This window comes from Carassius carassius, chromosome 19 (assembly GCF_963082965.1).
Source record: "Carassius carassius chromosome 19, fCarCar2.1, whole genome shotgun sequence".
NCBI classification, from domain to species: Eukaryota; Metazoa; Chordata; class Actinopteri; order Cypriniformes; family Cyprinidae; genus Carassius; species Carassius carassius.
In genome coordinates, this window is record NC_081773.1 from 13483833 (window position 1) to 13555921 (window position 72089).

The following is a 72089-nucleotide window of genomic DNA, read 5'->3' on the forward strand; positions in this document are numbered from 1 at the left end:
CCTCATTTGCCCTGCCTATTACACATGATGATGGCAAGACTAGGGTTCTCCATGGGTGCAAATTATGAGGTCTGACCCTGCTAATTAAAGCATGGACCTCCAAAGACATGTAAAAATACAAAGTATGCAGGAGGTTTTATATAAATACATGCTTAAACATGGTTTTCTAGCTTCTCAACAAACACAAAAGTTGAAGATTTTGTGTTCTCCTGAGGTAACCATAGCAACAGCAGGCTGCTGGCGTACCTTCTAGTTAGGATTACCATCAGACTAAACTGTGATAAAACTATAAATACTGTCATTAGAGGAAAAAACACATTTAAAAAGATATTTCACCCTCCTGTCGACCTAATAGAAGAAATTTTGAACAATGTCTCAGTTTTTTGTCTGTATAGTGAAAGACTGGACAGTCATCCAGGTTTGTGTCATGAGCTTGAGTAAATAACTAAATATCGATTTGAGATGAACTATCCCTTTAGGATTGTTAGCAAACGTGCTAGTAAAGCCAAAGACAGTATGTAAGCAAACCTAAACGGAAAATATCCTATAACATTTCCTTTAAAAAGTCGATCTAAGTGATTCTACAATTTGCACACTGGGCTCTCCATCACATCGCCTGTGGATAATGTGGGCAGTTGGGAAGGGCGGTCTGCAGAGATGCTACCAGCTCTGCTCCTGGAGCCTTCTTTAAATATTTACACTCGGCAGAGCAGAGATAAGGCACAGAGATGATGCGATGGAGAAGGCGGCCACCTCCACATTGTAAAGCGAAAATGTATAGGGAGGCAATTCCCCATCATTGTGTTTCGGTGTGTTTTTATCTTGATTCTCACACACTAACACTGAGTCAGAGAGACTGATCGGGATAAAAGGTGTGAGATTTGAAAGCACGAGAAGGAAGAGAGGTGATAGACGGAGAGAAAGACAACAAGCTTTCATAGACACGCTTTCAGTGACAAAGATGGAGGAAGTATAGTGATACAGGGGGATAAAAGAGGGAGAGATAAAAGTGAGATTAGATGCAAAAAAGAACAAATATCGAAAAAAGCTACTAGATGAGCAGTCTTAACATCTGAACATGTGATTAAGGGCCTGATATAAAAGGAAAAGGAGGAGAGTGTTTGAGGGGACAGTGTGAGAGGAGTTCTAAATGTGTCAAATGGATGGATGTGATGCTGGGCTGTGTGGCCCACTCTTCTCTCCTCCATAATGCCGTGAGCATGGCGAGCACTGTCGGGTCAGCCTTATAGCATACTAATGAGATTACAGCCCAGTGTGCCACATCAATAGAGCTGCACTGAATCCCCCTCACTCCATACATGCTAAACCAGAGATGCTCCAGCACACTCTCATGGCTTTGGATCCATTTGAAGGGATTCCAGACTGAATTTGTATGGTTCAATTTCCCTAGTAAAAGAAAAGAGGATGGTGATGTTCAGCAGGAATGTTTGGCTATCAATTCAGGTAATGAAAAACAAGCTTCTGGAAGACGTACTAAAAAAATTTTTTTTTAATTGCAACTGAAATTGCGCAGTACCTCAAGGTTTCCCGGGCTCCCCCGCACACAGTCAGAGACGACCGGATGAAAGCAAAAAAGATAAATGTATTCCTTTTATCATCCAAAGTATTATTCCTTGTGCTAAATTAATCATTCTGTTCTCAAGGGGTCCGAATCTGAAAACCTTCTTTTCAAAGAGGACCTTTTTTAGTGTGCCATAGCAGAGTCCCCTCCAAAAACCCGATAATAATGGTGAAGGATGGCGCCATGCTCTTTATTTCTCATCTCCTTCTCTTGCTTTTTTTCATCCAAAGCCACAAAAAGGTGTTCTCTCATGCAAGAGCAAAGGTGTTAGAGGTCAAGGTCATTTCAGTGCACGTGCCTAGACAAGAAAGAGAAGTGAGGCTGAATGAGGAAGAACAACACAGGCCAAGTGAAGGGAAATCTCGGCACGTCTACAAGAGGGCCAGTCTAATGCAAGTGGACGTTTTCATCTCAGTGGCAGCGCTCCAGTCCAACCTAATTGGGACAATTCCCACTAGTGATATAATTTCATTCCTACCTCAGTGTGACTCCTATGATCTCATGCTGCAACCTCTTACTTCTCCTCTGATTCCCTTTCCCGCACTCTGCCACGTCGGCGACCGCAGCACTGCCAACTGGGGTTTGATCTATAACCAAAAGAAAGTCCAGCGTCTCATCTGAAATCACTGATGACAAATTAATACATTCGTAAAACATTGCGCAGTCCATGAATTACAACTTCTACTATCGTCTTATCCTGGTAAGCTTGTGCTGTCACAATTGAGCAAGCAGGATTCATAATAACTAAAAATGAGTCTGTGTTTGCCTTCCTGTTTCATCTCACTAACATTTATGTTATGCTGCGAGCGACTCCATTGCATTGTGAGCTTGGAGCCGTAAGCGCCCACTGTGCAAGAACACTTAAAAGGATGTCAGAAAGTCGAGTGTGATCACAGGTCACAGATGAGAGGGTGGAGGGCTGTGATGAAAGTGCTGGAGGCTGGGGGGATGTCGTCGATGAGGGGTGTTGGGTGAAGAGCGCCCCGGGGTCGGCTGGTAGGGGTCGCTTTGGGAGTCGGACCATCTGAACAGACAGGATTGGCGCCAGGCTCTCCCCTGTGAGTGTGTGAAGAAGCAGGGAGCAGTAATGCTACAACCCTGTAGCTGCTAGGATCTGTGAGAATCCCAGTGACACGAGGGACCGCAGGGGAGGAGAGTCTGCCCCATGTGTTTATGCAAACAGATCAGTTGCCATGACTATCCGAGCAGAGGCAGATTCGCATGATGTCACCTTGGCGGCGAGGGAAAAACACTAACAGTGAAACACAGCTAATTTAGGACCATGCAAAGCAGGATTATCAACATAACACCCACAAACGCTGGTGATGTCTTGATTAAACACACTGTTTAAAAGAGCAGTTTATCTTATTAATATAATTCTAGCATGGTTTCCATTTGTATTCCAAGAAAGTTCATGCTGCTCTTTTCCATACAAAAAAAGCATACAGTGATAAGAAAAAAATTAAAAAATAAACGTAAAAGTAATCCATATGACAAGTGGGTTACATTCCAAGTATTCTATAGCCACAGGATAGCTCATAAATTATATAAGACTCAACAATAACATTGTTTGTTGATCTTGTACATCCAATTTTATGTCTTGCAACCTTAAACATTTGGTTTAATGAAATGTTGAAAATGTTGGCATGGCAAGTCAAAATTTGAAAAATGTAATACTCACATACTGTACAAGACCATATTTCCAGTAAAGAGACAGAACATGAACATTCTTCATTTTTTTCCACATAAGAAAATCAATACAAATGTGGAACAAGATGAGAATGAATAAAAAAATATATAGAATAAAAAAATATCTACAATAAAAAAGGTAAAAATTGTCATTTTGTGGGGAACTATCCCTTTTAATATGGGTGTATGAAGTCAAGAATAATTTCTTATGCTTAGACACAACTGCATGTAATATCATGCATCTTACATGTAGTTGTGTCTAGGCATAACAAATTATTCCCCTGTGGACGTCATACAGTCTTTAAAATTTAAAGCTTCATCCTCCAAGGTAAATGTGGGAGGTAGGAACTGCAGGGCAGGCAACCTGAGTGTGTTTTATTAAGTCCATGGCCCAGTTTGGAAGGTGCAGGGTTTGCCTGGGTCAGGGCTAGGCCCAGTTGGAACCAGCTTTTCAGACTTGGTGAGACAGAGGTTTAGCTATGGGGGGTGGGGGGGCCGTCATCAAGGCTTACACTGCCCAGCTGTGCCACTGTGCCTGGCAGACTCGCACCTGCCCTTAACCCGCTGCGAGACAACACCAAAGCTCACACCTGCTTCTTTTTCCAGCATCCTCTGTCCCACAGTAGAGCTCTCTGCCCAAAGAAAGGCAGGACTCGATCTTGTTCTCTGACATCTGACCTGCTGCATGGATCTGTAGCGGAGGAATTTGCATATTCTTCAACATTCTGCTGTAAATCTGCTGTTTTTTTTTCCTTTTTTCTTTTTTTTTTTTCACTTAAATAGTTCAGTGTATATTTTTGATATAGACAGGCTGGCGTGTCTTACGGAGCAGTCTCCACCCCTCCATCCAGCACCCACTCTGGCTAATTCTCTCTGGCAGGAAGACCTGTAAAAATCAATAGGGAAAATGTCCTGAAACTGCCAATCTAGCAACCATCTGCCCTGGTACTCCACTGAGACAAAGACCAATGTCCCATGGGAAAGTGACGGAAGAGACAGACAGCACGATGCACATATAGTACAAACTCAATTACTCACTACAACTAAAACACTCTTCCAAATTTCAAAGTCAGGATTTTTGACTGCCTGACAGTAATTTTAACTGAAGTAGTATTTACATTTATATAAACATTTTGTTTGGTATGCGTGAAAGCAAGTTCAGGAGGTGTGTTTGCTGTTTTTAAATTTCAAAGAACCTTTCTTAAGAATAGATTATGTTCATATACTCATTTTAAGAGTGAACAATAAACCTGTGTTGGCTGCTGTTGTGCTATCAGAACTTAAATAATTGAATGTAACATTTGCTTTGTTAATCAAACATGTAATTAAATGATTCTTTATCATGCCATTTTCTCACACTCACTCCACAGATTGTAGTAATTGAATTGCCATATGTCACTAATTAATTGAAATGGAATATATTCGATTTCCAAAGTAATGATAGCAGCTTCTAGCAGTACAGAGCAAAGTGAGTTTAATTTTTACCTTCAAAACAGACCAAAAATACCAGAACCACAATATACTAAAAATAACTGGTTTATAAATGATGAATGAAAGAAAATTAGGTGAGTTCTCACGGAGATGCATATATGTTTATATACAGAACGTATAGTTGTGCCTATGGTTTATAAAGCTAAAAAAAAGTGGCAACCTACACACTTCTATTCTGACAGAATCCAATGTCACATGTTTGTTCATATCCGTTATTATATTTTTTAAGAAATAAGGAATAATTTGGCTTGCTTCAGTCAGCTTGGCAGGTGACTGGTTTTTACAATAATCGTTGATCTAGGATTTGTCTTTTAAAAACAAAGGTGTAACTGAGACTTTAGTAGGAAAAATTTTATAAATTATTTCCATGTTGTCAACTTAAGATGAATAGAAGTCTATCCAAACTTCACAATGAAGAAAATATAGCCTAATATGCAATCATTACAGTCATTATTTTAAGACTGGTTGACTTGGACATTATTGGACTCATTGCATGACTACTTATCAAATTAATTAAGATTTAATATATGATTATTAAATACTGAAAGTTCTTAATTAGCATGCAGACAGAATACTGGCACAGCTGTGAAGGAAACATTGTTTTTCAAGATGAGTGGTCAGTTATTCAGCACTGCCATGGGCAAAAGTCATTATTCAGAAATATTATGCGTAATTTTTTTTTTTTTTTTAGGTCTTGGTTATATGGATTTCAGGAATTAACTGCTTTTAAAAGTGTTGCTGGCTTGCCCACATGGATGAAAAACATCCTGATGACTCAATTACCCTTTACAAAACAATAACCAGATCAGTACTGCAAATCAATGTCATCCGTTGCAGAAAGAGTTGCAATTACAGATGTTCTTTGAGGTAATTTGCGCCATCAGAAGAGCTAAAACTCTTATTTCTATGTCCTAAGCCTCTTATTTCAGAATTAAAATATTTAAAGTCGCCCTGATCTTGTCTGTGAAGCACCTAATCCTAGTGCCTGTGGAATATCTGAGAGGATCTCCGCAATTTTTTCGTTATTTGTCTGTGCCAAACTATACGTCAATCTAATTTTCTGAACAACTGTTTCTAACTTTATCGGCAGCTCTGTGGTGTATGTTACCGTAATGTGTGATTTCCAACTGATATGACTTCATACAAGCGTAGAATTGCTTCACATTGAAACTGCAACTTCTACTTCCGTTTGTTGCGTTCTCTCTGGCAGTATGAGCGACGCCAGAGCGCTGCCGCTTCTATATAGCTCTCTAAAAATAGCTCACACCTTTCACTGCCTGTCAAGAGCCAATCGCGCTAGAATATTCAAATTATACTCCGCCTCTTTGGCCATTTAAGCACCGCCTTACTTGACGCCAGTGAGATCATCAACCCTATTTACCGTATATGGTCACGTACGGAATTGATTGACAACAAACCACGCCCCTCAGTTCCCTTGGCTTCCTCTCGCTCGCGAGACAGCAAGCCCAGCAACTTGCCTCGGTGATCCACGGCATTAAAGAGAAAGGCTACCTGGAATTTATAGAGCAAAAGAGACAGAGGCAATGCGGAAATAGGTGGACAGTTCATGTCACCGAGTTTGCATCCCACTCCCAGGCTGAGGATCTGAGAGTTCGTGGGGATTGCAATTAAGTGACAAAAATATTTTTTTTATTTTACTTCCTTTTCTCAGCGCTTATAATTCCCATCTTTAAACTACACTTCGCGGAGGATTTGAAGCATTGGGCTGAGAAGAATTAGATTAAACCTGAGGATCAAATCAAGACTTTTTCTTTTCTTTTCTTGTGAGCATCAACATGGACGTGTTGGCGAATTACAGTATTTTTCAGGAACTTCAGCTGGTGCACGACACGGGCTACTTCTCGGCGATGCCGTCGCTGGAGGAGAACTGGCAGCAGGTGAGAGAGTTTGCGCGTAACTACTTGCACTGTTAGTTCGCATAAATAAGCCGTGCGTAAATGCGCACATGCATCTAATGGAAACATTCACAACTTCACAGTGCGCGCTTATGCCCAAACACGCTGTTTTTCTTGTCCAAATTATTCCGCGTAGTGGTTTTAGTGATGCAAATGCTGTATTGCTTCTCTCCCGCTAAAGCATGGCTAGAACTCCAGTCTTTTTAATTAAATGAAAGAAAAGTGATTATTAGTATGAAGAATAATTTGTAATATGCTTTGAGGAGTGAAATGCATATTTAGTAGCTACACACAAAATAGATGTCAATGACAGTATGATACACGAGATTATTCATGTGCATTATAGGCTACTTCTAACTGGAACTGACTGAATGGCGTTTTGTTAAGGCGAACGTAATGTGGCCAGAAAAAAAATAAAGGCTTGGCTAACAATAATCGACTCGTTATTAAATAATGCATTTGCATCTGTCAGATTACTTCGTGTTTTTCTGCCCGACGATATCAAGAGCAGTTCCCGATCGTCATCTATTATGTATTACCTCCGCCGCGAGGGTGCGCGCGTGAGTGGATGTGAGGAGAATGCATCCTTCTGCCTCTGAGAGCTGGTGTGCATCTGTATGACAATTTGCTGACTCTTTTAGGGATAGATAGATATAATCAATAATAATGTGTTGTTTTACATTTTTATGACATCCCACTTAAGCCTTCTGGACGATTTGGAAGTGATGCACATATGTGCAATTTGGGACATATCTATCAGGGTCATGTTTTTAAGTGATTCAGTCTTTATATGATCAATGCAAATCAATTGCTTGGTGTTCTTGGGCAATAATTGCTTTAGTAGCCAAATATAGCAATAATAGCAACAGGGTTTGGAAGTTCTGTAAATTAAACCGCAGCAGTTTAATGCCAAGATTTATGGTTGGAGGTAAGAAGTACATCTGGTAATCGATGTGACGACGGATGCCTCTGCACGCATGCACCGGCTGTCTTCAGCTCATTGCAATTCCATGTGCTCAACTGCAGGGAAATGCAGCGAGTGGTTATTTATTGCTGGTGTGTGAACTTGAAACAGATCTACCTCCACTGGCAATTCAACTGGCACTTTTACACCAACACAAATATTATCTGGTAGCAAATGCAAATACAGACATATTGGCATGAGTAAAGGAGGAAAATGCAGATCTAGCGATCTCATATCGAAGATTAGAACAATAATATGTCATGCAGGAAGACAGACAGGTCTGGTTCATCAGCTTATTCTGGCGTTAATTAACTCGAAGCATCATGGTCAAATCAAGCAATGGCTCTTGTGTGCATGTGGCATTAATTCCCTGTGGTGTCTTGAACAGGCTGTCCAAGCACACATGGATCTCAAGTTTTACACTACTGTTTTACACTTCTTTGCTTCTTTATATATATATATTACTCCTACTGGTTTAAGAATTAAAACAGAGTGAGAGACAATTAGAATTAAGATTAGTTTACCAGCCTAATTATGACTCAAAAGAAAACAAGCTGTTGTGAGCTTGTACAACCTGCAGATGTGATCATATGCCAGTGGCAAAGACAGTTTAGAGATAGCAGAGAGCGTATCAGCTCGCATTAGAAGAGGAGTGGAACAACCACATGGAAATGTGCAAAATAAAATAAAAGTTGAATTTATGACAAGAAATTGAGCATGAAAATAAAAAAATCATATCTCTTTTTTCTTTGAGTGACATCATAGTTAAAGTTTGATGCTTTTACAGGTTGGAATGGTTTTAAAGTGTAGCCCTAGATCTGCCAGTGCAAGGTAAACAACACTCTTTGAGTGGGAGACAAGATGGATAGCTCTGCTTGGCCCCTTGCGAGCGGAGCATGAATCAGACGTTAATGGATGCGATATGGGTGAATTGAGTTTCAGAGCTCAGGATGAGAACAGAGATGGGGCTCTGGGGCCATGGAGTAGAGGGTGACGGAGGTGATGTGCTCAGGGATGATGAGGGGTTGTCCATCCAACGTGATGAAGTCCTCCCGGGCCTGATGTTCACTGCATCCGCCAGCTGCTGGCACTGTCTCTCCCAACTTAAACAAAGACGCTATCTCTCACTGTCAGGACGAGACCCAGAAGAGAGAGAAAAGAACACAGAGGGAAAAGACAGAGCGGGCGGCTCGCTGTAATCACAGCTCGCCAACCTATCTTGGAGCAGAGAAGGGAGGGATTATTTCGCCGTTGACCCTCAAAGTGAAGTTAATTCAAAGCGCGGCTGTTTGTGCAACAAGAGAGCCCCTGTTGGCTCTCACCCACCTCCCTAAGCAGTGCCACCCAGTACGACTCTCAGAGCTCCACACTGGAGGTTGGAAGAGCTGGTGGAGTGGCCTGGGGAATGAGGCAGAGACAGTAAACAACACCATTAGAGGCAGTCAAGGCAGCCTGCCCAATTAGTAAGGATCACCTAAGAGACGGGTTGGGGGGCTGAGTCTGTTTGTCTGCATCCATCCATCTGTCCTCCATCAGCTAGTGCACCACATGGGTGCCTTTGTTGGTGTGTCGTCCTCTGACAAGCAGACCTTTTTGTGGGTCACAGCAAAAATGGGTCACTCTCTGTCTCTTTGTCTACAAAGTCTGGCAGACCTGTGCTTACAGTATTCTTCTCCTCATTTCAAGTGTTTTTTTTTTGTAAAGTTTCCATCAGCATCAGTAATTCCAAATTACTTTGTTCTAATTTCAGAAGCAGGGTTTGATTGTTTTGCACCTATCTCACCTTTTCTAGGACTACTAATGTACGCATTGTGGTCCGAACCCATGAGACCTGTTCGTCCTGACAATCCCAGCAAAACTTTAAACTTACCCTTTTTCACATGTTCTATCAATAGCTTCTTTGCTAAAAGGTTGAGAAATAGAATCTGAGATGTGGTGAACTTCTCAGTGCTCACTGGCAGCTGGAGGGCAGACAACTAACCCACAGAAACACATCACAGTCAGTAGAACTGGAACACGTCTGAGCAGGGTCACGTAAGCCCTAGAGACTAGCTAAAGGCAACAACTATCTGAGGCGAAGGTAGTGCAAATGTTGAGTTTGGTCTGTCCCAGAGAAGTCCAGTTTGACAAGATAATGAATTGCACTGCTTGCATATTCTGTGCTATGAGTTTTTTGCATTTCACAGCCCAGTAACTTTTTTTGAAACAAAGGGCTGGATAGTTGGGTCAGTGGATGGGGGCTGGGAAAGAGGTGGTGTGTCTGCATAATATCATTAAAATGCCTTTCCACTGAGCTGGGCTACGTCAATGCTCCTGTGGAGGTTCCACACCTGGCCGACAGGAGCCCACCATCTTCACTTGCTTGCCCGTATGCTTTTTTGCTAATTTTCCCCTGCAGCCTATGGTGCAGGCAGTTGGCCATCCATCTCTTTATCGCATTCCTTTGCTGTCCACATTGAGCTCACTCCAGCTGAAGGCATTCAAGCTTTCTCTGGGCAGTGAACACTGAAATGTGCATTATGTAATACCCTGAGGAACACAGCTGCTTTCTCACAGTATATCTTCTGACAGCAGAGAGGATTCTCAAGCCACTTTTCAGGTCTCTTTCTGCAATTGGTAAAGCTCCAGGACATCAAAGTAATGGGCAAACACATTACCTTGTTGACAGCACCAAAGAAAACTCCCCCAAAGTTGTGGAGCGAGTGGTAATATTGGGATGTCTTCAGAGACCAAGATACTATACTAAGCCCCTACTTATCTCCTGGGAGACTTGCAGGTCCAGGCAAAGAAGGTTCCTTGCTCTCCCTCAAAGCTTTGTGCTTTCTGCTATAACCTACATTTTGTCAGTGGTGATGTTCTCACTTGCTGACCTTACTCTAAGGGAACCACATTCGCATTCAATCTCAAACCTGTCTGGCCGGCCCCACTTTGAAGTGTTAACAGGTCTATCAGTACATGCTGATCCTCAGGCATTCGTTGAAATATAAGGACTCCACTTCAAGATAAATAAGCCTTCAGAAAGTTATCTTAAGTAGATATGCAGTGAATCTGTGGAGGCTTGACTGCTTTGACACCCCCATTTCCAATCCTACAGCTTTGACCTCAGTGGCCCCTGCTGAACCAGTCATCAGGCTCCATTAGTCACTATGTTGGTTGTACATACTTTTGACCCAGAATGGAAAGTACCTGTCACTCTTTATGATCCTATTACCGATTTGAACTTTTTAAAACTTGATTGATCTCGTCAGCTGTTTGGTTTCCACTGGGTTATCGACTGTCCCATATAATGGCAGGGATCAGCGAGCAGACAGAAACTCACAAATCACCACTGTGTTGTTATCAGTGTGACATCATAAACCAACCCATTGTTTCGGGCATTTCCTGTACGCTGCTCCTGCCAGTGACTAGACAGGTCAAAATCAAGCATTGTCTGTGTTTAGTATACACTTTGAATAACTGTTAAGTCATCGTCTGAGATTACAAAAGAGCTGTCTATTTTTCTTCTTCTTGCCTACCTATATCTCTCTTGTGATTTAGATTTTGTGATTAAGTTCGTTGGGAGTAAGTTTACATGCACTTCAGTCAGAGTAAAGCAATAATAATTTTTTTTTAATGTTATTTCAATGTTTAGCCACTAAAGTGAGATATAAATCATATTAACATTAGATTTTTTTCAAAGACCTGGCTAATGTGATTATATCTCAGTTTATTACAGCGTGTATACCCATTACAATTTGCCTTAGCTTTGTGCAGTTGGTCCAAAGGTGCAACGTGTATTTAATCCTTTAAATATTTGGTTACACGTTGTGTCATTTATACTTGCACAAACAGATAAAGCCAGATAAACGACTACTTCTTGAAAAAAAAAACTTTAGCTCAAATACAACTATGCATATAAGTATTCTTAGTGGCTACAGCAAAAGCGGAGCCCCAGACACAGCAGATCACTCAGCCCCCAGACAGCTGACAGTAATTAGGCAGTAGTGGGGTGCAGCAGGGTCTTTCATGTATAGGGCTCAACCAGGTTTCACATTCTCCTGTTATGTTTGAGTAAAGTTCATACTAAGGCCTTAACACAGGCTGTTTCTGAAGCAACACATCAATTTAATGTTGAATTCCATCTCTTTGTTAAAATAAAGCTGTAACCACAAGCTTGCATGACAGGTCTGGGCAACCTAATAAACAACTATAGCTGTGGAAATTATACAGAAAAAAAAGCATTACCTGAACTGACTATTAATCTGTGATTTTAAGTTACTACATTAAAGTGAAACACCTTTAGAAGATCATTAGCATTTGAAGCACAGCCCTAGCTCACCCTCATATACACTATGTGCTGTTTACCAAATATTGTACACCGTGAAATCTGGCAATTGCTCTATAATTTATTCTCAGTGCTAGAGGTAGATCAAAGATGGCATCAAACTGGCAGTTGGTAGGTGTTTGAACAGTCAAACATAGGTTTGGTGAAATGAGAAACTGGGGGATAATTGGCTTCTCCAGAGAACACAGCCTACAAGAAAGTCAAGGGTTAAAAAAAAATATATATATATATATGTATGTGTGTGTGTGTGTCATATGTTTAAAAACAGTCCCTACATATTAAAAAAAAGTGATATTATGGGATGATTTTCCATTACAAAGACGAAGAAACTGCTGTATTCTTTTCAAACACACCATGGTATAAAACAAGTTTATAGAAGATGTGTCGCATGCAAACACAATCAGGAACATTAGACAGGAGAGGAAATATGTGTGAAAACAAGGATTCAAAATGATAAAAAGGAAATAGACAACTTCTAAACTATGGACGTTGAATGTTAAGCTTGTGACTACATTTCAAGGGAGCACTGTAGTTTGAGCCAAATATATCACCTCAACGGCCAAAAATAGTTAATTATGAGATTATGAAAATGAATGTTATGAGAAACACTGATTTGCTGAGCAATGTACTGATTATGTTGATGCCTATCCGTTTCCAGTAAGCACTGGAAGTGATCTCACTCTCGATCTGGCCACGCAAGCTTTGATGCACTAATGGGCCCATGCTTATCTTCACTGAGGGTGTCTGTTGTTTGTCTAACAGTGTCTCACCTACAATACATAGCTGTGTGCACGAGAAAATATGTGGTTGCATATGCTGCCCAAGGAACTGTAGAAGATTCACAGCATGCAGTTGATTCACAGAATTCCACAGATGAATTTCTACAGGAAACACTTGCATAGAACCAATTCTTTCTGGGGTAAAAGGTTGTGATTATTTGACCCAATGGTAAACTGAATATACCTACCCTCATCCATGCATTCAGTTTGCAGACAGGGGCCGACGTGCTAATTATCCCCATGCCTGTGAGTGATTGCTGATGGAGGTGGTCTTTTTATGTAGGGATCAAGAGCTTTTTAGGGGCAATGATTGAGGAGCTCTTGGATGGTAAGGATGGTGAGGGTCATTTGTCTGCCGTCTACTCAAGAGTCTCTCAGCCCATGGAGACAAGAAGCAGTGCTAGCATGGACAGAGAGAGAAGTGTTTGGAATGCATCTTTATGCATGAGGCCTGTCGTCCCCCTTGGTCTCAATGGAGAGGCAGTTTAGCCACTCAAGGATTTGATTAACAGGCTGAGAGGAACCAGCCATTTTTCTCTAAGTGCAAGTGCACACACACGCATACAAACTCCGACTAACAGCCTGATGATATCTCTCACACCACCCTGAAAAAAACATGGCAGATTGGAAATCAATACTTCCCCATTTCAAATGGTACCTCAATGCTATTTGAGACTGCAGCACTGAGTATTCTGCAAATGTAAGAGTTACATAAACCAGGAGGGCATTTTATATGAATAATAAATATGGTATTATGTGTATTCCTAACCAGCTTTAAGTAGCCTTGCAGAATGTCAAGGTAAAAATAAAGAAATGGAGAGTGGAAAGAGCCTGAGAGGAAGGCAGAGGAGGGAAATGAAGGATGAAGGATGTGTTCTTGACGTGAAATGCGGTGCTGATGGTCCTGCACTCTTTCTCCTCTTTTGGCCTTCTGGAAATTCCCTGCACTGACACTGTCCAGATGGAAATGTGCATACGGCAAATCCAAGACTGCTGTTAGCCTGTTTAATATTTATTTTTGTAGCTAGCCAATGACAAATTCAAGCCACGTCACCTTGTTTGACATCAAAGCACTAAAATGTACACAGCCCACTCTCATCACATTTCTTTGTATCTAGACAATTTCCATCAATGAGAAATTGTTGTGTTTTGCATGCAGATGTTGTAGCAACACTACTGGCAAATGTGATTCAATGCATTTCCTCTGGAGGAATTTGGGTCTTTTGTCTAGTGGAGATTGTGATTTCAGATTGAGTTTCAAAGTGGCAGGAAGCTCAGGTCTGAATCACACAACATCTGCTGTCAAGCTGCCAAACAAGAGTTAGTGAGCTCATTGTATGTTTTGGTGTTGATGACATACAATGAATAAGGACAGGTCACAAGGACCATTTAAAAAATGCCTTTAGGGTATGTTTTGTGACCTTGAAACAACTTGGAGGAAAAAAAAGTGTGTGTGTATGTGTGTGTGTGTATATATATATATATATATATATATATATATATATATTCAAGATTATATGAGGGTAAGCTATGCTATGGGAAAGAAAATGCCATTAGCACAATATAAAAACAATAGCAGTCCTGCCATGATAGAAAAAGAAACATCTGTGTGCATGTGCTTATTTGCATATCATCTCTTTCTGATGGTCACATGACCAGTAACTCATTCTTTTCCTCGTCTCGATCATTCTTTCTTGCTCTCTCACCCAGTTTGACCATGTTTGCATTGACCTTTTAGAGTACAGCCAATAATTACCATATAATTTGCATGATGTGGGCTGTTCCAATGCAAAAAAACAAAACCAGATCCTACATATATCGATACATTGTACGTAACAAAATAGAAGTCATATTATTACATTCATGGAACAATCTTCATATTATGAACTTGAGATTTTTAATTTTTTATACAAAATAATCTTTCTGATGCTATCTACTCAAGAAGAGGTCAAAGCAGGTGTATGGCACTTATGTTGATCGGTGTGCAGGCAGGTTTGGTGTACATCACCCTCGCAGAGCCCTCCACCTAACTAACAGCTCTGCTCAGTAATTACATGGGGAGAAAATAAAAAGGGCAGATGCCCCCCTGGCACCGGGCACAGGACCGGTGTGTGTCCAACCTGGCAGTGTGGAAGAGCATACAAACCCGACTCCTTGCTCCAGCAAGCAGAGAAGCTTGATGCAAATACACTAGAGAGCACAGTTCAGAAAACAGGACTGCCCCATCAAGCACAAACAGAGAATGTTTGCGGTTCTTCTCCTAGAAAGCGAGTTTCTAAGTGCGTGTTACCACTTCCTCCCCATCCGCTGCCAATTCTGGAAACCAAGCCCTTGTTTACCGACAGGATTCTCCACTATCACCCCCCCCCCCCCCCCCCCCAGCCCGCAGGCCCCCCCTTCCTTCCCCATGCCCTGAAAGTCATTCCCTCCAAATGGACAACTGCCAACATCCTCTCCATTCATCAACCCAACAGCCGTACTGTTACAGTTACGGTGGTTACAGCCCCTGGTGATGGTTGCTAAGCTGGTGCAAGCGCCATATTGTGTAAGCTTTATTTTAAGCCTTTTATTTTAGGCAGGCCAGACCCTCTGTAAATTGTGCCAGGTGCCATACTGTATACCTGATATAGCTCTGGCTAAGGATCTGCAGGCACTGCTGTCTCTCCTTGAAGCTGATCTGAGCTGCTCTGCTGTGAGAACCACCTGTTCCCTATCGCTGGCACTCATCAAACTCAGATAAAGCTGAATCCTATGGAAGCGGAGAAAACTCTAAAATGGGAAGCTGTGCGATAAAGTTAACAAGAACAGTCAAATTATGAGATATATATCATAATTGTGAAATATAAAATCATATTGTAAGAAAAAGTAGTATTGCGACATATAAAGACAATTCAGAGTCGCAATTAGGAAATGTACACTACCATTCAAAAATCTGGGGTAAGCTTTTCTTTTAATTTTCTCCTTAAATTTCCCCACCCCAACTTTTTTAAATTAACCCTTTAATTCAGCATTGATGCATGAACTTGATCAAAACTAATAGTAAATACTCAAAAACATTAAACAACTGTTTTCAACATTGATAATAATGTTTCTTGAGCACCAAATCAGCATTCTAGAATGATTTCTAAAGGATCATGTGACACTACTGACTGCAGTAATTCAGCTTTGCCATCATTAAAAAATATATTATTTTATTAGTTATTCAGGATTAATTATATTTCATAGTATTACTTTTCATAGCATTCAAATAGATGCAACCTTGGTGAGCATAAAAGCCCCCAAAAAACTTTTGGACAGGCAGAAATGGGTTTCCATAGAATCCATATATTCTGTATTCATTAACTGCTTACATTTACTACATACATTTCTTGCAAAATAATTAGCTCAAAGCAGACAAATAATGTCAGATGTTTAAATAAAAATGTGTTAGTCTTTACATTTTTTGTATATTTTTTGTGTACACTTTTGTGTAAAAGTGTGTATTTAAGCAGCAGAAACTTTGCATCTCTTAATTTGTAGCTGCCCTACAAACACAATAACCTCCTCACCATAGCCACACTAAACTTCGCTTTCGTGCTAAAGGTTGTACAATGCAAGTCCTTATGAGTGCTTTTTGGAAGGAGACAGAACAAACGTGCTGCTCTTAGTCCTTCCAGTTTGCTATGGCTCAGTTAAATAGGTCATGCGCTGAGGACCAGCGACCTTGGAGCATTTGTCCTGCTCATTGAGACATTCAGCCTTCTTTGTTTTGCAAAGAGACAGAGACCCACTATCCACCATTTGCACCCGAGTCTTAATCATCTCATTATAATTTATACAAAAATGGCTGTAATATCCATTTTTGTTAGTGTTTTTTCAGCAGTTACCGAGCTCTTTTAGCACTGTTTTCTCAAAGCACCTGGATGCTATGACAGCGCTCTCACCATCTGGTGTGAACACAGTGAAACAGGAGTGCAAAAATGGCAGCGATTGTGAGGTGTTTGCAGTCAAGAACGTAAAAAGTCTGCCTTCTCCGAAGGGGAGGCTGAGCCAGTGTACAGCTATGTGGGTCGGCTGCTATATTAATCTGTAATGTTGCTGGGAATACCTGGGGGAACAGCACGGCTCTGTTGGAATGGGGGCTTGTCTGTGTGCAAGAGCCAGTTTTCATGTGTATGCATAGGTATGGCGGGTTAGAGCGTGCTGATCAGAAGACTTGTTCAAAGATTTGCTGTAGTATGAGAGATGCCTATTGGGCACCTCTCGTACCCTCTTGGGTTCAGTGGAGCAGGCGGCATATATGTGTGCTTTTAGGCATGGGCCACTGCACCAGGGCAAGCCCAGTAGAGACTAGCCGGCATCACGCTGGCACTCTTGCTCTTATGTTACCCTCCCCCCTCAGGCGATCCTCAAACAGGCCAGCAGCTCAATTCTACATTTTGAGTGCCTGTGACTCATCTCGTGCGCTACAATATTCAGGATGAGATCACCCACTTTGTCAAATGCAAAGTGCTAAATGCGCTCAACTGCTCTGTAGATTCCAGTAAAATGATGAGGTAATGCCTGTGATCCATCTCCGAGTTTCGACCTCGTCCTAGCAACGATGCTGTCATTGCGTTCGTGACCTTGTGATAATCAGCAAAGGGTTGGGGAATTTTGGCAAGGTGTTGCCGGGGCTCCTGTATGCAGCTCCCCACGGTTCAGACAGGTGTGACGGCAGCAGGGGCACCTGCCGTTCAGCCATCCCACCCCGTCTGCGAGCCCAGTGGCTTCAAAAACCCCAACTTCTGGGCGAGTGTGCCAGTCCCGGAGAGAGGTGTGACTCCGAATGCCCACATACTCCATGCGCACTTGGCAAAGTTCTCCCTCTCCGTAGTTTTCATTTTAGTCAGGAATTAATAGACTGCAAAGGCATTCATCCAGTCCCAGTTAGGTTTCCTTTTATGTCACTGTAGCAGTCTTGTCAGATGTTGGTAATTGGGTTCAAAGTGCCATCACAGTAAAAAGCTTTGTGGGAGTGAGTCAGAAGGGGCGGAACCTCGCCGTCTCAGGTGACCTCACTCTCGGCCCAGCTGCTCCAGAGTGCAGGGAGGAGGGAGAGAGTAGATGGGGGATGAGGTCATTCTTTCGCTGGGAGTTTGTGGGCTGGATTTGCGTAGGTGTCTTTGTGAGCGTGTCTGCATGCATGAATGATAGACGCTGGAAGTGATAAGACTGGAGATTTCTGAGCTTACTTTGACACTGATAAAACAAAAAACAAAAAAGCAAGAAGAAAATGAAACGCAAAACAAAAAGCTTAGGATTTTATATTGGTCAATAAAATGTCCACAATAGAGAAAAGGAAGAATCTAGTTTGGAACACATAGAAATGTGCTCTTTGTTTTCATGTTGGTTTCATATTTTTCATACTTTTAAAGAAATTTTACATTTTAAAATCAAGTAAAAAGTGAAAAATAAATAAATAAATTCATAACTTTTACAATTTTAAAACCTAAACTTATTGTTTTAAATTATCTGACATTTGATTTCATATTTAATTTGTTTATATTTAAAATCGAAATGAATTTTGATAGAAAAATTATCAAAACTTACAAAGTACATTCTAAAAAAGAAATAAATATAAAAACAAGAAAACTAGTGTTTTCATCCAGACATTGTTTTATCATGGCAAAAAAATTGTTGCCGTCCCCTGTTGCGGTTTCATTCTTCACATAAAAGCTTTTATGCATCAGTTCACGATCAAATGCTCCCTCCCACCTCACTCCATTTATGGCTGACTGGCAGAGTGGCAGGGCTTTGTGTCTGTTGTTATAGAGATGAGCTGGGCTGATAGCCACGTGGAGAAAACAGGACAGTCTGCGAGGATTGAGACGTCACAACGCTGTGGCGGTTTGCCATTGAGCATTCAGAACACGTGCTGGAGCGGTATCAGATCATAGGAGGTATCGGTGAGACAGACATTTCGAGGTGTCTATGATTTATGCCAGCGTTTTAAAAGCTACACGAGGCTATTGTTTTATTGTAAATTCTCCCGTACGTGTCAGTAATGAGATATCTAGATGGAAAGGACAATTTCGCTGCTAGCATGAAACAAAGTCGTAGTAGGCTCTCTGAGAGATTACTTTTGCGATTTTTACTGCAGTCGTCAAAGCTTTAACTCTCCTCTCATGACAGACAACATCCTCATCACTCCGGCTTACATACTTCGGAAGCATCCAGCAAATAGCAATACTGTGATTTCCGTAAACATCCCCAGAGATGGGCTTTCAGAGACAGGATTTATGTTAACCTTCCTGGTGCATGAAAGTGAGAGGAATAGAGACTAGAAAAGAGCAAAGAAGTTTGTTGTCCCATAAAATACCAGTTGTGCGAAGTCTGTGTAATTACCACACTGCAGGATAATTATAAAGAGGACAGATGCAGGGATGAAAAAGCCATTAACGCGCACTTAAGTGAGCGATGGCAATTAACTAGGATCCCTATCCCGGCACTGAGAAATTGGGCTGGAAATCCTCGCAGTCAGTTATCACACAAACCAGAAACGACCGGCCTTCTCCTATCTCTTGGAGGTGAACCTCGCGAACAGACTCGAGCAAGTTGTTTAATTTTTTAAGCGGCTTTGCTAATCTGCATTCTTCATTTTGTTTTGGAGCCTTTCGTGCGTGAAAAATCCCCGCAGCACAAAGCCTGGTAGAGGCAGCTGCCAGATTGGGAGGGGTCTGAAATTCCTGTTATCATAACTGCCTTTGTCCATCACTGCGGCCTGATCCAGGGGCTAAGTTGGAGATTGGACAGGTTACCATATCCATTCCCCTCAGGGTAGCGTGCACGCACTAGTCCGCACCGACTCCAGACAGAAAATTTGTTCGTGCCGATCTTTTTATGTGTGCTTATCGGCAGGATTGCAGCCAGAGGATGGAGGCCTAGCGGGGTTACGTAACTTCTCTCTGCTCCGTCATAGCATCTGCAGAAAGGCATGGGCCCCTGCATCCCATCTATGCAATTTCCTTTTCCATTTCCTTTCAGCTTGCTGTCCAGGCCATTGTGCGTGCTGCTCACATGGGACGGCAAGCTCAGATAGATGTAGTGTTTCCTCTCCACGAGGGCTCCTTGTCAGTGCTGTGGCACTTTCCCTACAGTTCACATCCTGTGGTTTATTACAAAGAATCACCCTGGCTTAAATATAGCATGAGGATACAATGACAGCCAAGCATGGTGAAGCATGTGGGTTTAACATCGTGATGCACCTAAACAAAAATTCTTGGCTGAAAATTTAAATTCTGGACACATTGTCGAAACGACTAAAATAAGGTAAACTTTTTGTAAAAACAAAAATAGCTAAAATAAAGTAAATTGTTTGTAAAACAAAATTATAGTAAATAGAGGTCACACTATCACAGCTTCTGATACCATTTCTTTTTCTTTTTTTTTGTCAGAAAATTAATAAGCCTATTTTTGGCAGCACTGCTATTTTTCTTCTTACTTACCAAAGACATTTATCAGTCCATTTATCAGTCCCCACCACTGACTCTGTGGTCAATGAATAAGACTGGCCTCTTCACTTCTCCCCTGCTGTTCCTTGTCTAGATGTGAATTTCCCATGGTTTTATGTCACACTGCAGAGCTCAAAAAGCAGGGAAGTCTGACTGATATTCCCCACAGTGGGTTAGGCATAATGAGAGCACCTGCTGTGTCCCTGGCTGATGCCTCGTCCTACAAAGAGAGACTGACAACATGACACAGTGAACCCAAGGTCCTTGCAATCTGAAGTCATGTAGACTACTGCTTTGCGATGACATAACTGAGAATGAGAGAACACAGCCCTTTCACACCAGTGCCAGAGTCGTCACGCCAGGGAAATGTTAATCTTCTCTCCATGTGGCTTCCCACTAGTAATGCACAGCGCAGAAGTGCCGATGTGAGAGGTGGATCCAAATCATGAATCTTTATTCCACTCAAGTATGCTTAATGATTATAACAAACACATAGCTCAAGACAAGAATATATGAATGCAATAAGAGCCTTAAATCCAAACAGCTTCCCTCAAGAAGTTTTATGTTTAATATGAGGTCAGTAGGAGCTCATTTGCAGGGATTTGTGTGAAATCTCATCAAGTTAATGGACATAATCATTTATAGTGCTTCAAACACGTTCCTTTGTTTGTCGCCCCAGCCAAGATAAGAGACTTTCTTGGTGAAATAAAGAGCCCTCTTTATGTCTCCTAGGGGTACAGACATTTACCGGTGCCTGATAATGGGACTGCAGCTGAAATTGACTCCCTTGGAAAACTTGGCCTATTAGTCATGTCTGTTGCTTGTTACAGTATGGTATGTAACCAGATATCTCTACACAATACCCAGAGGGCCATGCATCTTATAAAACAAAACGCCCTCTAACTCAGCCCCCTCTTCCAACTCGCACCTTGATGGCCAGCTCTCTTTTGTTTCCTCTTGTTCTCTTTTGTTTCCATGTGTTGTATCCCCCCACCCATGTGGCATTCTCTTTGCATTGAATAATGAAGATTAGCCTGGCGTCCGTCACAATAGAGCCCCCCCATCACTAGTATCCCTTACTTAGACTCCCCAATCTTATAACAAGCTGTTAACCCCATTTAAAAATGTCCTCTTTCAATCGGCTTGTTATGGGGAATAATCCAGCCCGAGCGATTTAATGAAAATCGCTGTATCCTGATTAGATTACCCCAGTGCCGCCAGCCAGTGGCCATTAGCCGACCCCGTACACAGATAAACAGCAGCCCCGCTCCACAAATCCAGTTAAAGGAAGACGGAGAGAGGTTTTCTGAGGCTCAGCTTGCCTCTTACCAGCCTGCAGTCTTTGTCAGTGGGATTATCCCCCATTTGGCACATCTATGGTTAGGACTCATTCACCTCCTCCTGCACCCACTCTATACCCATTATTGCGCTTGTCTCATTGCTCTGTCATTCTGCTGAGCATGATCATCTACGGCATATCTGGAAGCAAAATTTAGGTTTAATTGATTTTTAAAGACCATGCATTCATTATGGTTAATCTTAGATGCACTGATATTGAAATTGTGACGAAGATTATTTTTGTTTTATATTGTTATTTATGCTCAGTAATTTCCAAATATTTTAATCTATACTAGAAGAAAAATGAAAAGATTACATGTTGTGAATGATTATATCTCCCAACAGATTGTATATTAATATTTTTATATAAAATGGGAAAGCTTTAAAGGAATAGTTCACCCTAAAATGAAACTTTTGTCATAATTTACTCACTTATGTCATTCCAAAACTGTATATGTTTCTTTCTTATGTTGAACCCAAAAGATGATATTCTGAAGAGTTTTTGAAGAACCAAACAGTTGTTGGTCCCCATTGACTTCCATAGTAAATAAATGCTTTGGAAGTCAATGGGGACAATCAACTGTTTGATTAGCTTGTGAACTATACATTTAAAGGGTTAAATATTTGCCATATTGTTCAAACTTAATCTAAAACTTAAAATGAGCAAAATATTTACAAAAAACAAAAACGAAAGAATATCTAATATTGGCAAAAAATTATATATTACTTTCAAGATCAAAGATTATAATGTACATTTTACTAATATTTCTGACAACCATAGCAATAAAATTTTTATAGATTATTATTATAAATGTGTTTAAAAAACAACAACCATATAGCAAGGACAGATAACCAGATCACAACATACACTCAGGTTATGGTAAACTTTAATCCATATCTTTCAAATAGCAAGTTTGTTTAACCAAATCATACTTTGTGGTCTCACAGACACATTGTAACTCACAGCATAACAGCAATTTCATCCGTGCGCCTCCCCCCACTACAAATTAATCAGGTGTTCTTCACCGGGTTCACAAAGAGTTAATAGGGACTTTGTTCATTTGGGAACATGATCAAGGTCGCATTATGTCCTCTACAATCCTGTGCTGATGAAGTTATTGAGAGAAGCCATAGTGCCTTTTCTGTTCCTTCACATCTTCTTTGTCCCTTTTGTGACCTCTGCTACTGAAGACTCACAATACTTTAAAAGCAAAAGCAGTGTTTGTGTACACAGAAATAACTCTCAGCAGCCCCTTACAAGCACACCCAAAGGCTGATTGGCACCCAAGCCGCCTCTTCCATCTTTAAATGGAGGTATTCATTAGATGCAGCTGCACCAGCAGACTTAAAGTCTCCTTGTGTGGCTGGATGCAGATGGAGACGTCGGCAGACACTGTCTTTCACTGTCAATCCTAAATTATTGAAAGTGTCACTGAAGTCTGGAATGCATGGATCTAGCCTAAAAGGATTGCAAAACAACTAAAGAAGAACAAGCAGACAACGAAAGTATTATCTGATCTGTTATTAGCCTGGCCTAGAATGCAGCATCATATGCAAAGTTTTAGTTAGTTGGTGTTCAAAAAGAGTTTTCACTGGACAAGACTTGAATATATAACTCTATGAACATGCAAGTCAATTCTAGCTCGTTGATCTTTGGTGCCAATTGTGTCATAATTCTCACTTCTTTGCTTGTAGTAGCATCCATCTGTGAAGTAATCCTGCCTCTAAGGGTACAGTGCACAGATAATGCTTGGTTGTTATCTTGCATGATTAGCATTGCTCTTTGTTTCGCATTACATGCATGCTCACTCAACGAATTGTGGAGAAATTGTCGAATTGTGGGCCTGTAGAGAATAGACTCAGTGATCATGCCAGATGTATTAATGGAGTGGACAGCAACGGGGGCATATTTCCTGTTCCTGACCTCACAAGTGTTCTTGTCGTAATAAAGCTGTCTCAGTTATGTCATGAACCTGATCAGGGCCCTAATGTTCCGCCAAGAGCTGTCAACGGGGATGAAATCATCCACAACTAAAGCTAATGAATGTTTTTTTTTTTTTTTTTTTTTTTTAATATCCCTAAACTCCCTCACTAGACAGCAAATCTGCCAAATATTTTTATTAGCTTGTATTTTCTCACCAAAGATGGTTAGGTGACTGCAGCGACAACTCGTGATGACTAAAACCTTGCTATTCAGTGCAAAGAAATGTAACTAAAACGCTTCACCAGACTCTGGTCTCGCTTTTCTAGCCTTCACTTGATAATGGAAACAGGAAAATGTGTCTTTCTGATACAGCCAGTGCTCACAATAACTTCCCAAACCAGTGTCCTGCTGTCTTTTCAAATTTCAAAACCCAACAATGTGGCCGCTATGGAAACAGCTGCCAAGCCTGTTGTGCTCATCTCTGGCCGAGTTCCTGTCTGTCTGTTTCCTCTCATTTCCCAGAAGAGCTGGTCTGTGTTTACCAGCCAAAAAGAGACACAGGAGCAGGAACAGCACTGGAGAGGCCCTCTCTCAAACAAGGTGCAGCTGCAAAAGCAAGAAGGAAGACTAGGAAGGAAAATGGAGGATAGGGAAAGGATGAGGATTTCAAAACAAACTTGCAAATCGCATTACACGGTCAACATGTAATTAGCTTTGTGTGCGAGTGTAAATATTGACACACAGTAATGAGTACATGGAGTTTACACTAATCTGAAACCCAAAGTCAAGCTTAGCCTTTCTAGAGAGTTCTCTGTACGACCATTATGCTCAGTGGCATTATCCCTACATTGTATTTGCGTGGTGCTTTTTATGGTTTTTCAGAAGAGGGACAGTGCAAGCACTAAGAAGCAATCTTACCACAAATATCTGATTTCTCAGTGTAGTCACGTAATATTGTTTCTGAACAGATGCGAACATGCTGAGACAAGGAAAAAAATGACTCAACAGGAGTGACAAACAGCAGCCACATCAGGAAAATAGCTCCTAACATTACCTTCATCAATATATAATAACCCAAGATTGGAAACATGATAGATATGAGGCAGACAGGTGAACAGAGTATTAAGTAAGCACAGATACCACATGTTTTGTTCTGGGTCAGAGAACTGTAATGAGAGGTAAAACGATAATCTCGATACATGCGATTCCAGATGACAGCATTAGTACAAGCGTGTTTGACGTCCTGAAATATGACTTTGTCCTGGCTGCTCCTGTCAAATTTGTTGCGTGTAAAATAATGGCGGATACAAAATATTCTGGGCACTGGGACCGGGCCAGTGATTCAATTACTCCAAGTACACATTTGAGCAAGGTCAAGTTCGGTACACAGATATTCAAGACATAATGATTTAAACTGCAGCCAGCGTCTTCGTATTAGGCGATAACAGTCATTACATAACCGAGCACTCAGACACGCACTCATTCCCAGGTTTGGCAGGCAGACAGGCCACTAGACATAAAGAAAAAAAAAACTTGTGCATCTGTCTACAGCAGAGAACCCAGCAGCTAATGCATATACACTCTTTTAATAAGTGGGATATGTCTTTAAAGTCAGCCAAAATGTATAAATAGGACAAGCGAGCATTGACAGATCTGCATCTGTAAATTATTTAAAAAAAAAATCATATTTTTTTTAAATGATATGACATCATATACTGATAAATCATGCATCCATCCCTATGTTCTGATGACATTTGCTAGTAATTGGTGACAGATGCCTTATGTCTGGAAGCAACAGGTTCCCAGACAGTTCTGGGAGGTAATAGTCAATCATCTGAATTAGTTTTTTTTAATGCACATTTAAGCATTTGTTCAGTAAATATGTACACAGCACTGTTTATGTGCATGTCATCTCACAAAATACTAAATATATCTAGGCCTACCTCAATTAAAGGTATATGAGTATTTATGTATTTATCTTGGTGCTTCTATCCAGAATTTTTATAAACATTTGTGGATGGAGACCTGGCTTCTGAAGCCAGGTTTTACTCAGCATAACTATGTTCTCTGTAAGATATCATTTCCAGTTAGGATGTATAATTTGAGATGTCATAATGAACAACTACACTGCTGTTATATAAAAAGCACTTGTTTGTAATCAAGTGGTGTTGTTTCTAAAAGCATGACCCTGTGTAGTGCAGAGGTGGTTTGAACAACTTGATGACTAGCCTGTGAAGATGCATTTGCAGCGTAAGCCTACCGAATCTGGCTTTTTGTTTGTGCAGAAAGGCTCCCTGACAGGCCATGCAAGTTACATTTGCAGATGTACACGAGGGATTTGAATATCATCTGGTTCCCAGGCAACCACAACAATAATGAAACCTATATGTAAATGCAGGACACAAAACGAAGTCATTTTCTCCAGAGAAATCTGGGGCAGAGGTTCTTCCGCTAAAGAGCTGCTCAGTAAATCTGGCCCTAAAAACATTCAGCCAGTCCAGTTGCTAGAGCCTCTGGCTTATTTGCAGTGGCCCATTCGTCACAGAGTGTCCAGTTTTGCCAGCTCGCTAATAGGACACCATCCTCAGTAAGTACTTGGCCCTATTTTTTCTGAATTTTACTGTAGCTCTGAAAACACACTTTTTAATTTCGCCATGGCAAGAGCTACTTATTTTCTCTTGGGGCTTTGGTGTCTCTTCTGGCAGAGGCAGGATATTAGAGATCTCTAAAATGGATAATTCTTAACATGTTACCAGCATTCCCCTGATGACAGATAGTCAGTTCCAATGCACATAACCCATCTCAGCCTATTCTTCAGCTATGAAGCAGAAGCAGAAGTGGAGAAATCGGTGGCAGGTGGTCATTAGCACGTCACTGAAGAATGACAAATGGTTTAGCCATGGCGTTCAAGAATCATACTTTTAACTAAAATTACACAGTTTTCAAGATCGTTCTCTGCTGCTCAAACACACGGATAAGCTGAAAGCATCTGATCTTAAATGCGTAAATACACTCTAGAACTGCACATTCTCATCCTTCTATAAATACAATTTTTTTCTTGTATCCTCCTTGCATCTTTCTCCTCAGCAAACAAATGCTGCACATCGGAAGACAGAGACCATGACTTGACAAATGACCTGCGACGAGCCTCCATCCACTGCAACAGTGGCCAAGGGCCAAGGGAAATGGGATTAAATATCCACCCAAATTAAAAGAGCGTATCGGTCTTGTCCCCGCTAACAGCTGTTAGCATTTATCTCCCACATGTGTCCATGCCATTCATTCATTTTATAATCTGTGTTTATCAGACTGACTAGGCCAAAGTGGGGCAGAGGGGACCAAGGAGTGGCGCCCGGTAGCTAATTGCCTCGCCATGCTAGAGAACGTCTGTGTGTGTTCAGAGGAGCCCACTGTGTTGGCAAAAAAGGGGGAAGTGGAAATGTAAGAGGGGGTAGGGAGGCATGACACAGGTGCAGAAACAGGGAAAAAGGAGGGCTATTACACAGCGGGAGAGTCTGCAAAAAGTCACTCCATCACAGACCACTGATTAAAATTTCATAGGAGGGGGCCAAGGGGCAAGTCTGCTGTAGGTAGTAGTAAAACAGTAGAAGTGGAGGCCAATGGAAAGAGTTGGATTTCCTTTATTTGTGTATGGTTATGGGTCAATGACGTATAAGTGTCCACAATAAAACACTGGGTAAAAATAACAACTGGTTTCTTAGAAATGTACTGTTTGTATTTATATGGTTATCTTTTCAAGACAAGTTTCTTTAAAATGTTTCCAAGAAAGCCATGAAAACATTTTGCTTATACTTGGAATACATGTGCATGTACAAATCGTTATGTTTTTACTATATATATATATATATATATATATATATATATATATATATATATATATATATATATATATATATTGTAATGATATAAACCTTCATATTCATCCGGAAGAAGGAGGCGGGAACCGGCGGACAATCAAAAACATTTTAATAACAAAATAAACACAAAAACAGCGCACCAGCCCCTCACGGACGACTGGTTCGCGCAAATAAAACCCAAAACACAACTAAAAGCCCAGGCCTGGTCCTCTCTCGTCCTTCACTGTCGTCGCTCCAGTTTTATATCCTTCCATCTCCTCCATGGGCCTCGAGACCGGTGGGTCGAACAGGTGTAGTTCATCTCCAATCACTCCCCCGGCCTCGCTCCCATGTCCCTCGGCCCCGCCCCACTCGTCACATACCCCCATCGCCCCTCGCAGGCCGGGGGGTACTCCCGAGACTGCGCTCTACTCCCCCCCCCCCCCTCCCTCCGGGGGGGCCGCTCACGGGGACCTGCGGGAACCTGGGGGTAGGACAGACGAGGCGAGAGAAAAGGAGATGGAAGGAGGAGCGACAGAGACGAGAGAGGGGAGAGAGGAAAAAAAAAAAAAAAAAATTCCGGTTCCCAGACGCACCGCTGCTTGGCCCTCCACCAGCTGGGCGATCTCCTCCGCGGTGCCTGGCGGTGGCACTGGACGGCCCTCGGCGGACGGCACGACACTCCTCCGCCGCCCGGTGGACGGCGACGGCTCCTCCGGTTTTGGGCAGCCGGCAGGAGTCCCCCGTTCCGGCGGATGGCAGCAGGCTCCGGCCACCTGGCGAACGGCGCTGACTCCTCCGCTCCCTCACGGACGGCAGCCGTCTCTCCACATCGCGGGCGGCCGGTAGCGAGCTCGCCCGTCCCCGGCAACTCGCTCCAGCCCACCGCCTCGAGCGTCCATGGCGGCACACTCCTCGCCTGCTCGATGGCACCGCGGATTCACCACAGTGGCGAGGGATCTTCAGCAGCGCGTCCCTCCTTCTCCCGGGCTTCGGCACCACTGTAATGATATAAACCTTCATATTCATCCGGAAGAAGGAGGCGGGAACCGGCGGACAATCAAAAACATTTTAATAACAAAATAAACACAAAAACAGCGCACCAGCCCCTCACGGACGACTGGTGCGCGCAAATAAAACCCAAAACACAACTAAAAGCCCAGGCCTGGTCCTCTCTCGTCCTTCACTGTCGTCGCTCCAGTTTTATATCCTTCCATCTCCTCCATGGGCCTCGAGACCGGTGGGTCGAACAGGTGTAGTTCATCTCCAATCACTCCCCCGGCCTCGCTCCCATGTCCCTCGGCCCCGCCCCACTCGTCTTGTCACATATATATATATATATATATATATATATATATATATATATATATATATATATATATATATTTATATATATATAAAGTTTACAAACTGGGTAACAGTGCCTCATTAAAAAAAGTCACATTTAAAATATAAAAAACACTCATAATAAAAGAGGTCTATAATTCATTATATGAATGAATTGTATTATTAAATTAATAGATAGGACACAAAAAACAGGGTCACTTCATCGACCCATATCCTAATGTTTTCTCTCCTTGTACTTATTGGTGAGTAACACACAAATGCATTTCCGCGGGTGTCGGGTGCTTTTGCTAGCCAAACGTATTGTTTGTTGTCTAAATGTTGCAGTTTAGTGAGAGTGACAGGTTGTGGGAAGGCTAGGGCTACAATTTCAGATGCAATCGTGTCTCGGTAGACTCTTAACAAGTTGCTGACATCTCTTTTGTGAAAGTGAGGTTGCAATGGAAGCGGCCGTTTATTGACTGCGCTGGCTTTGATGGGGAGAATCACAAGCGAGATCAAAAGGAGGTGCGGTAGCTGCTCAGGATTGTACCACACTGATGTTTGCTTTTCACATAAGAGCTCTTCTATTGGTTATTAACTGCTTTACTGAGGCTCTTTTTCATGCTTTTGTTGGGCCTTTTGTTAGGAGGTCTGATTGTAAGAGATTGTAGTTCATTGGTTTTATGGCCACTTATCAATTGGCCATTCGCAACACACACACGCACACTGAGGTTGGCAGTAAATCACAAACTGTGCACAGCCCAATGCTATAACTGTACTGTTTAAATGTCAGGAGTCCCAGCGCGGGGGTGCAGCGGGATGAGCAATGACAGTAGATGAAGTGAAGAGATTCAAGCTTCACTCCATGTGTGTGTTCGACAGCTGTTTTCTTCCACACTCACTTTCCCCTCCCTGGACCCCTGTTAGCCTCCCCACCATTACTCAAACCAACACTCCAACACCAGGATGGCAGTGACAGTTCCCCTCCCCGAGCTCATCCAGCAAGGTGCAAGAACCAAACAGAGAGAGCGGTTGAAAAGGCGAGCGAGATCCGTGAAATCCTATCCATGACGATGAGGGCCTCAGATGACTCTGATGTCCACCCTGCTGTGATGATGGTTTATATGTCATCGGGACAGATAGGATATGCCTCAGACTGCAAATTTGTAGACAGCTCAGTATCTCTCTCGTTGCATGAATAGACAGATCCTGGAGGGAGGTCCTTATGGACTATAGAGTTTTGAAACACTTCTTGAGGTTGATGGAGAGTGCGTGTCACTTGGCACAAGTCGTCTGCAAGAGTTCCAGGGTAATTGTTGTGTCATTAGGGAGGTAATCGTGCAGGAGCCATGGCAGATCCCTAAAAAAAATATCTGAAATAATGTATATGAATGAACATGGTGTGCAAACAGGCCATAAGCCCTTCAATACATGAATGATGCATATTCAGGCTTTCAAGGGGATGTTATGGTCATAAAAGAGCTAATGGCCATGGTAGAATCACAGCACCCTGGGAAATTGTTATGGACTCTGCAGGGTACGGAATGATGGCATATTATAGACAGATTTCATGGCCAGATCATTGGCAACGCCTGTGCATTACTGAACAAAACATTGCCAGAGCTTAAGACAGGTTTTTGCCGGAAGGAACAACTGGCCTGTTCATATTTTTGCATGACATACAATCTTTAACATACATCAAAGAACCATTTTCTTGGGGTTCCTTTTGAATATGTATGGTTCTTGTGCTGACTAGGGTCACAGAAGATTTACTGATGTTACATTATACGTCATTCTGGTCAGCATGTTGGTGGAAAAAGAAGAAAACTGAAGCTCTCTTGGGTTCTCTGAAGCATCAGTTTATGTATAACGTACTACGGCTCAACTAGCTGGCTCAACGGCTCAACCAGCTTGGTGACAAACTAGTGCAGGCTGGGAACATGCTTGCTGTTTTTTTTTTTTTTTTTCAGCAGGGATGAAAAATAAGAAGGTTCTTCTACAGCATTAGACTCTAAAAAAAACTTTTTTTGGAATGTTTAGCAGCAATGCTTTCTACAATCCTAAAAAATGTTAAATAAATATATAAATACAGCACTTTTAACTCAAGTAGTCAGTATATCTTACACACATACAAGCACAAAGACGCACACATACACACTTAGGCTTCCCATCAGCAAATTAACTGAATAAAGAGCCTCTCTTTGCTGGGTCGTTTGAGTGGCTAATTAGTCATCAGCGCATACTGTGTAGGGAGAGAGAGAGAGAGAGGAGTGCAGGAGAGATCGGTTTTGCATCAAGAGGTAGAACTTCAAACGACATCTGATGAATGCCAAAATGCTTAATTAAAATCTACTTGTATGAGCGAAAAATCATCATAATTTCAACCCCAAAAATAGAGAGGGTGTGAAAAAAAATCTGTTTTGTTAGATGCGGGTGGAGATATAAACACATTAGTTTAGATAATGTGCCGACTTTATTATCCAAGCAGGGAGCGGAGACAGCGAGAGGAACTGACTCTGAGCTTGGCGATAATTTCCCCTTTGTGTCTAACTTGGACTGCATCCACATTTGCTAATAACAGTTTTGCGATTCTCCCCCTCGCCTCTCTCTGCCCGCTCTTTGTCTGACATTGCCTCTTAGCGCTGCCTGTGAACCCCCTGGCACTGCATTTATAATAGATGGAGCTCACGGCATACAATATACGAAGGGTATGAAGGGGCTTTCTACACTAGCAGCCAGTCCAGAAGAGTTGATTCACCTCATCTACATTTCCTTTTCTGTTTTTTTTTGTTGTTGTTGTTATTGCACAGATGTGTGTGAAAATATAGTGTGCTTATGCCAAGTTCTTTCAAACCTCTGTCATCTCTCAACGGCATGTTGCTTTAAGCTGCATGACATAGAGAATTTATGCTCTGTGCTTATCAGTGCAGGTTGGGTATGTCCTCCGAGCATCTATTAAAGTAATAAGGATTCCAAAATACACAAGAATGGAATAATTCCAGAGGTGCATGATCTTTCTTGGTTGCTAAAATTCCTGCTCGCTAAAACATGGCTAAAAAAGCCTCAGTGTATGGATAATTCATGCACTTTCCAGGTAGTGCTCAGAATCATAAATAAATGCAGAGCTCACAGGGAGAGCTTGCAGTGGTAAATTGTAGCTGCTGCAGTGGACTGCATTTCTGTTATTTCAGTCTTTGTTGAAGGCTCTGCTATATTGCATAACATGAGTCAAATTGTAGCTATAGTATTAGTGCTGTTCTTTTGGTGTCAACAGTGAGGTCAGAGAAAGTGCACAGGAACCATTTGTTGAATAGTCAATTTTATACTGCAGCAGTAGCTGGGATCGCATTGCATAAGAATTCATCTAATACTATTTCTAACACTTCTGCAATAGGTTTTAAACAGCAACCTCTAAAAAAGGCCTATATGCAGAAGGATTTTCAAACTTTTTGTTGCCAAAGACCTCAAGTATGATCCTATTGAGAGGGATTACCTAAAATATAAAAAAAGAATAGCTGACATATATACATATTATATGTGATGTAGAATTTTTTTCTTACTGTTATTTCTCTTCTAAGTAATAAGCAAAATTGTCAAAATTGTCAAACATTTAATTAATTTCTTGAGTGTGCATGTTTTTTAGACCCCCTAGGGGCCCCCAGACTCCAGTTTGAAAAGCTCATGCAAATGCATATTTCAATTCAGTAAAATAGAATAAAAAGCAGCTTAACAGCAGACAACAGATGCTAGGCAAAATCTTCATTATTAAGGTCTGATGTAAAGGAGATGACAGAATAAGTTAAGATAGGGCATGTACAGCGACTGTAATTTACAGCTGACATGAAGTAAAGAGTTTCAAGCTTTACTCTACTGCTGTTTGACTGCTAAAGTGCTTTTACCGCAACACAGTGAACAGAAGTCTCTAATATCCAAACTGGCCACTGTGACTGGGGAACAATAATGTTGAACCACTGAAAAAGAAACTGCTGAGTGAGCAGTCAGTGAGCCATGATAGCGGTGTCTTTCTCTTCCGTCCTCCCTCTGCCTGCCAAAGTATTCATCAGAGGAAAAACCAGCATGAGGGAAAAGGTATCTTAAGTAATAAGATGCCCATTTCTCGCTCAATAAGCACCATCCGAAATGTGCTATGTTACATGGATAAATACTGTTCCCTCAACCACAGCGAGTAAAATAATTCCACGGATGTTCAGTTTCTCTACCAGAAAATCTTGCCCCCCAGCTGTACTCCAAAATTTTTCTTTCCAAAAGTGTCAATGTAGCAGATTTAATCATTTACACCTTCCATGGTGCGACCAACTGAACCAATCCCAGATGGAAATGTGTTGACGTGCCACGTGTTTCATTGTTGCACATTCAGCTGTAACCAACAGTGTTTTTCAGACAGTTAGCATTCCTTCTGTAAACATCACTGGACTTAAAGAATATTCTGAGGCTTACCATCTCATGTTTATACATTTCTGTTTTTCCTGCAGACATGTCTGGAACTGGAGAGGTACCTACAGACGGAGCCCAAAAGGCTTTCGGAACTCTTCGATGAGGAGCTCGACTGCCTCCTAACACCAGCCTTCATGAAGGGAGACAGCGACGAGGACCTGATGGACCCCCTGCTGCCTGGTTTATCTGATGAGCCCAGCCCGCCACCTCTGCTCGTATCCCTTCCCAAAAACCTCCATGCCCCAGCCAACACCAAGAATACTGAGGCAGGGCTGAAAGAAGCCAGCGGAGGGGTTAATCCCGCCCAGCTAAACGCAGTCACATCCCTCACGCCGCCTTCCTCGCCAGAGTTGGGACGCCATCTTGTCAAGCCTACGCAGACTCTTACCGCTACAGCCGATGGCACACTCACACTGAAATTGGTGGCCAAGAAAGTTGGTCTTGGGGCGGCAAAGCTGGTGGCAACACATTCGCTACCATCGCCACCAAATCGCGGCACACAGAGCGACGGAGAGGGAGGACTGGGAACGGTAGGCGGAGGAGACATTCCAGAGAACAAAAAGAGGGTCCATCGTTGCCAGTTTAATGGCTGTAGGAAGGTTTACACAAAAAGCTCCCACCTAAAGGCACACCAGAGGACACATACAGGTGATTAACTGCACCAATGACATATGTTTTTTAGCATCACGTGTAGCATTTTTAGCTTTCCTAGAAAAAGGTTTCTGGTATATCAAATCCAACTCTGCGTGTAATGAGATGAAGTTTCAGAGTTTGGAAAATGTTCTTTGCCAAGCCTCTGATACTACAGGAGGGCCACAAGAGATCTTGTGAAGCTAACTCGATTTTTGCAGCACAACCCCACAGCAAGATAGCTGGTTTTCTCTCTCCTGCACCTTAATCTCAGACTAAAATGAACCCAGCCACACCATTCAAAACCTGCCAGTGCAGTCAGTAATTGCAAGATGATTGATAGACCGACTGAGCTAAATCTCGTTTCCCAGCTAATTCTGGCTTGCACGCCCGGTGCCGTAGTTTCTGCCCTCTCGCTGAACCTGAGACCGTGTTACACTCTACCGTGGCCCCTAAACCTACTGTGACAGTGGCCTCAATGCAGCGTATCTGGCCCCTGTGGCCAGCTGTTGACTCTGCAGGTTCCAGTGAGTGCTGGTGATGCTAATCGCTTTTGGGCTGACTCTAGTGTATAGACGGCACTTGCGGTTTTGAAAATGAGGGGAAATAGGCAATAGCAAGTAAAAAGAGAAAAATAAAACCCTGAAGAGACATTTTGGCTTGTGGGCTCATCACATTATGTGTTTATCAGAAGACAGATTTATTATTTTAATTGGCTTAATCCTGTTTTTTTCGGTTATCATTTCTGTAGATTACTAAAACAGGGAGATTAAAATTACAACAGGATTTAAGCAAAGCTTACATGTTGTTTAGGTGCACTCCTGACCCTGAAAAAAATGGAATGTTAGTAAATTCTGTAGAAATAAGACATGCATAACATTTTCCAAACTGAATATTTTAAGATAACTTTAGAAGTGACATTGAGATGTTGAGATATCTCAATGTGAGATATCATTACACGGTAATTAACAAATCCTAATAAGGTGAACAATTTTCTCATGAAGATGAATTACATTATGTAATATTACATTATGTTAGAGACAGATTTTGTTAAGCATTCATTAATCAGCTGGCAAAATAACAAATCCAACAAAGCTAATGACTAGATTTGACTGGATGCTTCCAAAAGTTTACCTAAGAACCACTGCATGTCCAGATGTTTTAAAACTTCACATTAAAATTGACTGTGTTCAAAAACATCTAGACAGTGAGAAATGGATGGAGCAGAATGCTGAAATCTTGACATGTATGAAATCTTTTTAGAACTATTTTTATCTTGATGCTGTCTTTACAAAAAATAAAATAAAAAAATCCACAACCCCTCATGCCTAAGAATGCTGAAAAAATACAACCACGCTTTCTCGAATAGAAAACAAAAGCACATTGAAGCATGTAATGTTAGCTGCATCACAGAGTTTTATTCTGATTGTTTTAATATACAGATACATTTGATCAGGTGTCAGAAGTCACTCAAGTAATTAATCACATTCACAGTTGATCACGTATCTTCATAAATATGCAGAGCAGCCATGAAGCATAATGACATTGTCCAACTTTGCAACTCTCAGTACCTCCAAAATCTAGAAAATAATAGCTTAACGCCACTCTGTCCAGAGGAAATGTAATTAACCACACCGTACACACCTAGGACACTGTTGGGAGGGAAGGATGCTTCATGTTTTGGAGGGTGTTCGTTGCTAGGAGACTATATCAAAAGACTGTAATAGGTTGATTATTTGCAGCTGTAGATGCCAATTGAAGCATCAATATGCCAAATCAATCTCACCTTTCCCGTACCCTCTCTGGGTACAGTTGGTGTTGCCAGGCAACTACATCATGCATATCTAAAGCAAGCAATAATTGGTTGGTATTGCAGAGTGTCCATAGGTTGCATACCGACTGGATGGCTTTTTCTCCCTCTCTTCTCTCCTTTAATACTCTCTCTACCTCTCTCAGCTGGTTGCTAGGCGACTCTATCATGCATCCATGACTCTCCAAGTTATAATTGGCCTGTGTTATGGTTGCATTGGTTGCAGGTCCAAGCCTGCCTCGCTGCTGTCAGACGGCAAGACAGGGAAGGAAATAAAGAGGGGGAAGAAGGGTGCTACGGCATAAGGAGGGAGCCAGCGTGAGGGGGTCTTTGGCCAATTATTGTGAGTGTAGTGCGAAACGTTTGACACGAGTCACAGTCACAGACACAAGAGCAGACGTGGCAATATTTTGTCCAACTGATTTTATAAATTGAAGGAGCTCAAGGACAAGCAAACATAATAAAATAAACCTCAAGGCACTTTGACCGGCTGTTTGTCTGTGTGCGTGTTGCCTGGCAGAGAAAGATGAGAGATGTCAAAGAAGGCCCGCTGCTTGTTTGCAGTATTCCCATAGGTGAACCAAGTATGTTGTATTATATTTAAAAATCCTCCTCTCTTTGTCATCTAAAGTAAAAAAAAATATGTCTGTGGGGGATAGAAAGAGGAAACGGTCAGACATCTTACTTGGAGTCGTTTTCCTAGCCGCTGTTGCCTTGTCATTCTTTACTTTGTATTGCATCATAAGAGACTTCCAGGACCGAACAAGTGATGTAGTGGTAAACCCGACATTATGTCATCCTTTACCTCATATTGCATCATAAAGCTAAAAAACGAGACAGGATAAATAGCTGAACAGACTTTGATTTCATTACAGCAATATGTATGCTCAAATCAACTGCATAAATTTTTGAGATATGAAATATTGCAAAAGCAAATTCCTTCCACTTTCTCCACATCTTACTGGATAATATTTTCCTCACAAGAAAAAGGAAAGGAGAAAGGAAAATAACAGACTGTAATCATTTCCATTCCTCTCTATGATTTTCTCCGTTAGTATCCAGAGTCCATCGTGGAGGTTCAGGCACTTCCTTGCTGAAAGACTAGCATAGAAAGACATGAGTTCCCCTCCCCTCTCTCGTCTCTGTCGCTCCTCCTTCCATCTCCTTTTCTCTCGCCTCGTCTGTCCTACCCCCAGGTTCCCGCAGGTCACCGTGAGCGGTCCCCCCAGGAGGGAGGGGGGGGAGTAGAGCGCAGTCTCGGGAGTACCCCCTGGCCTGCGAGGGGCGATGGGGGTATGTGACGAGTGGGGCAGGGCCGAGGGACGTGGGAACAGGAGCGAGGCCGGTGGAGTGATTGCAGATGAGCGACACCTGCGACACTTACTGGTCTCGAGTCCCACGGAGGAGATGGAGGGATATAAAAACGGAGCGACGACAGTGACGGACGAGAGAGGACCAGGCCTGGGTTTTAGTTTGTGTTTTGATTTTGATTTGTGCGCGACAGTCGTCCGCGAGGGGCTGTTGCGCTGTTTTATGTTTATTTTGTAATTAAAGTTTCAGTTGATTGTCCGCCGGTTCCCGCCTCCTTCTTCCCGAAGATTACGGAGTTTTTATTCATTACAGGATGATCTTAGATTGGTTGAGTAAGATCATTTGATTAATTACCAGTAATCAAAAACCAAAAATCTGTCTGCTCATCCATCCATCTGTGCGTCCATCTATCAATTTATCTGTGGCCTAATGGTTAGAGAGACGGACTAGTTACCCGAAGGTGACCGGTTTGAGTCTCAGTACTGGCAGGAGTTGTAGGTGGGGGGGAGTGAATGAACAGCGCTCTCTTCCACCCTCAATACCCATGGCTGAAGTGCTCTTGAGCAAAGCACTGAACCCCCAGTTGCTCCCTGGGCGCTGGATATATAGCTGCCCACTGCTCCGGGTGTGTGTTCATGGTGTGTTCACTTCTCACTGTCTTGTGTGTGCAATTGGATGTGTTAAATGCAGAGCACCAATTCTGAGTATGGGTTACCATACTTGGCAAATGTCATGACTTTCATTTTCTTTCACTTTCATATGTCAATCCATACATCTGTATGTCTGGACTGACTATCCAAGGTACATAAAAATGCATACAAACACCATCGAAAAGAACCACTTGGAAAATCTAAGCATCCACCTAGTAATGCTCGAACAACTGCTTATAATGCCCTAGCAACCTACCAACTTTGTCTGACTTATTTTAATAAATCTAACAATCATTTTAAACTTCAGACAAGGCTTTGACAAGCCAACATAATGTCTCAAAAAACTAAACTTAAACCTAACTAAAGGATTAAAATGAGCCTACATGCCTAATATCATGTTTTTATTGAAGAAATAAATTACCAACGTGGTGGTCATCCTAGTTTAGAAGCATGGTTAGCATCAATTTAGTGAACAACTATTTCTAAATGGGCAACTTCAAATTTAATGGAGCCTTACTCTAGTTAGGAAGATTGGTGCACACATTGATTGCTGGAAAAGCTGGCAGCTCTTGCGCTGTGAATATGGCATTGTTTCCTATTAAGCGTCATTAAGACCCCAATTATCATTACCACCTCCAGATCTGAATCAGTGCCATCGACACCCTCCCCATACCCACCAAAGCCCCAGGCTGGAGGCCGTTCTGTTCCCCAGGAACACTGCAACTGTGCTGGGACCCTGTCTTCGGTGCTGAAACCCCCCTTCCTCCCTCACTAAAGGCCATATTTTAAATCTGAGGCATAAAAGTACGGCATGTGGAATTTGGTATCTCCTTTCCCATCTGTTTAATTTCATTAGAATTTCAGAGCTCACTGGAAGGGTGGAGAACATTTAGCACAAATGGCTTCATTTTGGATACTTGACTTTGGGTTATGAATTCGTTCTGTTATGGTGACTGAGCACATTTAGGCAGCTCCTATTCAATTTAAGAAAAGATGGAAAATGACCCTTGATCGAATAATGTCAGAAAATGATCGCCTCCATATATTGCCAGAGAAGACAGCATTTTTCATGTTTCGTCGACTCAGAATGTATAAGATTTGGGATACAGAGATGCGATTGGTTGACCAGGAGAGAAAGCAAGAGCGATCTGATTGGCTGGCTTGGATGTGTGATTGAGAGAAACAGTAATGAATGATGTAGATAATGGAACTGCTGACGGTGCACACAGTGGCACAGTGGCTGCCTCGCTCCAGAGGTGCACCATCTGTGTAGCTACAGTTGTGTGTGAATGGTGAAGCAGGGATTAAATGATGTGTGTTTGTGCATGCAGGTGAGAAGCCTTACAAATGCTCCTGGGAAGGCTGTGAATGGCGTTTCGCACGAAGTGACGAACTGACGAGGCACTACCGCAAACACACTGGTGCCAAACCTTTCAAGTGCAACCACTGCGACAGGTAAGAGACACACCGCAAAAGCTACAATGCTAGCTCACAATAAAAGTATGCACATATTTAACCCTTTTTAGTTCTTTAATACCCCCCCGACCGACGCGCGCACACACACACCCTCAAGCACACTAGTCCACAGTCCTCAAGCATCCATAAACAAATTCCTCAAGTTATGAGTCCACAAGAGTAAACTCTCTCCCTTAATAAGAACCAATCACCCCTCCCTTCGCTCTTGTTTTCTCGAATTCTCTCTGATGACATGCACATAGCCATACTGCATCGGCCTCATTGGAAGTTAGTGTAGGCTCAGTTCCCTGCTGAATAACTCATTCACAGTCTGGTCCTGTGATACCCATTACCGAATTACTGCGAATATCTCCTTCTCACATTCGGTTCCACTTTCCTCCGTCCTCCCATCGGTACAGCGTATGCCCACACTATGGCTTGAGTGCAGGGAAAAAGAGAAGTTACAGGCATGGGTATGCATTCCAAGGTAAAAGAGTTATATAACAGTAATATAAAAGAGCTGGGGAGAGGCACAGGATGAAATGGATGCACGTAGGGCTCTAGAGGAAAGACGCAGCATGTTTGATGAGGTTTTTTTTGACTGAATACTGAAACATCAGCACACAGTAAGAGTTTTTTGTAGGAAGTTATGTAGAGTAACTAATCGCCATTTGCATACTATTAGAAATGCACTGATGTTCCAATTCTTGTCAATACAACAAGCCAGCAATTATTCTGATGTTATTGCTGACAGATGATAAATGAAATGCATTTTGTCTAAAGAAATTAAATGAAACTGTAAAGGCCCTTTCACACCAAGAATGATAACTATAAAGATAACTATATTAGCATCCACATCAGCGAAGGATATCATCTGTGTATTCTAAGCACAAGCTTGTCTGCCACTTTAAATTCTCAAGCTCCTTATAGCAGAATGGATTCAGATTGGGTGTCGATGTTTTTATCGTTCATCAGCTGGAAAAAAATCCTTCTGAAATTGATTTCAACGATATCATTTCTCTGTAACTTTTTCATTATATCTGTGGTGTGGAATCTATTCTGTGCTATTCTTTAATACTGAGAAGAGTTTTTTGTTCTGAAAGTACCAACAAATTACTTTACTTTGAGTGCACAGAAGTATGCAAATTTGGATTCAAACTTCTCAATAATTATTTAAACAATGTTCCCACACCTTTTGACCACTGAATTGTTCATGACTACTATGTAAGGATTTTTTTAATCGCTTAAATCATACAAATTGCACTCCCAAAGAGCAAATTTCTTTCTAACAAAATATTTTATAGCTGAACATATAGTAAATACATTTATACATTCTACATGATACAGGTTTTTCAAGGAAAAAATGGAAACAGAAAAATCACAAGTTAAAAATTCCTTTATATTTCATAGTTCTCTGTTTTCCGTGACTGTAGGATCCCCGTTTGAATCTTTTAGGGCAGACACACAATGCAGAGGCAGCGTGGTGAACATGTGTTTGTGTTGATGATAAAGAGGTGAAGAGAACAGCAGAGAAAAAGAGAGATTTGCATTAGCATGGGGAGAAAGAGTGATAGCCTGTCAGGTGACAGTATTAAGAAGCTGTCACTCGGGCCTGGCATGCGGGCAGCAATTACACAGTGGAGGCCGCGTGCCCACTGAGCCAGCTCCAGGTGGAAGCACTATTAGACACGGCTCCCTGTCTCGCCGTCGGCATCAAACCAACCTCACTGCAGCCTTTTGAAAGTTGTCCATTGAACATTTCTCTGCTCCACCGATCCCAGCGGACTAGGGCTGCCTCTGTTCTTCAGACTGCTGCTGACACCTGAACAGCACTGTTTTCCCTCGGGCGCAGCCGAGTACGTGAACTCTCTGGGGGAAGGCATGGGGAAATCTGTGTCCCTACACTCATTACTCAGTGTTTGGCAGCTATTGCATGACAAAAGGAGGAGGAGCTGGCTTGGATAAGCAAATCTGCATCGACAATTCTTTCTCCCTCATGTCAAGTATAAACAAAGGCATCTTCTGAATTTGGAGTTTAGCAAATTAGCAATTTAGCTCCGCTGCAGAATCCGCACAGATAGACCCCCATCATTCCCTGAGAAGCATTTATAAGCTGAGCCCTCCTGTTACTCGCTTTCAATACTAAACCTTGAAGAATCTCTTTGGGGAGCACATCCATATTTAGTTGTGCATTGCATTATGGGTGTTGTACACTATATAGAGTGAAAAAAGTATAACAAGTGTAAACAGCGATGCTGCTGGGATGTGAAAGTGACCTTGTGCAGCATTATTGCTCTTCAATGGGACAACAATCAAGAGTAATGTGTAGGAATGACATCAGGAGGCGGTACTGTAGAATCTGGTGGCAGGAAGGATGCCCAGTTGAATCTGGATGGAATAAACCAGTGTCTAAAGTTGATTCAGTGTGCACTCTGTTGAAAACGTGCAAAATTGCCCATTATGGTCTTCAGTTTTGCAACTGTCCTGTTTTTTGGCATTGCCTCAGGTCAGTGCAGGGTCCAGAGTCCAGTAACAGAGCTAAACTTCCTGATCTAGAATAGAATAGAATAGAATAGAATAGAGTAGAACAACACACAATGTTCGCATTTATTCCATAATTTGGTATAGTGCCAGACATTTGCAACTGTGTTAAGTAACACAGATGGTCCCTCTGGGGCAACCTGAGGTTAAAAGTCTTGCTCAAGACTATAACAGTGATTGTTGAACCTACAACCTTTTAGTTCAGCATTAATAACCTATGCTCTTTAAAGAGACAGTTTACCAAAAATTACATTCTGTCATCATTTACTCACCTTTATATTGTTCCTAACCTATACAATTAAGTTCATGTACTAAAATGACTAAAACTGAAAGATAATTGAAAGTTAAATTTACAAACATAAAAATAAAAGCTGACTGACTGATTAATAAATACTATTCTTTATTTATTTATTTATTTATTTATTTTATTTCGAACAACAACCAGTAAAATAAGAAAAATAAAAATAAAATATGAACATACAACCATTGTATTACCACATAAACGCAATATCAAAAAAATGAATAAAAATAATACTATAATAATAATAAATACTATAATAGTATATAAACACTAAAATGATACAGGCTCCAAAATTACTCCATACATCTCAACTACATCACTATGTAAAGTCTTCTGAAGCCATACAAGTTTAAATAAGGAAAAATTTAATTATTTGGTGAATTTTGTTCTTCTAAATATAATTCTTACATCCATATTTTCAAATGTGATATGGTAATACTAGTATTTCTAAGTCAAAACAATGTAGACTGAAACAAAAAAGGTAACTATGAATAGGAAATAAAGAAAGAAAACAAACGCATTAAAAAAGGTTTAAACATTAAAATTAAATTAAAGGCATACAAGTTTGGAACTGCATATGTTGTATTGTTTCTCTCTTCTAGGTGTAATTACTGACTGCACGTGTGTTTGTGTTATCGTCACAATGGGTTATGAGGAGCAACAGTCATGGGCAGTCTAACAGTAAATACAGTCAGCCAACACATACACAGTCTTACTGTCTCACAGTCACACACACCAGTGTATTGGGCATCATTAATCCTGCCTAATCAAGCACAGCCCCCTGTCGAGTGTTGAGAGAGGTTGAGTGAGAGGTGGGAGGAGGGGTATGAGATCTAAGGGTGTGCCAGCTGGTGTAGCAGCCACTTACAGTGAGTCACAGGACCATCTGTCCAGTCGCTCTGCCTTGCCTCCACACACACACACACACACACACACACCTAAAAGACTAGTCACACCAAGATTGATGCAAATCACAAACGAAAATTTAACCGAATGTAATATACAATGTCATCAGGCTCAGCCAAAAATTCACATACCTGAATGAAAAGAAAATGTACAACTGTCATTCGCATAAAACAAATCCACTGCCAGATGCTGATTGATCAATACTGCAGTCCAATTGCGTTCAAATGAAACAATATAAGAAATAATATAAAAAAGCTGTTATAGCAGGAATGGTAATGGTTGGGGATATGGGCTTAATTGCCGTGAAAATAATGTCAGCAATGTCACAGTGTTTCCTTTGGTTCTGGAAATATTTTCCCCCATTCATTTTTCCCATTAGAACTTAGAAAACATTAAAAACATTAACATTAGTAACCATTAGAACATTAGAAAAAAAAAACTCAATAATGGATATAATATGGCTTTTATGAGTGAAGAACTGTGAATGCCAAAACAATAGTACAATATAAAAACACTGATTTGTAGAAATGTGTGATTTGTAAAAAATAATTACAAAATATTCATCAATCTTTTTCAGGGTTCATGAGTAGTGAACTGCGATTCATGAGTAGTGAACTGCGCTTTTTCACTTGGACAATGTCAATTAAATACTTTTTTTAATTTATTTATTTTTTGCTTTTTTTCATAACCTCAGAGCTCGTGGTAGGTCCATCTTGAAATGTTTCTATGGAATTGTAAAAAATAGAGTAAATGAATGGGATTGTAACTTCTAAAACCTGGCTTTTGTACTCCATAGAACTTAAGCCCTCATTGAGCATATAAGTATGACTGATCATTACAAATATGATCAAAGGAATTTAGAGAATAACTTTCAGAGAATACTGAAAAAAACTGTTCAAAACAGAATTCTGCTAAGCAACTGGGGAAAATCACCAGGATGCCTCATCTGAAAACCAGCTGTGTCTACCTGTAGATGTACATCCTTCTTCCACCTTAATTTCTGTTTTGGCTCCTTCCCAACCAAAAAGCAAAAGAGGAGTTAACACTGTGGCTCTTGACTAGTTAATAATGGATACAGCCAGAGGCAAATTGAAATTATAATTCTCCACTCCTTTCCAACTCTCTACACTCTAAGTTTCTATTCATTAAAGTTAAGATTCCATTTCAAAACTATAGCAGTAATATTGCAATCCTCATAGCCGCATAAATGTAACACAGACATGGCATCACAACACCATATTTTCCAAGCATATTTATGTATTGCTCCTATCAGCAGTGGCTACATGTGAGCTTTATTGATGATGACACAAAAAAGCCCACGGCCCACAACAAGAAACCAACCGCCATGACTCAAGTGCTACATAACTAATGCAGCCACACAGTTTAAACAATACCATTTCACCTCCAGCCTCGAAATAATTTCTTAATTCAAACAGGCTCGTCGTGATTTGTGGTCACACTCCCAAAAAATGATTTCTTTCGCAAGGCTCGGCACAGACTTCCCTGCTAACTGCATTGGCAAGATATGCGTTCGAAACGATCTGTCACCAGTTTTAGAGCAAAAAGCTGGCAATGCTTAAATTTTTTTTTTTTTTTTCAAACGCCAAATGTTGTTTTCTCTGTTCCATCTGCAAAGCCACCACACGTCTTCCAAGAAACTCAGACTGCGTCCCTCTTTAGTGCGATGATAACTGTGTTTCCTTAAGTGAATCCAGGCTAACTCTGTCTCCTTCTCTTCACAGATGTTTTTCCCGGTCTGATCACTTGGCTTTGCACATGAAGCGACATATCTAAGGCCGAGGGAGACGGGAGAGAGAGAGTGAGAGAAAACGAGTGAGAACAAAGAGGAGAACAGGTGTGCACTGCCCAGACGGGAACATTCACAACAGACTTTGAGTGCACATGAGGGGTCTGGCCGCAAACGCCACCAGGAGGAACATGTGAGGCAGTGTGGGCAAACGTTGTTGGATACTAAAAGTCTAAAAGACTTTTCATCAGCGATTAGCCATGCCTTACCGAATGCTAGCTTGGAGGTCAGACACTGCCAAACACCACCGTTTTTTTTTCTGTCATTCTCTTTGTGTACAGTAAATCAACCATTAGCATGGAACGGATACTCAACACTACATGTATAAAACCGAAACACACATGCCATTCATCACGTAACATAACGGTTCTACCAGAGAATCATGTTCAGTGTAATTTCTGGAACTTCCTTTATCTTTTTCCAAGGACACATCACAATAACCAACCTGCAGCTATGTCGTATACAGCAAACAACCAAACACGGAAAACAACATTTGCCAATACGTTCTGAGGAGTGACCAATGGAGCAAGCGGCCAAAAGCAACGCCCGGCCCCCGAAGTAGGCTCTGCGTGGGAAAAAATGAAAAACAAAAAAATACGGCAACGCTCAGGATGTGTGCTGACTTCTCGTACTCATCGCTCAGGAGCGAACTCTTCTCTGCTCTTCACGCCCGTCACCTCATGGGCGAACTAAATGATGCGCAGCGACACTTTCTTGCCTTTGTTTTTTTTTAAAGACAGTGTTAAAAAGATGGTTTGTTTTCCTTCTGAGCTGAAATGTCTTTAAGAAGTAAACTTCTAAAAAAAAACAAAAAAAGTAAAAACTTGCTTTGTGAACAAGCATAAACGTGCACACACGGGCAACGGGAGGTAACTGTGAGCCCTTCTCAGTATGCACAAGGTTCAGTGACTGCTATCTGACACTGAAAGGAAACGTTTGAAGCATAAGACGGGAACAGAACAAAATCAGGATTGCTGGCTTGGTATGAAAAGACAGAGGTCTTCTGTTTTTCATTTTGCTTTGCTCTGATTTGATCCGGGAAAAACAAACCAGAGCATGTCGGCACGGACCTTCTTTGCCGCTCTCTTGACACTGAAAAAAGTTATTTTGCTTTGTGTTGATACTGGCACCCGTGTAAGAACGTAGTAGTCCGGTGCCCCAGAGGAAGCCAATGGAGGAAGCATTATGGGAGGGGGGATAGGACAGCTGGCAGGATGTTTGACTCTCAGATTGGAGCACCTGCTGGGATCAGGATCCAAAAGAACTTGGTGGCATCAGCCCAGATTAACTTTGCCTGTTTCGTATCCATTGTCTGCACTGATTTTTTCAATGTTCTCTGTGCTTTTTTTCATACAGTCAAAAAACGTTCAAAAACAAAAATAAAAAAGCATAAAATCAAAAAAACTACTCGGAGGGAAAAAAACAGAAAACAAAAAATGCATAAAAAAAAACTTCACACACACCACAATACAGAAAGAACAGTTTCTTTGCTCTTGCCTTTTTCCTGAGAAAAACTAAAGAAGAAAAAAAAAGTAGAAAAATAATTACCAAGTTAATGAACAGCGTTAAAATGAAACACTGCATGGCAGCCTCTTTCAGACAGATACACACACTCGCACACATACATGCACAGCTTGCCTCTCAGCATTATTTGTTTTGCACCGAAATCTTCACAGCAGGATTTTAGCAATTGTTGTTTTGTAGGATTGCGTTCCATCCAGACGTCAGGCGTTAAATCGAGAGCTCGTTTGTAATTTTTTTTTTTGCTAAACCGGGCCTAGGTCTAGCTCCGTTAACAACCAGCTTCTAAATCACGGGTGACTAAATATATATTATTGTGCCCAAGGTTGTGAAGCATGTCATGGCATGGCAATCAGGGCGTTTCCCTGCTGACCCGTGTTTCATAGTCATCGCAGACTCTACTAAACGATCCCAGAGTGTCCCTCAGGGAACCGCCAGAGATTAACGATTGGCACCAAAACTCTCATTGCAACATTGCCCATGAGTGAAGGGTCTGTGCCTTTCTCTTGGTTTGAGGCCTGCTGAAGGCAACTCTTCTATCACACGCACACACACTCACACATACACAGACTCACACACGCTGCCACTTCTGTTTGACCACAACTACACGTTAGATATCAGTTGTCATTATTAGTTGATTTATTTTTATTTCCTTGTCATTTTCTCCATTGAAATGCAAAGTCATGCCAAAATTGACAAAACAAGAGGTGAATTGCTTCATCTCCACTATTGTACAATCAGTTGTGGTTTGTGGCACTTTTTTCCGCAAGAAGCGGCCTGTTTATGTGATGACTGTATGTATGAGTTTCTGTAAAGCAAGCAAGCAGGATGTAATGATACAGTGTCATAATGATGTGCTCTAATTCCACAAATGGAGCAATTATTGACAGTGTACAGCATTCTACATGTGTCACATAAACTTTAAAGCTTTGAATGGGTTACATTTCTGTTTTGCTTGTAAGTAGCGGTGATGAGAAGCTACGTTTGTTCCACACTGCTCTACTTTACTCTACAAAATGACAATTCTGCTTATTCTTTCAGTCACCATATGGGATAGAACAGCAGGAACCTAAAAAAATGCTTCATATCATTTTTGAAACCGACAAACAATGAAGCCAATCTTCAAATCAACACTGAAGATATAAATATAAATACTGCCTGTTTAAATACAGTGCAAAGCAAAGTTAAATGCAAAATTTCAAACAATACTCCTTTTTTGCCAACATGCTCCAGACGTTACCAAATAAATACAGAATAGGCCAATCAGATTCATTAGCAGGCAGCATGATATATATATTACCTTACATATCAATGCCATTTGAAACCCCTGATATCTCACTCTCACGACAGCAGCGGTCCATGCAATCGCACAGGTTTCTGATGCATACTTTGCCCAAAGATTTACACATTTGCAAATAAACTGCTGGGTGATGAAAGAGAGACATTTGTGTTTAACTTTATTCTCACAGTATCTCTTCTGCCCTACACCAGCTTCCTATGATTTGTTCTTGAACGTCTAGGTGACCATTGACTTGGTCTCAAATATGTGAGCTTGTAAAATACAGTTTGAATGCAAAGTTGAGGATGAGTTTAGAGCCTAACGTGAAGTTCAAACAGCTAATTAGTCGTATCGGTTCTAGCACTTCTATAGTCAGGAATGTCTTTAGGAATCGATTTTAAAGCGATCATTCACACAATCCTAACACAGTTCTGATTTAGCTGTACAGAAGACCACTTTATCTACCGCGAGTTTCCATAGGACTTTGAAACGGAGATAATTCTGTGGCAGAGCATTTTACATGACAGTAAGAATGTTTGTCAACATTCTAAGGGAACAGTTTTAAGTGTACTAGATCTGGGCACTCTTCCAGTGAAGCTCCCTTCCCAAGCCGTTTGCTTTTTTCAGCTTCAAAGAGGCTTTTGGCAGCTTAAATTTTGTACAAAAAGATGCTTGAAACATCACAAGGGAATTTTATGACTAAAGGTCAGAGGTGACAACTTTTTCATTTTTTATTATCTGTATTGGAACAACATTTCACTGCATAACACTCTTCATTGTTACAACTAGCTTAGTCTGTTTAAATGACACTGCTGTCAAATGTCTACATAACATTTAGTGGCATTTCAAGATGCACTTATCACAAGAACATGGGAACAATTCATTCTTCTGCTTAATAGAAAAGGCTTGTAGATTCATGGCATAACATACATTGTCTTTTTAGTCAACAGTGCATCAAACAAAGTCTGCTGTTCTGCATATATATATATATATATATATATATATACTCAAATACTCATCCATAGGGTTCCCAGTCACTCACAAACAAAGGTGAGCACATTTTTTTGTCTTGAGATATACTGCATCTTGAAGTGCGTCTGTATCCGTGTTTGTCCAAACTTGATATGTCAGTACATAAGGTTTTCACCGGGTCTTTCCCTTTTGCTTTTTGAGTTCCTCACCTCCCATCCCCAGTCTATCCCACCCTGCACCTGCAGAACCACAATCACTTCCTGAAAACTCTATCCCTTCAGCTTCATCCCGCAGTTATGCATTAGCAGCAGTCAGCGATCTCTTACCTATGTATGTCCCTAGACATCACTAACCAGGGAGCAACCGGCCAACAACAGACCTCAATGCTTTCACAGGTGCTCTCCCTCTCTATCTCTTATCCAAACATGGATCTCGCAGACAGCCACCAGTTGGTAGAGCAGGTACAAATCTGAAAAAGAAAGGAAGGAAAAAATAGAACGGTTATGTGCCACCTTGATTTATCTGTATGGAAGTAGGACGACATTTTGCCATATGTAGGCTGAAGCATGTAGTTTCTCGCTAGAGCAGGGACCCTCATATTCACTGTCCTCTCTTTCCCTCGCCACATCACTAACACTCCACCCCCTCACTTCCTGTAATCTTCACACTCTTTCTCTCCGTTTTTTTTCTATTCTGTTCTTTCCTTGTGTGTTTTTCTTTATTGGTTCTTTTGCTGTACAAAGTGTTTAAAATATTATTATTTGTATGATATAATGTTAGTATGGTAATGTTCTTTATTAAGGAAGAAGATGAAATTTATTTTTGTTACTGGTCTGTTTCATAATTCTTTTTTAAATTGGTATTGTAAGATATCTATGCAAGAACTGTTCAGTGGAGCATTTTTATTTAAGAATGTAATAAGTGTAATAAATGGTAGAATCTGAATGCCTCAGACTGACATTTCCTGTGACCAGAAAGAAGAAATACTTTGACAGCGAGTGAGAGAAACGCAGTCTTGTCATAACCTTTTATAACCTTTGGTGGAGTTCTTTCAAATAGCCAAGACTCATTACTAGACCGTTTTTGTCAGAGAAATCACCACATTGTGATAATGGCTCTGTGTACATTGGCTCAAAATGACTTTTTTTTTTGTGTCCACGGTTCATTGGAATTGGAAATCCGAACACAATTTCAATCCAACACCAGCGCAATTTTTTTTTCTACACCACTAAAGAATATCAATACTGTGTTTGTGGAACTAATGGTCACTCTTTTTTAAACCCTTTGTTAAACTTAATCCACTAAATACTCACATCCTCATTAAAGGGAAAAACTACATTGGAATAAACATGTCTAAGCTTTAAATTAAACATTTTTAATTATGTTTATTATGTTATAACAGTCATTAGCTGACTGTATAATTTAGCAGCAAAAACAATATCTTGAAAAAAAACTCTTTGATGCACATTATACATTTTAAACATGTTTATTCTGTTAACTATTTGTATTCTTACAAAATACATTCATGAAAATAATATAGAAATCATGAGAAAAATAAAAGGTTCTAATAATCTTTCTGTGTGTAAAACTTTGATAATGTGAAATGCTTCAAACTAGGGCTGGACGATTATGGCCTAAAGTCAAAACCTCGATTAATTGAAAAATTTACCTCGATTATGATTAATGAACGATTATTTTGTTTCTGGTTTATTTTTTTTTTGCCCTCGTAGTTCACTTACAAGGTTTGTACTGTAAACAGGGCTGTAGTTGGGGTTTGCGGGGCCCCGGTTCAGGTTGTACCAGTGGGCCCTATTTGAAAGTGTTTAATATGTATGTTCGTTCTGTTTATTTGTTCATCAACATGCCCGCCACATCCCAGAATGCAACACGGCGCCCAAGCCCTATTAGGCGCGGTAACTTTAAGAGACATTGAATGCATCCAATATAATACACATACGATTTTTTTCTCAACTGTTTACTTTAACTTAAGACATAACTGACAGTTTTTTCGAACATACAGTTTTTTCGAACATATCCAAGACGGGTATTTTCACATATTTTTTATATATTTGTCGGTACAAGAGCAAAAACAAACAAATTCGGTGTTCAAGTGTTTTGAGACGCCTCTCTCTTCGTGAGCCCTGAACAGCAGAACACCGCGGTGCTGAGGTGGGCTCTTACACATCCTTTTCTGTTTGTTTAAACTGCGATTTGTTTTTGTTCGTTGAGGTGCAGGAGGAACTTAAAGGAGAACATCGCAGAAGAGAGCTCGGTTCAGTGTTACTGTCTGTGAGACGCGGCTCTCTCTCCGCATGCGCACCGAGCACAGCGCGCGAGTAACCAGCTGCTCAGTTCAGCTTTTCCGCGTCTTGTCTTCCGCGTTTGAATGCTTTAAAGTCTTTTGAATGGTTACATTTGCAAGTGGCAAGGCTTAATAACATGTGAAAATGATACGCTTTCGTGTCGACACGCAGCAGCGTTCTGTCAACTGTCTTGAGCGTCTTTTTAGACTGGCCTCAGCCAGACGGTTGAGATCGACTATTAAAGGTGGGATATTTTTTCATATTGAAAGAGCGATTATAGCTCACTATCAGCAGTTATTTTATTTATGTTCGTAACATTTCTTACATATTATTGCTCTGTGTAAGAGATAAATAAAGATTAAAGGTAAACAGTACCAGTACGAGTGATTGCGTGTGTGAATTAGTCATATCGTCTCTATATTATTGTGAAGCTGGGGGTTGTAAATAGCCTACTTCCTTCAAAAGTAGAAAATATGCTATAATAAGTTTTGAGATTCTAAGATACTTTAGTGATAAATCACAGGACAGCGCTGACAACTGCGTTCCTCTGTGGCGCGATCTTCACAGCTATGAGTTTTCGTGCCAATGCAGCTGCGCGAACATGGTAGCTCGGTATAATAATACACATCCGATCGTGTAATTGCTTGAACGTCCAAACCATAAAACAAATACAACTGACAAAGTTTAGTGAAGACTCAAGGCTCACCGCTCGCGCGCCATCACTGTGTGTTGAACCGGCGTTCACGTCTGTGTTTTGATTTTATGCCACTGACTGGCAGAATCATGTGGCTACACACACGCTTTTAAGGGGAAGTATTAACAGGAAATAACCGACATAACCGACATGGGAAAAAAATTATGTTCTAAATTTCGGTTTCGATTACTTTTCGATTAATCATCCAGCCCTACTTCAAACAGAATGGCATTTATGTTTTTATGCACATCCAAGGTGCAGAATGGTGCACTTGAAGTAAAAGTAGATAAAAGTAGATGATTGGCTTTCCAGCGGTAGGGGCGGGACTTGTGCATACAACAGCAAATTTTTGCCGTTATGGATTTTCCTTATATAGTTGAATGGAGGACTGAGGAAGTGACATGTCTCTTATAAATTGTCTCTGACTGTACTCCACACTGTACAAACAGAGAAGAGAAATGAGAGAGCAATGAACTCCAAGAAGATGTCATTTTATGTGAATCCCCAGACCTTTAGCTACACATCAAGTATTATAATGGGAATATATCATATTGGAGAGAGAGTTTTACCATGCTGACTGTCATAACTGAATGTGAAGTGCTGTTAGAATGCTGAGCAGAGTCTGTAAAATTAAATTTAACAATGTAAATAGAATTCTGTCCCTCACTTTAAGATATGGAATGTCTTATTATTATGCTATACAGTGCATGAAAACAACCGCGATTAGATCAGATTATCACGATTAGACGGATATTTAATTATTCCAACAGGCCTACTAGCATTAGCCCTGAAGTTGTGTGAATGTCTGCCATTTTACAACTACTCATCCAATCAGATTTTCCAGCCAGAACTGGCCATTTTATAATTTAATTTTTTATTACAAATTAATGACCCTCCCCCTCCTCAAACTTCTCTCTCCGGGCCATTTTGTGCATCACATCCTTTAATTAGTCGTCACAGGGTTGCCAATGACTAAGCCACCATTTAAAAACTCGTACCCATGACTCAAGGATTAAAAGGGCTAATCGAATAACTAATGGTTAATTAGAGAGTAATTGTGTGAAAGAAAAGGTACTTCTAGCGCACATTCTCACAGCCCTGTAAATGTCTTCCAGTGAGATTTCCTCCATCAGCTTTGCTCTATTATAGCTGATGCCGGTAATTGAAATTCACATTGTCACCGCCTCAAACCAAAAGCAAATGTGAGATTTATGCATCATCCACCTCCTGATGCAAGCCTTACTCCTGACAGACACTCGAACGCCAGGATGTTTCATCTCAACAGCGGCAACCTGATACACAGCACATCTGGTGTCAAATGTGTAGAGTAAATCCAATTAATTGCATTGTTAATTTGTAGGAATAGATGAGTCAGTGACTGCTGAATAATCTCACCTAGGCTAATCAGGGGGGAAAAGGGAATTCTGCAGGCTGCAAATTTCCAACTCGGTCTCTCGGGATGCGTGTCAGTAGCTTAATGTGCATATCCAACCCCCTCCATTCACCAGCCCACTCACCCCCTTTGCTCTTGGCACAGGGGTCGAATCGTCTGGGTGGCGGAGAAGACATTCATCCATGCCAAGTTTATTAATATAATACGTCCCCGTGCCCTTGTGCGCTGAGACAATGGTACTAAAATTAGTGTGTTGATTAAATGGAAATTATGCCACTGATGTGATTATTGCTTTAATAGGGCTAAACCCCTGTAACTGATGCTGACTAACAAAAGGTCACTTAATTAAGGAAGTGATAGCAGAAGATAATCAGGAATTTATAAGACTCTTGAGGGGGCTGGGGACAGTAAAACAATGTTTTGTTGCACACAACATGTTCTCATGAACCCCTTGATTGTGTGCTAGTAAACAATCTTGGATTTTCCCTTAAGACTGCATTCTGGGAAGGCGGCATGAGCACAAGGAATTTCCCATGATCCCACTCTCTACGCATACACAAATTGTATCAGATTAGAATATCACTGTACTTTGATATGCCATGGTATTGAATAATTAAATATTAGTCTCCCATGATATTCATATGAGCCGTATAAAAACGTAATTAATACTTTTATTCAGCGAGGAGGCATTCAATTGATCAAGTGACAGTAAAGACATTTATAATTTTAGAAAAATTTGATTTCAAATAAATGCTGTTCTTTTGAACCTTATATGCATCAAAGAATTCTGAAGAAAAAAAGTGTCAGTTTCCACAACACAACAATAAAACATTAAAAAAACAATAAAATAGAAAATGTGTATTAATTCATAATAGTACTGTATTTTGATCTTCAGACACACACACACATATACTGTAGATGTATATAAATGTGCATAAAAGCAGACTGGAAGGCTGAATTGAAAGGAGTCTTGTTTCGAATTTATAAACATTGAAGAGGTCAAAATATGATTCCTTTAAATAATAACCTTGAATTTTAGCTTTATCACTCACCAGCAATTTCACAAAAACAATCCAATTTGATTGAACATGGTGAAAATGTCAAAGGAAAAAAAAAGCCCTTTAAAAAATATTCTTGGTATTAGGCTATAATTTAATGTCTCCTTTGCTGTCTGAAGAGGGATGATCACATTTTGTTAAACCTTTAATCTTAAGATGGCAATAAATATGCTTTTGTTTCATTAGCTCAAATATAAAATATCTGCTGTTAGGGCGCAATGAGCGCTTTCCCATAAAAGCCAGCAATTTATTCCTAACCATGGAGGAGGAGAATTATATTAACTGCCAGAGGAGATGGTATTTGGAGTGGGATAAGGCATAAATTGAAAGATTTCATGGTTGTCCCAGCACAGGAAATACTTGTATCCTGACAGGCTGGAAGCAGGAAATGATGGCAAACATGGTAGTTTAACTAACATGAGCTTGGAACAATACCGCCTCCATGTAGACGGATATCACTTCATTCAGAGCAAGCTTGTTTATTGGTACACGCACTGGAGTGTTCGAAAAATAGGTTTTATGGATTGCATCTGATGGTGAATTGTTGAAACATTGTCACCTTAACATTTTGAATGAACTTAACACCTGACAAAGAAAAAGGAAAGCAACATTCTTGGTGGCTCAGACAAAGAGAGCGAGAGAAATCCCTGTAAAATGACTTCCGCCTTCCAAGAATAGAGGGAAGGAAAACTATGATCTCACAAGCAGCCGTGGAAATACAACACAGTAAACACTTCCCCACTGGATTGTCAAGCACACACACTGACACACACACCCAAACACATTTCTAGTACCCTCTCCAAATATCTATTGTGATTGTTGCTGAAGTGACTGTGCTAGATCTGTCTGTCCTTTGCCACTGATTTGCTGTAAATAGTATTCATTACCCTTCTGCACGAGTCTACAACTCAAAGAAGGAAGAAAAAAATCCAGTCTGGAAAATTTAGATCTGAAGGTGGACTGTCTAAAGATTAAAACTCAATTAGCAGTGCTTGCTAAGACAAGGATTACTATTATTAGAATTAAACTTTGGCTCATGTAAATATGAATGAATACCACAAACCATAAAACCCAAGTCTAAGGACTAGTAGGAAACCACCTAGCAACCACTCAAAACACCCTAGCAACCACAAATCAATAAAGTGCATTAGTGCCTGTCCACTTTTCGAAAGTGTTTTTTTTTTCATTCATTTTTTACAGGGATTTAAAAAAAAAAAGCCTTGATTAAAGTATGATAGGCCATGACAAACAAACTAACTAGAGACCAGAGACAAAGTGAATCATAGTATAATACAATTTTATTTGAAACAAAAATAATAGAAAATTAGAAGGAAAAAAAGATAAAGCTAATCATATAATCAAATTAATACATTTATTTCATTTTTTTTTTAAATGTATTGTTTATTGCTTTGCTGTGAGCCTAATTTGTTAAATTTTCTGTCCAGCTTCAACAAAAGCATCAATTAACAACCTTGGAACTTGGTAGATCTGTCTTTAAAAGGTTGTTAAGTTATTGTTAAAGGGATAGTTCACCAAGATGTAGGTGACTTTATTTCTTCAGTAGAACACAAACACAGATTTTTAACACTAACCATTGTAGTCTATCAGTCATATAATGTAAGTGGATGGGAATCCCAGCCAAAACATACAAAAAAAGAAACATACACGAACAAAACCAAATTAAACCCTGCAGTTTGTGACAATATATTGATGTGTAAAGACAAAATCGATTGCTCTGTGCAAAAAAAAAAAAAACTGAACAGGATTTATATTGTTTTTCACCTCTGATTCACGCAATGTCCGAACTGTTAGAACTCTCCTGAGGTCGTCCTGTTGTGTGGGTTCTCAGCAGCAGACATGAGGCATCTTCTTCTTCTTGCTTGCTTTATGGCGGATCACAGATTTATAAGTGCATTAACGTCACCTATCTCTCAAGTGGATAATTGACACTCATTAATTGGGATTGTAGATAGAGTGTCAATGGTCCACTTGAGAGATAGGTGGCGGTAATACACTTATAAATCTGCCCTGGGGGTGAGCAGATAAACATTACATTTTCATATTTGGGTGAACTAGCCCAATATAAATTTCTCAATAGAGAGTTTTTTATTTTCGGAACCCACTGCTATACACTTTGAACAACCAATCACAACATTTCAGCAACTGGCCACTAGGGCTGGGCTTCCATACAGATTTCACAGTTCGATTCTGATTCGCTTCAGATTCAGCTTGAATTCATTTACCAATTAATTAAATTAACAATGAAATTTTCAGTTATAATGCCCATTTTGTTGATGCATACATAATGATATTTACTCTGTTAATGCTATAAATGATATATTTAAATCATGTTTTAAGAGCCATTTGTTCGTGAATTGAACTACCTGGTTCCTGGTTACTTTTAGTGTTTGTTTTTGATTGCAGGCTGTATGGAAACCTCAACAGAAAGATTATTTATTACATGCACTTTTTAAATCACAACACATTCTGCGAATTCACGTTCACAACACACAATTCTACAGAACGCAGTGACACCTGCAGGACAGGATGCACTGTACAAACATTTATTGATTTACTGATTAATTTGTAATCTTGGGATTTTAAAAATAGATGATTAAATGGTGATTAGGTGATTAAATCATGAAATTTATATTTATCTATAAGTAGTCCTATTGACGCTAAACATCTGAATACTAACGCTTTCTTCAGAAATGTAAAATCTAGTTCAAATTTTGTAAATATATATGCGATCTCACCATAATTTTACTTGGAACAAAATATACAAATTTGCTGTGAATAACAGCATGCGGTTTGCTTGTTTTCCTCTGAGAAACAGCAGCCATATCTTCACAGTGCAGACACCTTGGATTGCCCTCCAGAAATGCCTCTTGTTTACTTCAGCTTCAAAGGTCAAGATTCATCAGGGTCAGGGGTCAGAGAGGGGGGTCACAAACGCACAGCGTTTTAGCCAGATCTTACCATTAATCCAGATAAAGTGCTCAGGGTAATGGAAGTAATTATAAAAGGTGTATAAGGATTCAAGACGATGCAAACTTATCTCAGGATGACAGCAAATCAAGAGTAGATTTAGATCGTCCTCTTTTAGCCTGGTTTTCAAACTCATTCAGCAACTCACTTACTCACACGCACAGTACTTCCTGCCTGTTTTCCTGCACATGCTTTCTCTCTGTTTCCTCAAGGAAAATCTTAAAAGCAGCTGAGTCCAATCCAATGACTCACGCTCAGGGTCGTACGGGGTCAGAACCACTCAGCCCATTCAAAATTCCCCCATAGTTCAGACCAAACATCTGCAGATTCCATTGAGCATCAGTTCTGAGCAACAAACTTCCTGGATGGAGTTTGTGTGGGGTTTTTTTTTTTTTTTTTTTTTGTGTAGCAGTGCTTCCTGCACCACTGTGAAATCTGCAGTACAACAGCAGAAAATAAAATCATAAAAAATAAAAATAACTTATTGAAAACAACGATGTTGGATAAAAATCAAACAAAATCCATAAAAAAAGTAATTAATTGATTGACTGATTAAAAATTAAATAGCCCGGTAATTTGTCATCAATTTCTCTATTTAAATTTAAATAAAAATAACATTTGGAAAGATTATTTAAATTTGTCATCAAAATGCTGTTTCAAATGGTTGCCCAGACTAAAGAAAGGAAAAAAAAAAAATCAACTACAAATTGACCTCATCATGTCTTTGTTCTCTCTGCTCGATTTCAGATATGAATCAGGGTCATTCAGTAAATCTGCTGAGATCCACCATTATGGCCTATTTCTTGCTCTGCTGAGTAGTCACATCAACAAGCTTCGAATAGCCAGTACCAGCACTTCAGCTGCTATCTACTGACTGCTCAGACTCATTAATGTCATACGCAGTCTTTATCAGACAGTTGCTGGAGTGTACAGCTTAAATTATTCAGGGTAAACACATGCATATCTGAAGAGGACCGAGGAGGCTTATCTCAGAGAGCAGCCTGTTGTTCTTCCACGTTCCCTTCTCAGTGCATATCAATTTGGCCCGTGACGGGAGGAATCATCCTGATCATCCTGTGTCTCTGAAAAAACTGTGGACCACTATATCTGCAGCTTGCTCTCTGTCACAGCAAATCCACATTGATTTTAATGCTATCTTTATAGCCGTCTTGTCTATCAGGGGATTACATTAGGTGCTTTTCTGCACATTCAGTCCTTAGCTTTCAATCGCATCGTTTTCAATTTGAAAAGAGCGATCTTTGCGCTACATCTCAAACTTTTGTTGGCTTAGCTTCAGTCATCCATAATGCAAGAATCCAAAATGCATTTGAAATGTCCAATAAATCATTTGCATTTAAATCTGCCTGCCACTTTTCATCTCTAATTTGCATAATGTTAAAAATGTCTCCACTTTAAGCTCTCACTATTTTGATGCATTATATTTATTTGACAGATTATCATCTAACCTCAATATAAGAAATGATATAGAAAAATGAGTTTTAGACTGTCACTCAGAACACAGCTCTACAGAAATTGGAAAATCTTTTGCAGAATTTGCCAATGAAATGGACACCCCCATCTTCTCAGGCTTCAAAAAGAGAGTGGGGCCATTAATTTCCCTTGAATCTAGTTTCAACTATTAGATGAGCCTTTGAACATGAACTTAAAAGGAACTTGTCCCACTCACAAGTACGCCTCAAAAAAAAAAACCTTATAATCCAGACCTGGTTCCTCTAGCGGGAAAAACAGCACTGTGCATACATACAGCCTCATCGAGCATGAGGTGAACAATGTTCCTTTGTCACCAAACTCAGAACCTCAGAACTAATCCCCTTGGCAGAAAAAGTGTAAAAAGAAAAAGCCCCACTGCCGTTTGTCTTGTCTTTCATCCTGTTTTTCCCCTCTCTTATCAAGCAAGCCTGAGAAGGCAGAGGAAAAGGAAGCACACACACAGAGAAAAGGCTCTGCTGAAAGTCACACGTGTTTCCTTTTTCTCAAGGCCTGTGTGTATTGTTGTGGCCACAGGTGCAGGGCAGAGGGCGAAAACCGCAATTTATTTCCCTTACTAGCTACTAGTAGCTAGGTCAAATACCATTCACAGTGCTGGACCTGGTGAAACACCGCATCTGAGTCTCACACAATCTGTGCTGTCACACGTTTTGTAGATGAAACTTCTCCACACTTCTCCAACTCTGGTCTATCAGTAGCTATGTTTCCATCACCCTGTTTCAATGCACATTTTGAAGTATCGCATGAAAAACAAGTGATGGAAATGCCAAATAAAAATAAAAAGGGTTAATGGCAATAATTGGAGATGGAAACGCATATGCCGAATAAATTACTCCATGCGCATCTAAAAAGTCATAACCTCATCATAAGCATAACCTGACTAACCACTGGACCGATCTTGTTGCACAGAATCTGAAATGTTGTTATGGTCATTCTGAAATGTGACCCTGGAGCACAAAACAATTATTAATTCGCTGGGGTATATTTGTAGCAATAGCCAAAAAAAACATTGTATGTCAAAATTATAAATTTTTCTTTTATGCCAAAAATTATTAGGATATTTAGTAAAGATTATGTTCCATGACGACATTCTGTAAATTTCCTACCGCAAATATATCAAAACGTAATTTTTGATTAGTAATATGCATTGCTAAGAATTTCATATGGACAACTTTAAAGGCGATTTTTCTCAGTATTTAGATTTTTTTCACCCTCACCCTTTTGTGGTCCAGGGTCAGAAATGTCCAAGCAAAAAACCCGGCTAGTGTGTCATTTAAAAAGGAGTTGAATTAATTTAAATAAATGATTTAGTGAATTAGATGGTAATTAGGACCAACACACACAAACTCAGACTCACCATAACAGAGATAATGGTGATAAATATTTAATATATGGATAATTAGAGATAACAATTTACATCAATACCACTTACATATTGTAAAAAATAAATTAATTAATTAACAAAAAAAAATATATATATATATATATAAATATATATATATATATATATACATACATACAGTACAGACCAAAAGTTTGGACACACCTTCTCATTCAAAGAGTTTTCTTTATTTTCATGACTATGAAAATTGTAGAGTCACACTGAAGGCATCAAAACTATGAATTAACACATGTGGAATTATATACATAACAAAAAAGTGTGAAACAACTGAAAATATGTCATATTGTAGGTTCTTCAAAGTAGCCACCTTTTGCTTTGATTACTGCTTTGCACACTCTTGGCATTCTCTTGATGAGCTTCAAGAGGTAGTCACCTGAAATGGTCTTCCAACAGTCTTGAAGGAGTTCCCCCGAGAGATGCTTAGCACTTGTTGGCCCTTTTGCCTTCTGTCTGCGGTCCAGCTCACCCCTAAACCATCTCGATTGGGTTCAGGTCCGGTGACTGTGGAGGCCAGGTCATCTGGCGCAGCACCCAATCACTCTCCTTCTTGGTCAAATAGCCCTTGATACCTTCAGTGTGACTCTACAATTTTCATAGTCATGAAAATAAAGAAAACTCTTTGAATGAGAAGATGTGTCCAAACTTTTGGTCTGTACTGTATATAGTAAAAAAAGTATGCATTTTCACAAAATTTCTAAATGAAACAAATTGAAAATTTGTTTATAAATAAATGTAATACAAAATTATATACAAATAATATGATTCAGCTTTCAAATGTTTATAAGAGTCTGCATTTCAACTAAAAACAAAATTAGGCTGACCAATAACAAATGGCACCCTAAAAGCAACTGGCTTACATTGAGCACAGTCCACTCTCCACTGGGTGAATCTACTGTGACAAGACCAGAGCAATATGAAGAGAGAAAGGAAAACGTCCTTTGAAGAAGTATAATGAAGGCTCTGGCCAAAATGGATGTCTTTTTATGTATTTTTATATGACTTAAAGGGGTCATCATGGGAAATAAAACTTTTCCTTGATCTCTGGAGATAAAAAGAGTTCATTGTTCTGTGAAAAACATACTATAACTTTTAGAATTCAAAACTTTTATCCAGTGGGGGAAAAAAGACCATTTATCAACCACCAACGTATTCACCATTCAGAAACTTTGCCTGCCCAGAGATATATTTAAATATGAAATATAAATTTTATTGTAAAAATAAAAACATGATAATACCATAAACAATCCAGCATCAGTAAATGGTTGAAACGGTGGCAGTATTGCATCTTAATGCTGGTTGCTATCCATCATAAAAAGCACTAAAGGCAATGACTGAATGTAGTTACAACTGTAGCTCAAAATTATGTTTGAGGAGAAAAGCAAGCAAGCCACCTCATCAGTGTGTGAGTAGTTTGGATTCTGTTAAAGAGGTCATTGAATGCAAAATTCATTTTTATATGTTGTTTGAACAAATGTGGGTTGGCAGTGTGTGTACACATCCACCCTATAATTATAAAAATTCCCCCAATGTTTTTATTTATTTATTTTTATTCCCAATATTAATAACCCCTTTTTCAAATCAAGCCATTCTCAGACACTTGGCTGTGACGTCACACAGAGCAAGGCTGTTCCCACGATTGTTGATTGACAATCAATTGGTGTTTGGTGTTTTACCTTAGACTCACCCTTAATGAGCTATCATCAGTCCGCCATTGTTTCACCAAGTGATCAGGCCCGGTGCCAGAGGTGTGGCCGGGGGGGCCTGACCCCCCAACGGACATCCTTGCCCCCGAATCATTCGTGATCCAGCTTCACCTGCAGAAAAAGTGAGTAAGGGTTTTTTATGAATCTTTGCAAATCGCCTTTCCTAATAATGTGCTAGTCAGCAAGTTCCGCGCTAAAGTAAACCCCACGGAAGAGAGGGGCAGGGTGAGCAGAGCTCATTAGCATTTAAAGGAACATGCACTAACAAGTTGCTGAAAACAGAGCTGTTTCGACAGGGTAAAAAGGGTGTTGCTTTACACTACCATTGAGAAATTTTAACCAAAGCATGTACATGAAGACCCTAAAGTATCATATTAACTTGTGGAAAATTGGCATTCAATGACCCCTTTAAGAAGATAGGGTGTTACACCATGTCTATAATGGACGCAAATGAGCAACAGCTATAATCATTGATGCTATCTACATCAAATGTCACACAGAGCAACAAGAAACAGACAGTAAACTGATGCCTTGTTCTGTTTTGGATATTCCCCACCTGATATGTTCTTCTTCCAAAAACAAGGCAAATGTATTCGGAACATTCACTAAGCTGTGTTAGACTCAGAGGGCTTTTACACTGGGCTCGTTTGCTGCGGTCCGAGCCTGAGCGCGATTGTTCCTGGATCTGCCTTCACACTCAAATAGTTGTATCGAACCCAGGTGCATTTGCAGTCAGCTTACGCCATCGCACACGGTAAACGCATGGAGAACACAACGCAACTGAGCATAGTTGTAATTTTTTTGTCATTTTGGTGCTGTTATGCACAGTATAATAATTGATTTTAATGAATTTAATTATTTAATTTTAATTAATTTCATTTTGACATTCAGGAGTGTGTGGAATCAACCTCAGCTCTCTCGTGTGTTGAAGAAACAATGATATCGGCAGTGTTACGCATGCGTGGGATACTTTACTTCCTGAACAAGTGCGCACCCGAGTCTGTGTTGCTTGTACATTCACGCAAACTGCGCCACAGCTCGGGAGCAACCGAACTCAGACCACCTTCTCCAGGTAGTCTCGGTACCCCAGTGCGCACCAGGGTCCGATGACAGCGTTCACATTAGCGCTCACATTTTTTGATGCGAACTGTGCCCTGTTCCGCACTTAACTAACAGCGTGAAAGCCCCCTCAGTCTTTAGGAAGTGCCAATCAACAGTAAGTGTATAAGGGGCAATACCACAAGTCGTTATGACGTTTTGTCACATGACATTGGTTAAATGGAAATGTCGTCAGCTGCAATTTTTTTCATCAACATTTATAAAATATTGCAAACATATTGCACAAATCTGTAATGGAAATGCAGCTTGTAAGAACAGGTTCAGCAATTACCTGTATCTGATTTCACATATGAAGAGGACGTTTAAGCAAATAATATTCCAAGCTGCCAATGGCTAGGGCAGAGGACAGTCAGTATGAGGCTGTAATTATTCCATTATCTAATTGTCAGGGCACATGACATGACTATCTAATTTCATCTTCCAACACAAAATGGCGCCATGGGCAGAGAAGTGGTGGCGATATGTGATCCAAAATTCAATGCATATTTTCGCCCACTTGGGTAAAACTAAATGTCCAAAAAGCCGCAAGACATGACTAGCTTTCCAAAAGGTTAAAAACCTATTTATGTTGTTTTTGTCTGTGAACTAATCACATTTTAATTCCTCTTTTTTCCGTTAGTATTTTGTGATTCTGCGGAGACAATGATCCAATTAAGCTCAGGCTTAGAGCTTATCTCTGTGCCCATAGCCTGCAGAAGTGAATGGGCTCTAATTGTCTCTCTTAATTGCCACACTGATTCACCTGCAGCTGGGAACGGTTAGATGGCACTCACACCACCCTGAAAGACCTAGAATGGAAATGATGCTCCTAATGAAGATACTGGGTGGAACTATTCCTCACACTGACAGGAAGGAAATGCACATCCAGGAAAACTTACAGGTTCTAATAGGGATTAGAGGGCTCCGGGGTTTCTCTGTATTGGGCCCATGTTTGTGCTTTGGCTGCATCTCTGCACCATTATCGCAAACTCAAAGCTTGAACTATTCACAGATTAGTGCTGGAGTGCAGCTGACTCCCAAATCACACACACATGCTGGTCTGAATGTCGCCTTCCAAGCTGAGTATTGATTTGAGTTGATATGTGCATTGTATCAAAATGAGACGAGATCAATATGAAAGTGCACACCACTTCAACGCTTTATTAATCTCAGTTTAGGTGAAAGTTTCCATGAAATCCTTTTTTTTTATTTTTGAAAAAAAAAACTTTTTTGTTTTTTGCAATTTAGCAAGAGTGCATTCACCCAAAATGAAAATTATGTCATTTACTCAAAGAAACAGATACAGGTTTGGAACAGCTTAAAGGTGAGTAGCTAATAGAGATGTTCCGATACCCTTTTTCTCTTCCCGATACCGATTCCGATACCTGGGCTCAGGGTATCGGCCGATACCGAGTACTGATCCGATACCTGGGTGTGTATCTGTATATACAGCTGTATATACTACTAGCCCTGTGTAAATTTCTAGAATTATTTTATGGTGTGCTCCAGACTTATCCCTTGATAAAACATGAACAAATACATGGTTAACTACTGTATTTATTACAGTATTTTTATTATCTGACATGAATTTGACAGTAATATTATTTAATTTCTTAAGCGAAAAAGAACTTCAAATGCAGCCAAAAATCTAACACCGCAAAATAAAAAAGGTATTTTAGTATTTTATTTTTACAATATTGGTGTATAAAAACTGCAACAAATAAGTCTAGGAATATAAAAAATTCTATATTAATCAGATAATCTCTTTACAACAAAACAAGTAAAAAACAAGCAACCGTCTAGGCATAATTATTATTATTAATAGAGACGTATTATTACTACATAGAGACGTAGCTAAATCTACTGTAGGCTACAACAGTAGCTTAATATATTGTCAATTTACTCGCCATGAAGATCTTTGAGTGTCTGTGTTTATGATATGACAGTTTTCTCAAATGAAACGTTAAATTCTCATGAAGTGACGGTTTATGCGTTCATGTCCTCATATAGTGACAAACGGCAGAGGCCACAAAACAGCGAGCTCCCGTGCATCTGCGCCCGTCTCCCACAGAGATGTAGACTTTGCAGGAGTAATATTTAAATAGTATTTTGCAGTTTAATATTCACAGACACTAGTATATATATTCGGCTACAGTCTGGAGCCCTGCGCTTAGACTAACACGGAAGCGACTGAACGCAGCTGCGGGTAACGAATATACTCAAACTTACTACCGGTTCTACAGAGACGCTGGTATCATCACATTTTAAAATTTTCAGCACCGTCTTGGTCCCTAGTCGCCGTTTTACTGTCTGGTTGGTCCAGTCTGAAATACTGCTAAACATACTGCTAACCACTGATCTATAATATAGAAGCGGCTTCACTGTCTGTTGGCAGTTTAGAACGCGATGAGCGATCCAGTCATATATAGATCAGTGCTGCTAACGCGTTTTCAGCGAAGAAGAACCGTGCAGCGGTTAGGCAAAGCTAGCGTTCATAACTAGGTCTTGAAAATGGTATCGGATCGGTATATGGGTTCATGTACTCGCCGATGCCGATGCCAGAATTTGTTGTGGTATCGGAGATATTTCCGATACTAGTATCGGAATCGGAACAACTCTAGTAGCTAAATGACATAATTTTCATGTTTGGGTAAACTACTGTACCCCTTTAAATTGATCAGTAACAGTAAAGAAATAACAGTAAAGACCGTCAAAAATGTACACAACAATGCAACACAACATTGACAAGATTGTTAAGTTCCTTAACACCAAACCAGCATATTAGAATGATTTCTGAAGGAACATATGCCACAGAAAAATAGAGTAATGAGCGCTGAAAACTCATCTTTGCCATCACAGAAATAAAACTTTGAAATGTATTAATAAAGAGAACAGTTAGATTAAATCGTAAAAATTATTTCACAATATTACACTTTTTATTGTATTTTCAATCAAATAAATGCAGCCTTTGTGAGCATAATAGACTTTAAAAAAATAATAATAATAATAAATCTTACCAACCCCAAACTCTTGAACGGTACAGTAAGTTTTAATGTATTCTCCACATTGAAGTTTGCCCATGGTTAGTTACAGTGCATAACCAGGGTCTTGTTTAATAAAACAAAATTTGACAAAAAAACAAAACAAGCCAGGCTTATTTCAGATAGTCTGACTTATTTTGAACCACATCAACTGACAATAAGTCAGACTAACTGAATCAAACCTGGCTTATTTGGTAAATTTGTTTTATAAAACAGGCCCCTGGTACAGCAGGTTAGCATGAAACTTTATGATCATCCTCTGTGTCCTCTACTTCGCCCTTGAACTGATGCATGGGCACAACACGGCACTAATACTCTATGATGCACCATAGAGAGCAGAGGGATATGAGATCAGTGCCAAAAAGATTGGATTGGGCAAAATTTCTCAAAGGGCTTCTGCACTTGGGCCAGCCTCCAGAACCAGTCCCTAGCAATGGTGGCTTTCGTTCCAGCCCAGCAGGAGGGCCCAGAAGCCCAGGTGTGGATCAAAGCAACATTTTAAGACCCTGCGATCCTAAATGGGAAGCCCACGGGATGGACTGACCAAGCCACACCTGTGCTGGTTTGATCAAGGATCACAAAGGTGCCTGGACCATGACCTCCAGAAACGTGCGTCGACGAGCTACTATTACACTTCCAGGCTTGTGCAGGCGATTAACATGTCTAATGCCTCAGTGACAGTATGGCTGAGAAGGGGGAGATGGGGGTGTTTGCTGGCAGAGGAGTGTGAAATCTGCTAATTAACGTGACCTGCCTTTGATCCAAAGAGAATACACAAATGACATCTGAATCAGGAGGAGCGCTAGTCAAACTGGGTGATGTGCCCCACCCAGACATGCTGGGGCTTGGCGTGCGACTTCAACTCTCCGTCAAATTACATATCCTGCCCGAAAAAAAGATGTCATGGGGATCAGCTCTTCTTTTAAGAGCATCCCTCCTTCAAAGTTTTCTCCATCCGCAAGCATCTATCTCGGCCTCCTGCTGTTCTCAGAGAACATGTGTGGACCAGGCGGCATCTTTTGCGCCAGGTCTGGAGCAAGCGAACCCCCCCCCCGTCCCCGTCCCCGTCCCCGTCCCCATCCCCACAGATGGCCCTAGAGGCCCCTGCCTGACGACATGTTGTTGTGCTGTGCACTCAAGCACACTTGATTGAGGGAGGAGGACACATCTCTTCCTCTCTCCGTCCACCACATGGGGCTCACCGAAACATTCCACCTGCTACTCAAGCATCAGCAGTCACACACTCCGGACAGATTGTGGAGTGATAGGTAGCAGGAGGGTGGAACAGCGAGATTTTGTTGCACACAATTATATTCCATTTTTTTCTCTTTTCAAGAGACTGCGCACTGCAAGCCATGCCAGAAAATGATTCTGTTTTTTTTTTTTTGTGGCCCCATGTGCGACTCGCATTGCATATGTATCAACAGAGAGCCAATTTCCCAAGCTATGTCACTGGAACACACATGGGGGCGTCTCACAGACATGTCACGATAATGACTGTTTACCTGCCCTCTTCCTGTCTCCATTTTCCACCAGCTGCATCCCATCATACGGAGAAAGACAGAAATGAAAAGCATAACAGCATTTTTTTTGAAATGGCATAGTTGTATAATGTGCACTGTATTAAATTTTACTGTTTGGAATAGTAATTTCACCAACTGAAATAGCTTCAAAAAAATGTATATATTTATGGTTTCTGTGACCAAAAAAAAAAAAATTATTCAACTTGAAATGATAAAAGAAAATATATGTTCTACTGCACAGTAGATTGCACTTTCCAAAGTATAAATAAAATGCAAATAAAATTAAATTCTTTATTGTATACAATAATTTCATACTAACTGCATTTTGTGGTAACACATTTGCATGACATCATAAAACTCAGAGTGCATAAAAATAAAGTACACAATTTATATATATATAAAAAAAAAAATAACTTTTTTTATAATAATAATAATAGGGCCCAATGATTGAAATGTTTAAATTAAATTATGGAATGGTTAAAGTTTAATGAATTCAATGAATTGGATGCGCTTTTCAATTATTTACATTTAATTAAACGATTAAAATGGAATTCAGAATTAAAAAATGGAAAACAGACTTTGGGGGAAAAAAATAAAAGAGCCCAGATTATGAGTTGAATGTCACACGCTGAATTAAACATCCAGTGTACTAGTAAAGTCATGTGACAATGTACAGTGAAATATTACTAAATTCTGTACACATAAGAGTAAGCAGAACACTAAATAAATTTGTCGCACACTGAATTAATTATTATTTTTATTTTTATTTTATATATTATTTTTACAAAACAGTACTAAATGGAGTCTTCAAGCAGTGAGGATGATTTTGTTGTCCTCTTGGTTTTTAAAGGGGTCATATGACATTGCTATATAACATTATTTAGTGTATTTGGTGTAATGTGTTTATTTGGTTTAAGGTAAAAGAAATAATATATATATACAGTACAGACCAAAAGTTTGGAAACATTACTATTTTTAATGTTTTTGAAGTTTCTTCTGTTCATCAAGCCTGCATTTATTTGATCAAAAATACAGAAAAAACAGTAATATTGTGAAATATTATTACAACTTAAAATAATAGTTTTCTATTTGAATATACTTAAAAAAAAAAAAAATTATTCCTGTGATGCTAAGCTGAATTTTCAGCACATTACTCCAGCCTTCAGTGTCACATGTAACATCCGGTCTATCACATGATCATTTAGAAATCATTCTAATATTCTGATTTATTATGAGTGTTGGAAACAGTTCTGCTGTCTAATATATTTGATGAATAAAAGGTAAAAAAGAACAGCATTTATTCAAAATAAAAAAAATTCTAATAATATGTTTTCTTTACTATCACTTTTTATCAATTTAACATATCCTTGCTGAAAGAAAAAAAAATTACTGACCCAAAATTACTGACCAGTAGTGTAAATTGTTATTACAAAATATTTATATTTTAAAAACATAGCTTCTTTTTTCTTTTCTTTTTTTACTTTTTTTTTCATCAAAGTACTGTATCCTAAAAAAGTATCACATGTTCTGAAAAAATATTAAGCAGCAGAACTGTTTCCAACTTTGATAATGAATCATCTTATTAGAATGATTTCTACAGGATCATGTGATAATGATCCTAAAAATTCAGCTTTGCATCACAGAAATAAATGATAATTTAAAGTATAATAAATTTAAACACAATTATTTTAAATTGTAATAATATATCACAATATTAAATTTTTTTCTGTATTTTTGATCAAATAAATGCAGGCTTGATGAGCAGAAGAAACTTCTTTCAAAAACATTAAAAATAGTAATTTTCCAAACTTTTGGTCTGTACTGTACAAAAAAAAATACATTATTGTTGATCCTCTATGCCCCGCCTTTTTGAAACGTGTTGATTGTTATAAAGCTCATCGTTCTGAAAAGCAAGGTGTGCTCTGATTGGCCAGCTATCCAGTGGGTTGTGAATGGCCGAATACCTCAAGTCTGTGATGGAAATGTTACACCCCTCACCATACTGTGATGCCGTGTGTTCCGGCGCGACGAGACAACAACAATAAAACCCATTAGAAACGAGACATTTTTTGCATCCAGTGGGGACATAATTACTGATTATAATGACTTATATTGTCTTTTTATTTGTTGCGTTGCATATTTCGCAATGTAAACATAAAACCTTTTGTTTGTATTTGTGATCGGATGAACGACAAACAACAAGCGCTACTCTACACTGCTCAAAACTCGCATTTGAATAATTAGTGGCAAATTCTTTAAATATGAAACATACTTACAGATTGTTATCAGAACAGCCAGCATTGTAGGATCAGGAAACAGTCCTCCGTTAAATGCGTTGCGCACACACAAATATTTGGGTTTGAACTGCTTTGGAACAGTGTTGGAGTAGAAGTTAAGTGGAACTTAACCACTGATTTCTAGTTGTGCCCTCTTTTTGAAGGCCAAACAAAGTAGTTTCACTTTCAAAACGAAACACACAGAGTCTCCATGACATGGCGGTTGCAGCAGCAACAATAACCTGAAGTTCACTTGTACGGTGGCTCTGAATTATCAAAAGTCCTCTCTCAAAATGCATGCTACGGATGTTAAAGATGCAAAAAATCGAACCCGATCCGTATTTTTTTATGACGGACGAAAGTTTCAGAGGCAAGTGTAAACATGATTGACAAAATGTGAGGTTCTATTTATTTTTCGACGTGCAAAAATTTCGGACTCAGTGTGCAATGACCTTAAAGGCTGGAAAACACTGCACAAATTTTGCCTAGATTTGTCCTGATTTGCCAAACATCAGAGTCAGTCTGCAGATTTTGGGCAGTTGGAGTTGATATATTTTTTAGCTTCAGAGTATGATTTTTTTACCAGTTGAAGGATATCAAACATTTTACATATTTAACTATTTTACAACACATTATTTTCATTTGTCACGCATCTCTCAGTCCAAACAATGAGAAAAGTGTTTTTGCGAATTTGTGGTTCAGAACCGCATGACAGTGTGTTATTCTCAGTCGATCAGAATATGATGGCCAGTTTTTCTCTGCAACCATTCACAAAGTTATGTGTCTTTCAAAAGTCAGCTAAATCTGTTCAGATTTTGTAAGTAGTTTAATTTGTTCCAGCTTTAAATAAAAAACACAGACAACCAAAAAACAAACAACAGCCTCACATTACAATCAAAACTTATTTGTTTTTCCTTTTTAATCTGATCTTTAGGAGTATATTCGCAGTAATCTTGCAAATAAATTAGTATGTCTATTCATATGGTGTAGTCAGTATCTGTTAAATCTACATTAGTTTTCATAGTAATGGCCTAAGCATCCTCATGATGCCGAGAGGCTTTCTTCTGCTACAGCAGAGTTGTACATTATATGCATCGTGTCCATGGCAAACAGTTAACTATATAGGGAAAAGGGAGGAAATTGGTATTTTGGGGCACAATTGTAGATGCTACTGTGCATTGTGTATGATGTTACTCATACACCGCATCCCAGATGAAAATTACTTTGAAATCTGACTTGACACTCCAGACACTTCAAGCACATTCTAGAAAAAAAATAAAAATAAATAATATATATAATTTTTTTTTAAATTAGATTTTAAAGCTCCTGCAAATGGATTTATGAAAACTCTAAAAAAAAAAAAAAAAAAAAAAAAAAGAGTCAGATATAGGAGTGTGAAGCCGCAGAATGTACAAAATCTTATCTTTTAAACAGTGCAAATCATAATTTTGTTTTTGTTGATGAAAATTCAAAGAAACAAGTATATTTGCTAACTATGAGTTAATGCCTTTTTCGAATAATTAAATTTAAAGTTTAATTAAAAGGGGCCTTATGATGTTGCTAAAAAGGAACATTATTTTGCGTATTTGGTGTAATGAAATGTGTTTATGCGGTTTAAACTTAAACACGGCATCACAATATGGTGAGGGGTGTAACATTTCGGTCACACGCTTGAGGTATTTGGCCAATCACAATGCACTGGATAGCTAGCCAATCAGAGCACACCTCGCTTTTCAGAACGATAAGCTTTGTAGAAATCAAGGCGTTTCAGAAAGGAGCAAAAACATTGTATATTTGGTTTTTTATTTGTGTTTTTTTTTACCTTAAACTGCGTGAACACATTGAATTACACCAAATACCCAAAATAATTTTATCTTTAGTCATATGACCCCTTTAACATAGTATAACGGTAACATGTATATACAAGTATATATCATATAGGCATAGAGTCAGACACATCATGGCCCCTAGGATACATACATACATACATACATACATACATATATATAAAGCCTATTATTCTTGAATAGGAGTAAGGTTTAAATCAGGTTTGTTAGACTAACCTGTCTAGAACATTCCAAACTGTATTACTATCAGTCCAATCCATATCAAATTTGAACACAAACCTTGTCAGTACAACTAAGCAAACAGAGAAAGTGTTGCAGTAGCGGTTTGGGGGAAGCTTCATAAATTGAGAATACGAGGAGGAGCGCTGGACAAAACAGCACACTGTAATTTACTGCATCCTCCTATCAGACACGTTGTGTCTATCTGCTTTTAAGAATCAGTAGGGACTGTCAGATCTCTGGCAGGCTGTCGGGAGAAGATTAAGGACACTATCTTGGCATCGAGCCGGGTCTACAAGCACAGCTTCTGGAAATAGATAGCACATGCAAGCCTATACCCACAAAACACTCTGCAGGTGCTCAGGATGGGGCTGTGTCCAATAGCATGCGCCTATTCATAGAAAACACCAGTCTCTTTGTAGGGGATGTGCTGCATCATTAATGACTATTAATTAATGCCACAGATTAAAGTCTTGGACAAAAGAGGGTTTTTATATTGAAGAATCTTCCTTGCTGTGATCTCTGCTTTGTAAATTCAACACTCACCCACAGAGGATCATCGTTTTTAAATTCTAAGACTTCATTGAAATGTTAAGTGTGTCACTGAAGTGCCAACAGTGGCGCAAAACATAATTGCAAAAGTTTCCAAACAGGTTCCCAAACACTTTTATCACCCCTTATCAGACGTTACATGAAAATAATTATCAGCATTGATTAGAATTTTAATATTGGTGC

The 72089-nt window shown here is 40.0% G+C and overlaps 1 protein-coding gene and 1 long non-coding RNA gene across 2 annotated transcripts in view; one reads left to right on the forward strand and one right to left on the reverse strand.

Annotated features, from left to right (window-relative positions):
* The window catches only part of LOC132094705 (uncharacterized), a 3002-nt gene extending 756 nt beyond the window's left edge, over nt 1-2246 (reverse strand). The window contains exons 1-3 of the long non-coding RNA XR_009422378.1: nt 2061-2246; nt 1538-1880; nt 1-1407 (exon numbers count right to left, since the gene is read on the reverse strand). The exon at nt 1-1407 is cut by the window's left edge and continues 756 nt beyond it. This is a non-coding gene — a long non-coding RNA (uncharacterized LOC132094705). The remainder of the gene's footprint in view (nt 1408-1537; nt 1881-2060) is intronic.
* Nucleotides 2247-6487: 4241 nt separating this feature from the next.
* LOC132095129 (Krueppel-like factor 7) lies at nt 6488-49245 on the forward strand. Its single transcript, XM_059499907.1, has 4 exons — nt 6488-6660; nt 33156-33765; nt 38850-38973; nt 44464-49245. Exons 1-4 carry the CDS (start codon nt 6559-6561, stop codon nt 44513-44515), a joined length of 888 nt encoding a protein of 295 aa, XP_059355890.1. The 5' UTR covers nt 6488-6558; the 3' UTR covers nt 44516-49245.
* The last annotated feature ends 22844 nt before the right edge of the window (nt 49246-72089 follow it).

Coding starts and splice junctions, on each gene's coding strand:
- LOC132095129 (XM_059499907.1), top strand. CDS start 6,559: ATGGACGTGTTGGCGAATTACAGTATTTTTCAGGAACTTCAGCTGGTG. Junction 6,661..33,155: donor TGGAGGAGAACTGGCAGCAG/GTGAGAGAGTTT, acceptor TTTTTCCTGCAG/ACATGTCTGGAACTGGAGAG. Junction 38,974..44,463: donor AAGTGCAACCACTGCGACAG/GTAAGAGACACA, acceptor TTCTCTTCACAG/ATGTTTTTCCCGGTCTGATC.